The sequence below is a fragment of the Herpailurus yagouaroundi genome, unplaced genomic scaffold (assembly GCF_014898765.1).
Source record: "Herpailurus yagouaroundi ecotype Mexico unplaced genomic scaffold, PumYag 28, whole genome shotgun sequence".
Classification (NCBI taxonomy): domain Eukaryota; kingdom Metazoa; phylum Chordata; class Mammalia; order Carnivora; family Felidae; genus Herpailurus; species Herpailurus yagouaroundi.
The window spans coordinates 77,362,214-77,431,144 of NW_024412376.1; the positions used below are offsets into that span (position 1 = coordinate 77,362,214).

At 43.6% G+C, this 68,931-nt stretch overlaps 1 protein-coding gene across 1 annotated transcript; it reads right to left on the minus strand.

Annotated features, from left to right (window-relative positions):
- Window positions 1-7,399: 7,399 nt before the first annotated feature.
- On the minus strand, window positions 7,400-57,946 carry HADH (hydroxyacyl-CoA dehydrogenase). Its single transcript, XM_040476612.1, has 8 exons — window positions 57,815-57,946; window positions 32,791-32,919; window positions 26,811-26,968; window positions 22,933-23,059; window positions 19,404-19,493; window positions 15,297-15,369; window positions 9,230-9,346; window positions 7,400-8,256 (listed from the first exon to the last, which is right to left on the minus strand). The coding sequence occupies exons 1-8, from the start codon at window positions 57,944-57,946 to the stop codon at window positions 8,138-8,140; spliced, it is 945 nt and encodes a 314-aa protein (XP_040332546.1). The 3' UTR covers window positions 7,400-8,137.
- Between the last annotated feature and the right edge of the window lie 10,985 nt (window positions 57,947-68,931).

Here is a 68,931-nt window from a genome sequence, read left to right on the forward strand (position 1 = left end):
TCTAGGAATACATACATTACACCAAAATCTGAACTGCTTTTTAGTAGAAACTGAATAGTTTGACCTCAGTTAAGCATTTTAATACTAAAAGAAAGATGTGATTCCAAATGGTTTATGGACAAAACTAAGATCATTGGTGTTGGCCATCACCTAGCAGGTACCATTTTGCTTTTTTTTTTTTTTTTTTAAGTTTATTTATTTTCTTTGAGAGAGAATCCCAAGCAGGCTCCACACTGTCAGCGTAAAGCCGGACGTGGGGCTCGAACTCACAAGCCATTGAGATCATGACCTGAGCCGAAATCTAGAGCCCCCCAGGCACCCCAACAGATAACCATTTTGGAAGCTGCTGTTCTAACCCACAGCCCTCCACTGGGAAAACCTCCATGATCTCGCTCTGCAACTAGGAGTTGTTGAGACAGGGAAGGAAGGGTGCACCAAGAGAGAGAGACAGAGCATGAGCAGGAGAGGGGCAGAGACAGAGGGAGACACAGCATGCAAAGCAGGCTCCAGGCTCTGAGGTGTCAGCACAGAGCCCAATGCGGGGCTTGAACTCGGGAACGGTGAGATCGTGACCCAGGCCAAAGGGGGACACTTAACCAACTGAGCCACCCAGGCGCCCCGAGAGAGCTGCTACTTCAGATAAACATTGCTGGCATGAATCAACCCAAGGAAAACTTTGTACCTGTTAGGTAATCTAGAATTTACAACTTTTAGTAAAACTTGAAGATGTTAACTGAAAACTGGCTGTTGCCCTTGTTGAAGAAGTAATGCTGATGCTTGTTGCCAGCAGGCCTATGGGCGGCAGTAATCTGGTATTAAAGATACAAATTGGGGGCACCTGGGTGGCTCAGTCGGCTAAGTATCTGACTTTGGCTCAGGTCACGATCTCACGGTTCATGGGTTCCAGCCCCACGTCGGGCTCTGTGCAGAGCTTGCTTGGGATTCTCTCTGCCACTCCCCCACTTGTGCGTGTGTCCTCTCTCTCTCTCAAAATAAATAAACTTAAAAAAAAAAAAAAAAAGACGGTGGATGTGCTCACTGAATACATTCTTCCTGAACACCCGCCAGTGGACTATACCCTAGAAAAATGGTTTCATGCTCTGTAAGACTGTCCTGCATCTGGATGTGTTCTCCTGTACAAGCGTCCTCTCCCCGAATGGTAATTTGTAGTTTTTTTCCTTTCCTTTGTTCTCAGGTGTGGACGCCCACTGATAAATGTGATAACTTATCTCAACTTCCGGCTCCCTCAACTTTCTTCCCGGGTTAACAAAGGAAGGGAAATGGAGGGAGTGCGGACCGCAGCGGCTCCCTCAGGCCAAGTATGTAGGTGACCTCTCAGATGTTGCCCTGAGGGGTGTTTTAATCCGGAAAGGCCCTTTTGTAAACAGCCAGACCAAGTGTTCTTGCAGTTGTATTATGTGCGATGTGACGGGACCCACGGCAAGAAGACAGGTCTTACATTAGGAAGGAGGTGGCCCAGTGGGGAAAGCCCGGGTTTGGAGTCACACGGAGGGGAGCAACGTCCACCTCCACCACTGCCCGGCGCTGTGCACCCAGGCCCTCCAAGCACACTGGCTCCTGGGCTGCACGAAGAGGTGGCTGACCTCCCAGAAGTAGGGGGAACGGGAAACGAGACAGCCGCCTGGCCCAAACACAGGAAATGGCTAAGAAACGCATTTCCCCTTGAGTTGTCTTGTAATTTGTTACTAAACATGTTTTGTCCAGTGTAAAATACGTTGTCTTTTTATCACCTGTAGCCACAGAAGATACAAATCTATTTCTTCTGCCCATGGAAGCAGTTGGTAACCAGGACTAACCAGTCTGTTTTGGACCAAAGATCAAGAAAACACTTACACAAAAAGGGCAGGATCTGGATTGTCCTAGATCTACACCGATGTGTTCATTTGACATTTCTCTTTATCATAGCCTGAGAGGTTACCAGCTAAATTAAGTAAGTTTCTGCTCTCCATTAAATGAATGGAAGAAATCAGTAGGAAATGTGTTATTTGCCAGATGGAATGAGAACACTGCATCCAAGTAGCAGACTTAATCTCACACCTGTTTTTCTTTACGATCATAGTGGAATTCGTAGATGACTCCTTTTCTTTTCTCCGTCTTTAACTTGTCTCAGCATTTGAACTCAGCAGAATCACTGAATTATGTTCTGTGCTGCAATGATATTTTCTCCCATGGAAAGAAGGTGTGAGGCAACCAAAGTAAAACAGAGTCCCACAGATTGCCCTGTTTGTTGTCCCAGGTCTTTTTTTTTTTTTTTTTTTTTTTTTTTTAAGTAATCTCTACACCCACCGTGGGGCTCAAACTCACGACCCGGAGACCAAGAGTCTCGCGCTTCCGTGACTGTGCCAGCCCGGCACCCCTGTCATTACAGGCCTTTTCAGTTCAGATACACATGCTCCATCAGAGAAGGGTAACCGGTTTTACAATCTAACTTGCCCCCCCCCCAGGCTCAGCTCTGGAGATGCCCCGCAGTGCTCACAAAGCCGGGCTCACAAAGTGCTCACAAAGCGCTCACCCGGGGGGCTGCAAAAGCCCCAAAGTGCCTGGTGAACAGTCTCGTTTGTTTCCACATGCCAGCATCTGGCAGGTGCCGCGCCTGCTCCAATTCAAAGACTCCAGTAAGCCGGCGCTGTTCTCTCTTCGGTGGCTGGTCCGAGGGAACACAAAGTGTCCAGGCAGCCCTCGCAAAAAGGGGCCCCTTTCTCACGAGTTCTCAACCTGAATTATCATGGCCACTCCAACCTTAGTCTGAGACTTTAGGGTGACGGTCTCTATTCTCTCTTTCAGGCTTTCCACCCTACAACAGCATCTCTGTCAGCAGGCTGGGGAATTTCCAGGGGTCCGCATCAGGGACCCCCTGAGCGCAGAGGCCCAAGGGGCTCACTGGGGAGCAGGGAGGGGGCCTGCAAACGACGGGTCCCGGAAGTGAGGTGTGCTGTCCCTCACTGGCCTCTCAGCCTTCGGGAGCAGCCCATGTTAGTAAAAGGACACCATGAACCAGTTCTCTCTCCCAGCAGAAGGCAACCCTCAGCACACACAAGACTTAACAAGAAAGGGAGGACAACCGAGAAAATCAATACGCGAGCATTAATGACCCACCATAGGCCTAGGCCTGCCAGCTGCTGGCAGAATCCACCCTGAGACCGGGTTCTGACGGGGAGATGTCCCCTGGACCTGCCCACACACCCGTGGTTCTCAGAGTAGGACACGTGTGCAGGTAAGCTCAAGCTTCTGCAGGCCACACGGACTTCAAGGGGCAGGGGCAGGAGCAGCCCTCCACCGTTCCCCTGCCTCGGGCATCACGTATCAGCCTCACACCAGTGAAGCAAGAGCGTCTCCCGTGCGGGAGCAGCTGAGGGCAGACCGCCTGTTCCCCAGGGTTCCAACCAGAGGGCTGGGCAGCACCGGACAGTGGCTTCCCACTCTGCCCGCCTGGCCCACCACAAGCCCACGTGGAGGCGGGAGCCGTTGCTCTGCCCCCTCACCCTTCTCTAGAACCTTAGCACGGAGGCTAAAAAGCTCTGGAAATCTGAAGTATGTGCCCAAACCTCCATGCAGCTCCAGAGAGAGGCACTGAGGGCTCAGTCCTTTAAACTGCCCCAAGCAGAAAATTTACTTCAAACACTGTCTTCCTCCCCAGGTAGTAGTTTTTTTGGAGGCTTCTGTTTCCGGTGTTCGAAACCTGGTATGTGAGTCCAGTGGCTGTTTATGAGGAGGCACCAGGAGGCACTTCTCATTCCAGGGTTTTCCGCTCTCATACCCGCTAGCCCAAGAAAAGCCTACATTTTCTGCTGGAATATTCCAGTAAGTGTATCTACAGAAATGAGGCTGAGGTGTCACACTGATACAGCCAGAAGGCAAATGCCCACCCCACTCAGGTTACGTAAGTAAAGCACAGAGGAGCTGAGCATCAGAACCCAAGTCTGTGGAATCCCCAAGCCCTTGGTTTTAATCGTTTATACTAATTCCGCAACAGAGACAGTTGGTGAGACCCACATTCCGACACGCAGCCTCTCGCCTCGTTAAGGCCCGCATCGTTAACTTGCCGTGCTGCAAGGGGGCTCTGCCTCGACCAGCTCCATTATGGTCAGATGGAGTTCAGTTCTTCCCCTGTTCATGCACCACCACTTCCCGACCCCATGTGTTAGAAAACTTCCCTCCTGTGCACTTGCTTGTTTCCTGGGGCCTTAAGTCATTCACAGTCTACAGCTTATACAGGACAAGAGGACTTACCTGAGTGGCAGGCACCTCTTCCAATTCACCGAACGCTTCCCCTCGTGCTCCTCTCTCTGTTGGCCCTGACCAGTGCCTCTCCGAAGGCCTGGAAAGCCCTTCCGGAGCAGCTGAGGGTGGAGTATGGAGCGCTGGGTCTTTGTGCCCAGGTGGCAACAGCTTAACTTCCAAGGCTCTTTCATGAGTCTTGGGTGTGTTCTCAATCTCTCCCCACAGGTGTAAAATGTTTAGGACTCTGTAAGCCTAGAGGTTTCTAGGAGCCCGTCCTTCCAAAGCGGGCAGAGAGGAGGGAGGTGGGTCACAATTAGCCTAGTCTGCTGTGCAGAGTGCTCAGCACCTGCATCCATCATCCCATTCGTTCCTCAACAACCTTGCAAGACAAGTTCCATCATTTTGCCCATTACGATATACACTCACAAGACGAATACCGCATCCCCCGCCCCCACCAGGTTACACAGGTAAAGCAGAGAAGAGCCGAGCCACTAGAACCCAAGTGTGTTTAACTTGGTATTTAACTTGGTGTTTAACTTGGCCCATGGTATTTATTAATCACTTAATACTGATTATTAATTCTGCACCAGATAAAGCACTAAATAGCAATGGTATCAGTGATGGGATTTTTCTGTCTTCCAGTAGTTGAAATCTGTTCTGCCACAGACCGATTTTAAAAACAGAATTTACACAACCAAATGCGCTGAGCATACAGCAATGCTTCCATTGTTCAAAGCATTTTTTAGATTGCTATTTATGTAGCATCAGTGCCTATTTCCAAGAAAATTAGTCCCACAAAATTACAGCCGCAGCTTGTACTTCTGGTAGACTTAATTGGTTCCTTAGGTTGAATGTTAGGGGGATTAAAATCGAGGGGAGAGAAGACAAAAGCTGGTTTCAAATGTGTGAAAAGTGTAACTCACAAACCAAGAGAGAAAACATAATTAGCATGTGTCGTATAAACCGTGACTTACATGTTAGTCCTGCCGTCTCCAGTGATTAGTGGTTGAGCCTCCAATGTGCTTCTGAAAGCTGACATGTTAAAGAGTCAGAAAACTTATTGTGTAACAGCACCCAGTGGGGATCATCTGGTGTACCACCAGATTTCTATATAGAAGTTGCTCAGTTCCCAGATCGGGTCCCACCTTACCACCATCCCTCACCATTTAACCATCCTCACATTGGAAATCTACCTTAGGATTGATGTCAAAAGGCATTAGCCAACCGTTTTCCCCTGAGAAACTATTATTAACAGTGAATCTTATAGATACTAAAGGGTGACAGTTTTTATTTTACAAAGACCTCTTCAATAAGCACTAAAACCGTTCTTCAGAGAACTCCATCCTGCTAAGCACAACTGAAGCCCAGGGTGACGGCTAAGCTCACAGGCTCAGAGCCTTTTTTCGGCAAGCCATTTCATCAATTGTGTGATTTTCTCTTTAATCTCAGATGTTCATTTCTTTAAAACATTTATTTTAAGTAGGCTCCATGCCCAATGTGGGGCTCGAACTCATGACCCTGAGATCAAGAGTTGCACGCTCCACCAAGTGGGCCAGCTAGGCACCCCTCAGATGTTCATTTCTGTTCTAAGAATAAAAATAGCCTAGGAAGGAGTACAGGAGAGAAGGGGGAGAAAAAGTGTCCTCTGGACCCAAACCCTGGGTAGCTACTTTCCAGATCCCATCAGAGAGTAGCTACTTTCCAGATCCCATCAGAGATCCCTGCTTGCCGTCTGGAGGAAGGTCCAGATCCGGGGGGCGAGAAGGAACGGCAGCAGCGAGGCCGCCCTCTCTCCTGCACACGTGCTGCCAAGCAGCAGAGGTCACACACGATCCCCCGGGCTCTTGCTGGGGCTCACTTTGTAACCACGGGTGCGCCAAACAGGTGGCGGGCCCATGCTGGGAAGCCGAGGGCCGGAGGAGGCATTCCTTCTCTACGGGGTCTGGGTGGGAAGCGGCTAGGCCAGCCGGACACGCAGAGACGAGAAGACCCAGACCCAGACAGCTGCCCCCGCCTTCCATGTGCCAGAGGACGTTCAAAACTCCTTCCCGGTCCCAAACCTGACGTATGCGACAGGGTTTTGGAAAATGATAAAAGAATGTTCAGAGGCCAAGCTTTCTTTTTGGTAGGCTAAACATGCACTTAAAAACCTTGGCCAAAAAAAAAAAAGACCACCGCGACCCCCAGCCTCACATCCTGGCAGAGGGTGATGGTCATACCACCTAGTTCTCTCTTTCCTGGACTTCAATGGTTGAGAGAGAGCCCTGCCATCTCCAGGAGGAGGGCCCCTGTCCTCCAGGCAATGCAGTCAGAGCAAGAAGGAAATAAAGTCTCCTCCTCAGCCCAGGGCTCACATCGAAGGTCAAGAACCAGCCTGAGAGTGAGCAGGGGCCGTGAGACCACAAGGGTAACTTCAGTGATGGAAAGGGTGGTGGCGTCAACAGGTGTTTCCTTTTTCTCGTTAGGAAACGTTCTAGAAGAATAACCTAAAAGTTTCCTAAACCAGGTTCTATGTGTGGTAGAAATGCATGTAACGTATTTACTTATTTTCCCATTATGTGCTACAGTTAGCTTCAGTAAAAAAAAAAAAAAAAAAAATTAATAAGCTCTCTTTTTATCAACCATGAACTGGAGGGGGGAAAAGAATCTCTCAAACCATTAACATCGTGACCCAGGACACCAAACGAGGATGAGCATTCTGGGGACAGTCCTGTTTTGAAAGTCTGGATTTGAGATTTTCAATCTTGCTATTTTGTTCTAATCTGGACCTGCTACCTTGGGCACATCACATAAGTTCTCTCTTTTCTGAAGCCACTGGACTTCAGGGTTTCTGATGTCTTTCCAGCTTTAAAATTCTATCTTGGAAGACACTTTCTCAAGCCAATGATTAAAAGAAGCTTATGTTACACTGTTTCTCTTTGTTGGCAAAGAAGAAACAGATGTTTCTAAAAAACTGTTTTCTGTGGCCTTATTATTGCTTTACTGGTAAGAAATCTGGAGTGACAGCCGCGGGCAGGTCATACGTAAATGCCTTCTCTGGCCACTCCTTCCCCACCACTGCCACTTTAAAGAATAACAACAGGCCAAAGAAGATGGGGCATAGTTTTTGCCTAAATTACCAACCCTTACTTTTGTAGCCATTCAAGCATGTTACGACTTTAAAATTATACACACGTTTATTTCAATTCAAATTTTCACCGATTAAAAGATTGCGTTTTATTAGAATCAATTTACAGGCAGTTTGCAGCGACGATTTCTCATGGGGAAAAAAAAAGAGACAGACAAGAATCATTCAGACTTTGGATGTGAATGAAACCTCTTCCTGCAAACAAACACATGGAGATATTCCCACAATCCAACAGGATGAGCTGAATAAAGACGTGACATCTTATGCCCAAAATGTAGGGTAAGGCCTGAAGCTGCAGGTAGCACACGTCCTCATAAAGGCAGGATGCAGGTGCCGCTCAGCACAGCATTCACAGGCACAGCACACACGTGTCCAGTGGCTCGCTCCTCTCCCATGTGGCAGCGATGAACACAGCACGCACTGGGAGGAAGTGCTGTCCCTTTTCCAAAGTGAATGAATCCAGGCAATTCTTTATGAAAATGATAAGGTTCGAAAGAAATGTTTGCTCCAAGGCACCCAGGGTATAAAGCTTTTTAGAAAATACACAGAGATGAACAGACTAAGAAAGGGAATTAGTTCTCAATGAAGAAATCTGCTATTATTAGAACTAGTGTAAATCATTACTCCAGATAGAGGACAATCAAAATGCACACGGAACAGCCTGTGCTGTGTGAGGGAACATCTGACAAAGAACATTCCCACGGGCACTTGGGGGAGCCGCTGGTAGGTGCTTACGGGGGTTCTTCCCGGAGCCAGAGAAGCTGTGCCTCACTTGTATTTGTAATACCCTTCTCCGGTCTTCTTGCCAAGCTTGTTCTCAGCTACCAGCTTATTCAAGGACGGGCTGGGCTGAAACAAGGGGTTCTTTGCATCCATTTCATGCCACCCTATTGAGAGGAAGAGAAAGGGCTTAGGACGAAGCGCTGAGTTTATTTTTACATCGCAGCATTCCCAGGGCAAGTCTGGGGAAAAGGGTCCCTACTCTTACGTGGGCGAGCCCTGAGGCCACCACAGCAGAGGCAGGAGGCAGGCTGCCCTGAGGGGGCCATATGAGCCCTGAAGCGGACGGAGGAGAGAGTGCCCCAGCTAGCTCTACCCCAGCCCGCCCGCCCGCCTCCCCCGTCTCTTCCTGGAAATTGCTAATGCCAGCGGTCCAAAAACAAAACCAGAACCAGTTATTCTGCTGGTTGGACCCCTCAGTGGCACAGGGAAACAACTGGAACGCATGTTAAAAATCTGAATTTGCTGCCACTGGTATTTTGCATCCTCATAAAATACAAAGTTCATGCTCAGTTAGAAGCGTCCTCGCTCCCAGCAAATACTTAAGTATTCTTTGTGAAACTTGGGAGCATGAGCTCCGCTCAGCTTCAGTAGCCCAGTTTAGTAATTATCTTTACCGTGTCCTCAGAGCCCCTCCAGTAAACTAGATACATTATTATCTTTACATGGCTGTGTAACTCCGTTGCGGTGGAGGTTACCCAAATCAGCATTTATGACACAATGACACGGCGTACCAATGTGAGTTTCCTGGCTGTGATACTGTACTGTGGAACCATTAGAGGAAACTGGGGAAGGGGCACACAGGGCCTGTCTGTGCTAAATTTGAAACTTCCTGTGAATCTATAATTGTGTCAAAATGAAAAGTTAAAAAAAAAAAGTTACCCTGTGAGGAGGCACTAGGCAGTCACATTTTTCCTTTTCCTGTCATCTTTTAACTTGACTCTTTAAGCTGGTGGGGCAGAACTTTGGAAGGTCTAAGACCCCTTATAGTTTCTGTTTTAAATAGGCATTATAATTCATAGTTGCAAGAGACTACCTCAACTGAAGTAGAGACAGACGACAGAGAACTACAATTCCTACCGTCAATGATGAACTTTGTAGTATCCAGGCCCACATAATCGAGAAGCTCAAATGGGCCCATAGGGTACCCAGCCCCCAGCTTCATCGCGGTGTCGATGTCTTCCTTGGATGCATCACCTAAGAACAAGAGGGCAGCCCTTGTTGATCAGTAAATACGATCAGTAAATTTACATGATGTAAATTTACACATTCAAAGCACATCCAGAGTCAGGATTTGCGGCTACAGGAAGATTTCATCTCAGAGGTATATGCCAAATAGATGGCAAGATTTCCAAAGCTATTCCACCAAGCTATTCTGGGAGGTGAATTCTAGAGCACTGCTACGTGGTTCATGGAGACAGAAGGCCCTGGTGGGCTGGAAACATTACTTATTTCTAATGGATTGGGATTTTCCAACTCTGGAATAATTTACTACACCATTTAAAGCTAGAGCATAATTTTATTGATAAATGGACTTTTTTTTTAAGTTTACTCATTTTTGACAGAGAGAGAGAGAGAGAGAGAGAGAGAGAGAGAGAGACAGAGCATGAGTGGGGGAGGGGCAGAGAGAGGGAGACAGAATCCGAAGCAGGCTCCAGGCTCTGAGCTGCCAGCACAGAGCCCGATGTGGGGCTGGAACTCACAGACAGCGAGATCATGACCTGAGCCGAAGTCGGACGCTCAACTGACTAAGCCACCCATGCGCCCCAATAAGTGGACTTTTTTAAAACAGAAAAGAACTAAGCTTTATATTGTTATGTGTATTGTATGCATATTTTTCTTTTCCAGCTTTCTTGGTTTTACAAGTAACGAGTACTTCTGTACACTCACATCAACGCTTTAGTCAAATGAAGTTTAAAAAGAAGCCCAAATCGGATTTAGAATTGCCAAAGCAAGTTTAAAAGTGTGTTTAGTAGAATAAGACAAGAGCCAGGGCGCTTTTTCGCTGGAATTTTACCCTTAATGATGGTCTTTGGGCCACAAGAAGCCTTTGAGAGAACTTGTCCCTTTTATCCAAAATCAGGAATGGGACAGTCTGTAACATGTGACCATCTAGAATTCTGTTCCAAAGCATAAAGAAATGGCCAATTACAGCAAAGCTAAGTAAAAGGAGAAAAAAGTTAAAATACTCAAGGAGGATCTCCTACCTAAATATTTAAGATTTTGAGGTTTGAAGAATAGGAACTACTTAAACATCTATAAAGACTATTTTTTAAAAAGCATATGAAGTACTAATGCCACAGGAATTCGAGACAGTTCAAGGTGATTAAATTCCAACCGACTACTTCTTACGGGTGACATTATTAATGCTTCGGGTAATCAGTCAACCAGGGGATGCTAAGATGCTAAGAATCACAATCTGAGTTTCAGGCCATAAAAAGGCAAAAAGAACAGAAATCATTACATACACTAGTTTCAGGCAGCATCCTTCATTCATTCAACTTTTATTTGTATCAGTTATGCACCAGGCACCAGAGACTTGGAAGGGGACGGAGAGGAAACAAGACAGGCACTCAAGCACTCCTGATACAGTGGGAGGACCCAGATGTGTAAACCAAATGTCCCACCAGGCCAGTGCTGAAGGTTCACGAAGAGCCACACCTCTGTATGGGAAAAGGTGGAGAGATTTACTCGGAATGCCTACGTGTCACCAAAACGCACCAGAGGCCCAGGTCCTGAAGGATGAAGAGAATCCCAAGGGATGAGTAGGCAGGAAGGGCATGCCAGGCAGAAGGAACAGCATGTACAAAGGACAAATGAGCAGGGACATAGCAGCTGAGAAGTGGATTCTGCTCAGAGGATTTTATCAGACCCCGAGGCTTCTATGGCGTTACAGACAGTGCTAAACGAGGGCCCAGCACACTCTCTCCCTGGGCTTGGTACCCTCCCTCCTCTAACACCTGACATGTGCTTGGCTCAACCCCTTACTTCCAGCAGGCCTCCTCTGCTCAGGTGTCACCTCATCCGAACACCCTGTCCCCTCCCTGCATATAAACTAGCAACTGTAAGAACTCCAGGCTAGGACTCCCACCATTCTCTTCACTGGTCACAATGTAACATGTTATCAACTGGTACATTTACTGTGGCCTATCTACCCTCACTAGCATATAGGCTCCTGGGGACAGAAATTTCATAGCCTAATGGTTCCAACTTACCTAAAGCCATTTAATCATATCTACATTCAAGGACAGATAATGAACTCTAGAGACAATTCTGTAATTCCAGATTCAGAGACTCACTTGAAGACTTTTACTTCGAAAAATACTACGAAGATACAGCATATCAAAGAAAAAATCTAAACAGTGTTACCAAGTTGGCAACTCTAAAATTCTGAGTAATACAGAGCAAAAGAGGCAAAAAGAAAAGAGGGAGAAATAAAACACAGATTGGTGTGCCAAGTGGGAGTTAAATACAGTACTGTGTTTTAGGCCAATAATTCCTAAACTTGTTTGTAGAAACAAGCACTTTGCTGAGAATCTGACCCCTGCCCCAAATAAAACGCACATACACACAAAACTCTGCATCAGTGTCAGGAGGGGCCTCCCTACCTCTCCCCAGTTAAGAGCCCCTAACTCTAGACAAGACAACAAAGAAAAACTTCCTCAGTGAACTCCCAGACTTCTGCACGGGGCGGCGGGGACCAGGGACCTGCCCCGACATGTTTCTTCTGCTGGCTCATCAGCACCACCTACCGACCATTCTTGGCATTCACAACAAAGTGCGGCGGGGGGGGGGGGGGGGGGCGGGGGGGGCGGAGCAGCACCCAGGATCAGAAATCCCACACAGCCGCCATTCCTCTCTTCATCAACAGCCACCTAAGTGCCTGTCCTATACAAGCACTTTGGGGCCTATGAAGATGAGGAACATCCCAGATACTGCTGTACTGCAGCAAAAAAGAGTGTAGCAACAAAGGAAGACATGTGCCCCGCTACAGGGAAGAGAACAGCAACCACCCCGAGGGAGAGCCAAAGGGTAAGAAGAGTTAAAGAAACACAGGTTGTGTCCAGCTTGGAGCAGTGAGGATGGGACCTTCTTTTTTTTTTTTTTTTTTTTTTAATTTTTTTTTTTTCAACGTTTATTTATTTTTGGGACAGAGAGAGACAGAGCATGAACGGAGGAGGGGCAGAGAGAGAGGGAGACACAGAATCGGAAACAGGCTCCAGGCTGTGGGCCGTCAGCCCAGAGCCTGACGCGGGGCTCGAACTCACGGACCGCGAGATCGTGACCTGGTTGAAGTCGGACGCTTAACCGACTGCGCCACCCAGGCGCCCCAGAGGATGGGACCTTCTGATGGAACGTGGGAGTCACGTACATGGTGAGGACAGCAGGGGCAGAGGAGGAGGTGAGAGCAGGTTTCCTGGCAAGGGAACTATATATATTTAGTAGTCTACAACAGAAACACTGAGCAAGTCTTGAGCAGAGGAAAAGCAGTGAGCAGGATGTCACATGGTGACCGGCTAGGACTGGTGAAGGCTAGGGCTTCCCAGGGCCTGCCTGCCACCAGCACTGCCTTCCCAGAGGAGCTAACCATCTGGCCCCAGCACCCTGCCAGAGCTACCTGGGACCTGTAGGAGTGGGCATTTGACAGGTATGACTGTCTGCTCCTGGGTGCCAGACTGCTCAAAGATCTAGAGAGAAAGCCCTGGCCCACAGGGACAAGGTGACCGACTACACCAACCAGGCCTCAGCTACAGTGTGAGCAAATGGCAGCCACACAGAGGACAGAAGCCAAAGGACCGAGAAAGAAGGCCCAAAGAAGCAGCCAGGAGGCTGAGCACATCAGCAGTGGTGAGGGGACAGTGAAGTGCTCCTAGAGGTCACGGGGAGCTGGCGAGAAGTATGGGTGCAGGGCCCCCAGCATTCCAAGAGCTGCTCAGTTGCCCCGGAGGCCCGAGTGGTGACTCTGCTCTAATGCCAACACATCCTCCTGACGGGCCCCTACTGCTGTGGCGTAGCACACATACCCCAGGTCGGTGGTATTTATCATGGACCAAATGTGAGTGTCCCCCAGAATTCACATGTGGAAACCCAGCCCCTGACGTGATAGTAACAGAGGTGGGCCTCTGGGAGGTGATCAGGATTAGGTGAGGTCATGAGGGTGGAGCCCAAGGATGGCATGAGAGCCTGTGAAAGTCAGGAGAGCTGGTTTCCTCTTCCTGCTCCCCACCACGTGAAAATACAATGAGAAGTCAGCAGCATGTAGCCCAGGGAAGGGCCCTCACCAGAACCTCACCATCTGGAACCCTGGCCTTGGACTTCCAGCCTCCACAACTGTGAGAAATAAACGTCTGTTGTTTATATGCCACCCAGTCTGTGGTATTTGTGATACGGGAGCCCCAAATGACTAGGACGGTGTTGTACAGAGAAACTCTCCCCAGAGAGGTTTGGAAAAGGCCAGGCTAAACAAAGTCACGAGTGTCTTCACTGCACGACTCTGCTGCTGGACGCTGACACTCCCCCGGCTATGTGGGGGCAGGTCCTCACCCTCCTGGACAACATGACAAATGAGTATCATCGTGACAGACGAGAGAGGAAGAATCCAAGACAGCTTCAGGTTTCAAAGTAGAAGTGATGCAGTCCAGCCAGCTGCTCAGTGCACTGTGCGGGCACACGGAGACACGGTGGGGGGTGGCAGCTAAGCACCCTGCTCAGTGCACCAGAAGAGGGGGCAGCAGCGTGGGGCACGGGGACATGGTAAGGAGCCTGAGGTGTGTGACACATGGACCCCAGACATGACCCCAGACGTGACCCCAGCTGCTCTGGCTCACAGGCCCCAAGCAGCGCCGTGGGGAATGGGGCAAAGGGGCGAGCAGTGCTGGGCTGCTGTGGGCAGCACCACGGGCAGTCTAAGAACATATTCCCCTGGGGTCGGACCCCTTTCCGGCTTCACCTCACAGGTGGCATGTGATAGAGAGGGTCACAGGGCCCACTGCCAGTGCGAGGTGAGCAAAGACCAGAAAATGCCTCTCAACTTACAATCAGATACAAGGTATATCTGAAAATATATCAAAGTGACAGTATGTTTTGGTGGGGAAAAAAAAACAAAACCCATTAAGAGATAGATTACCCACATGCTACATTCTAAAACATTACATTAAAAAAAAAAAAAAAAAAACCTGCCTTTCAAAGTAGGGTAAAACACTTCACGCATTCTTTGAGGTGTAATTAGGCATATTTGTTGATAGATAAACACAGAAGTGTTGGTTTGATCTTGGAGCAAGTGTGGCAAATGCTTCCATAAAACAGAGAAAAGTTTTAATATTTAAAGCAGATTTTGAGGAAGCAAATGTGCTTTCATCTCTCTGGAAGAGCTGGTGTAAATATTTTGTTTCAAAAATGACATTCTCAAAGAGTGAGCATTTGTGAATGAAGTAACTGAAAACAATTACACTTGCTTTTTATCCAGTCCTATTAAGGCCTATTTGCCTCAGAAGCAGACATGATTGTTACCTCTCCAGAAATGTGGTGGAGAAGCTAGGCAGGAGGCTGAATGCCATTTTATAACCTTGGACTATGTCCTGAGTTTTATATTTCTACAACAGGGGAAATCATTCTTTGTCAATCAGCAAGTATTGAGAAAAGCATTTTAGACCATTCTTAAGGTTTTTTAAAAAAAAATGCATCGCGGCATCATTTACTAAGGATGGGAAGGTTCTTATAAACAGTCGTTGTCACTTACCTCCCACCACCTGTCACACTGTCACAAATTTTAGAACTTTAAGGAACTTTAAAGGTCCCCTAGCCCAGTGATTTTTACAGTATTATTATCATTATAAGCAGGAAACCGTTTCATCAAAAGCAGAGATTTAGGATATAAATCCAGGCTGGCCACACACTTGCTCTGGCTGAGACTGTAAGGGGTGGGGGTCGGTTCCAGGGCCACATCTCAGAGGCTCAGAGGCCTCACAGGGAACCCAGGAGGCCCAGGGAACACTATGACAAAGGTCCTAGGGTCCAGGGTGAGGCTGGTTCACAAAGCTAAAAAACAGAGGCTCCTCCCACACTGTGTGTGGCCCAGCCTTTCCTACAGGGCCTGCTTGAGCACTCCCAGTGAGCAGGTGCCCCCAGCCTGCGTTAGGACAGCTACCTCGTTCATGCAGCCTGATCGCTTCCATGAGGTATGGCACCAGGAGACGGTTCACAATGAACCCAGGAGTGTCCTGTTTTAGGAGAGAAAAATAAAAGACAAGGGAATTTTCACTGAACTTAATCTTTTGTGAAGTCACCAGACTGCCCCTTCTCCCTGTGCATTGTATCACCCACATTTATCAAGCTCTGCATTTTTTTTTTTAATTTTTTTTTTCCAACGTTTATTTATTTTTGGGACAGAGAGAGACAGAGCATGAACGGGGGAGGGGCAGAGAGAGAGGGAGACACAGAATCGGAAACAGGCTCCAGGCTCTGAGCCATCAGCCCAGAGCCTGACGCGGGGCTCGAACTCACAGACCGCGAGATCGTGACCTGGCTGAAGTCGGACACTTAACCGACTGTGACACCCAGGCGCCCCAAGCTCTGCATTTTCAAAATTTGTTTCAAAATACCAGCATAGCCCTATTGCTATCATACATAATAATATATCCAACAATTATAATACTTGAAAAAAATTTCAAACCTAGATGCCCCCACTGCAGGAATAAAGGCAGACAGAGGCAGATAGGTCACTGGAAAAAACACAGCTTTGAAGGCAGGCAGATCTGGGTTCAAGTTTTAGTAGTTCCTGACTTTGTGACATTCTGAAATCAGTTTCATCATTTGTGAAATGGGAGTAATAATTTCCACAAGTTGTGAAGATAAATCAGAAAACACTAGCATGCTGTACACATGGCTCTATACTCAAATGGGAGGGAGCCCTTTACTCCTCTCCTCTCCCACATCCCTTGCAGGAATTTAGAGAAGGTGTGCTCCCATCTTGAACAACCCTCACAGGAGCGCTGCTTCCCGGGATCCCTGGAGCCATTCTTGGGCTACTCAGGATTTTCTCGTGCACCAGTGCATGGAACATGGCAGCTGAGCCGGGGACAGGTGCTGGGACAGACAAGCAGATGCCCTGACACCCGCTGGCCTTTCATGGCCCCTGTATCCAGGATGACCCTCTTGCACTGCACACCTCTTTCATCCACTTGCTCCGCATTCACATTAATCATCTCTCCTGGAGGCCTACTGTGGGATTTGATTCCACCTACTGATCTCTTTGGGGAACTGTGGGGCAGGTTGGGGTGGTAATTTTTTCGGTGGTATTTATGTAAAGCTGATTTCCACTAAGTAAATGGTGTAATTTTTTTTTTTAATATATGAAATTTATTGTCAAATTGGTTTCCATACAGCACCCAGTGCTCATCCCAAAAGGTGCCCTCCTCAATACCCATCCCCCACCCTCCCCTCCCTCCCACCCCCCATCAACCCTCAGTTTGTTCTTAGTTTTTAGGAGTCTCTTATGCTTTGGCTCTCTCCCACTCTAACTTTTTTTTTTTTTTTCCTTCCCCTCCCAGTAAATGGTGTCATTTTAACAAAAGGCTGTGATGTTCCTGCAGACAGAAATCCTCACTCTAGCCCTGGGCCTTGGGTACCATTTCTAGCACACACTAGGTACTCCATAAAGGTCTGAATGAAAGATGGCCTGCCTCCTGCATTACTCTTACAGCTAACCTGACTGTGTGCTGTGTAAGCCAGGCAATAAAGCCACAGGATTTGTACCTCCTTTTACTCTCTACTACCCCAGTCCCCACTGGAACAAAGAAATGAACAAACAGCTTTATCAGTGTATCCACAGTTATATTAATGAAATGATGCTGACTTTATAACTAGGGCGAAAGTGCTTTTCAACTTCAAAAAGTTTATCGTGAAAACTGAAGCCATGGTATATGAAGCACACATATACAAAGTTAGAAGTCGGAAGTACTCTGGGGAAAACATCTACTCCAATTATAATACATGGAGCTTTATACAAAGTTAATATCCACATAATGGGTGCACAGAGCTCAATAACCAAAAAGTGCTAAAATTCACAAAATATTCACACTTAGTAGTAACCAAAGAAGTACTCATTAGAATACAATAGCATTTTGCAAATAAGATTATCGGCAAGGGTTTTTTTTTTCCCCATAATACTGATATTCAATGCTGGTGATGATTCAGACACATACACTCTCACAGTATTGTTAGGTCAACTAGAATGTAAAGAGACACAGTCCCTTAATAAAGTAATTTAATTTTATGTAATTGTATACCTTAGACTTCTCATGCTCATTTATAAATGTACTTTGTTTACTTGCTATGTGCCAGTACTTTAAAAATATTAATCTATTTATTCCTGATAATAACCCTGTGAGACAAGCACTGTTACTACCTTTACAGGGGGAGAGGACACTGAGGCAGAGCTAGGTTAAGGAACTTGCCGGAGGGTATACAGCTAACAAGTGCCAGAGCCAGGATCTGAACCTAGTCGTGCTGGCTCCAGAGTCCACGGCCTGAACCTTTTTACACCATACTCTCCTCACAAAGTTTCACTACAAAGAAAGACACACTTCCAGGTGCATCAATGTCATTCTGCTACTCTGGGTGTTGGTCTACTGCAGTCCCGCAGGCCACACCCAGCCCACAGCCTGCTTCCGTACAGTCTCACTGCAGCACTGGCCCTCACACCCACTTGTACTCTCTGCTTACGCCCCCCTTCCAACAACAGAGCCAGGTAGTTACAACAGAGACTGTATATTGACCATCTGGCCCTCTACAGAGAAGTCTGCTGACCCTTGTTCTTTGTGGCTGCCTTATATTGTCTGGATGCTTCACTGAGAGCCTGAAAAACTGACCAGAAAGCTTTCAGGTATCACCTGGGGAAAGAGCTCTGAAATGACATAAGAGGGGCAATTTTATTCCTACCTCCGCACCTGCTGTGGCCACTCCAATGGAAGAATGGATCATCACTCTCCACAAATTAATGATTATGCTGCTAAAGATAATCACTGGCTGTCCCTGAACTTCCACTTTCTTATCCAGCTTTTGACTTGCTACATATCAATGTTCTCACACCGTTACTACTTTCTGCCACTAACAAAGCATAAACCAGTAAGAAAGTGCAACTGTAACATCTGATGATTGCTGTGATTTTTTAAAAAATCCACACAATTTAAAACAAAACAAAACAAAGAATGAGTGTTTAAAAACAAGATTCTGTAATAACAGTCCTGGATTAGGGGGACTACACATGAGTCTGCTCTCTCAGGCAATGGGGTCCACATCGACAGATGGCTTATTCAGATGATTCATGAACGATAGGAGTTTTCATAGGTTACTACAATTCTGTGACTTCAAACTGGAGAATATTTTAGAAAGGAAAAGCATACTGTAAGAAGAACCACAATGATAGAAAACTTTCAGGTCAGAAAAGTAGACGCATGCTTGTAAAAATCTGTAATGGTATGACACAGCCGCCAATCTAGAAAAACTGTCAAGCCACACAGAAGAGTAGCCCTAAGTTCTGGGAGGACTGAAGAGGAAAGGCAGCAAATGGAGACTGAAGGAAATCAAAACAAAGTAGGTGACAGCAGCTGGGGTAATTTCACATATAATAACTGAATATCTCAAGAAGGGAAAAAAGCCCAGAGGCATGCTTCCCACTCAGCCATGCTTTTTAATGAAAAACAAGACACGAGACAAAACCACAACACCGCATCCCTACATCCCTGAGAAACAGCTTCGTTCACACTACCTAGGGGAGTGGGCTCTTCCTCTTTCATCACATTCCTAACCACCTGTCGTGGTCTTTCACCAAGTGAAGCGCTGGTTTTCAGTTCAGGATGCAGGATGCATGTGGCTACCTGGCTGTGCCTCAAACACAGGCTCCTGGGCTCCCCTGAGCCCGCAGGGGCTAAAGCCAATAGGGTAACAGAAACCATTTATGGAAACACAACAACTCGTCAACAAAGGCCAAGACCCAGAGAGAAGTTTTCTATTCAGCTGAAGCTCTGGCTCCATTCAGACCTCAAACTATCTACCTCTTGGCCTTGGGCAAGGCTTAGGAGTCTGGCTCCGCTGCTGGCAAACTAGAAAAGAGCCCCAGCTTGCTCTCTGCAGCCCACAGACAGACCTGTCGTTAAGAGTTCCCCAGCTTTCACATCTTTCTACAGAAGAATTCCACCCCAATAAGTCAGTTCTGAGGAAAACCATCCCCCTTCCCAAGGTACCTATACCCTACCTTACAAGAAACAGGATGCTTTCCCAGGGCTTTGCTGAAGTCTATCAGAGACTCAACTGTCTTCTGGCTGGTCATTGGTGTCTTTATGACCTAGAAATGCAAAGCAGAGAATTATGACCAGAAAGTTAGCAAACAACTGCAGTAGAACGACTCAGGGAGACATTGATGTTAAATGTCTACACACAAGGTGGCAAAGTAATTTGAGTTACAGAACAGAAGGATCTCAAGTCAGAAACAAAGAGTTTAGCAAAATGTTCACCTTAAGACAGTGAAGTGCCACACAGAATGTACAAAATCAAGGCTTAAAATATATATGTGTAGGGGCGCCCACGTGGCTCAATTAAGCATCCAACTTCAGCTCAGGTCATGATCTCGTAGTTCATGAGTTCGAACCCCACATTGGGCTCCCTGCTGACTGTGCAGAGCCTGCTTTGGATCCTCTGTCTCCCTCTCTCTCTGCCCACCCCCCTGTCAAAAATAAAAATAAAACATTAAAAAAAAATTTTTTTTTTAAACAAAAATATAAATGTGTATGTGTGTAGGAGAGTTTTACAGACTTTGTCCCTGTGAAAGACCTGGGTTCGAATCCCCATCACACCATACTGGCTCTGTGACCCTGGGCAAATTTCTTTTTTTTTCCAACGTTTATTTATTTTTGGGACAGAGAGAGACAGAGCATGAACGGGGGAGGGGCAGAGAGAGAGGGAGACACAGAATCGGAAACAGGCTCCAGGCTCTGAGCCATCAGCCTGGGCAAATTTCTTGAAAGGACACTGAATTCACTCTATGAGCTAAAGGAGTTGAGGTCAGGCGACAATGGAATTAGATTAGGAGGAAAAGCATTAAGTGCAGCTCCTAGGAGGTATAAAGTGCTCAGTAAATGCTGGCTTTTGTTACTCTTTTAATTGCTACTGTCGGTTACTCCAGGGAGGTAGGCAGAAGTCTCCGGAATATGAGAACTGCCCTTAAAGTACTCTGCCTGGAGTACCACTTTCTCTTAGTCTGGATGAGGAGGGTGTGCCCCTGCCCCAGGAGAGCACAGTCACAGGTCTCTCTGACTCTAAGATGAGCATCCCCCCCACCAGCAGTCCACCCTCTCCCACAGGCACCCCAAAGCCCACCGGCTTCTTTCGCATCAGAACAGGCTCATCCCACAGAGGGAAGTCTTCATTTCCAGCAAACAGGGGCCCAAAGCTGGGCCTGCCTCCTGATAGGCCCTGGGCCCATGAGGTGCCGTGCCAGGGGTACGACCACCACCCCACTCACAGTGGCCTGGCCCTCCAGGAGGTGGCACCAAGCACCATGCCGGGCAGTCAACCCCCAGGACACATTTAGAGAATTCACCTGTCAGGAACTAGATTTTGGCAAACAGAGAGAGACCCAGGTTAATTTATTTACATGCCAGTTAAGGAACTTCAACAAGAGTCAAAGCAAACAGGCTTGGCTTCTACATTAGACCCTTTATATGAGGTCAGACAACTCCGTCAGCCCCCGTGCCTCACCTCTCTACTATGCAACGGGGTAATGATACTTGACACATCATCCATCTTGTAAGAGGGCTGTGTGGCTTAATGAGCTAGTATCTGTGCAGGATGAAAGGTGTTCCACAAATGAAGAGAATCATCATCGTCCACGTTTAATGTGATCACAGCTTGGGGTGTGGTGGTATGTTAGGACACTAAGGGAAGTAAAGGAGTAGCACAGAAAAAAGCACTACGAAGATGGGGAGGAGGGATGGGATGAGATGGGCCAGAGGTCTGCTCTGCAAACACCATAAATCAAACAGCACCAAGAGTTATTCAAAAGGAAGTGTGAAAAGGTCTCCAACAGAACCCCACAGATTGAACTAGGACAAAGGTTGCTAATTATAGAGTTTCAAACATAATTTGTCGGTTTAAAAGGAGGATGCATATTTAACCACCCATTCAACAAACAGCAATGTGCTATAGATATTCTGCTTATAGTTCCAATATAGACTGGAAAAAATATATACACACATATATGAGTCCGGTCCCAAGTAACGAAGAGCTGCTCAACTCAGGATATGATTCATTTTCATGCTCACCATCAGCAACACATATGCAAACACCCAAGAATAAAAAAATGAATAAAGAGCACTTTTAGAAAACATTTTCTAGAAAATGGTAACATTTGCTAAGCATTGGCTGTTAACAACCAACGTGCTACATTTCCAAATACATAGATGGACATTATTAAATGCAGTTGAAAACAGCATTATTACTGTTTGAAGTAAATCTATAAAATGTGTCTTTATCTCCAAAACACATGTACTGATACAGTAACTAAAGACAGTAATTAGATCCTAAGCACTGAAATGTTGAAAATCCATTCTGTCTCTTTGCTCTTTTCTGCATAAGGATAAACGAAGTTTCTTTCATTCCCCCCTCCCCTCCAATCCTTAACTTCTTCAAAAACAGCCAAAGTGGGAGTACACTGGAAGAAGCTGAGAAGCAACGTTAGCGGAACGGATAAATTCCTATTGCAGATGGGTCAAGAGCTGTCTAACCACAAGGAAATCTATAGTCATCACTCAACTAGAGGCAAAAGCTTATGAGGGGTGGGGGTGGGGGCATGCAGGATGAAGGAGGGAAAGCACTGGGAGGAGAAAGCAGACCCTGAGACTCTCCCAGGGAGCCCCGGAAACCTCCCCCCACCCAGGTCTGCCTGGCTCCACATCCCCCACACTTCTCACGGACAATAACTCTTCAGCCTCAGAACAAATGCTTAATAGCGCTGCTCCTCAGACCCTGTAATTAGCCCCCTGTAAAAGGCAAGCTGCCACATTTCAGGTGCAAAGTGTCTATTGTGACTTGTCTCCAGGTACCCAAGTCTCCAGGCAAACAAGCAGAAGCAGCCCAAACAGGATCACTGAGGGCCCACTCCCCTCCATCTCAAGGGTCTGTGGTCAGGAGGTTCAGGCTACCGGGGAGCTGCTTTAATAGCTGTGACCAAAACACATGGGAGGTGTGCCTCATCTGAGGACAATACCAAGGCCCTGTTACCTGGGCCAGAATTCACCTCAGGAATGGTGGACAAGGTGGTACAGCAGCTCCTGTGTAAAACCAGGCTAATCAAATTCCATTTACAGCCTGGAGCAAACTGACCCCACTGAGACAGTATAAACGCATGTGGCTCTGCTCTCTGTGGTCTCATCAAGCCAGTGGTCTTTGGTGCTGTCTTCCCAGCCAGATGCCTCTCTCTGCACTACCCATCAAATACGGCGCAAGTAAGTACATGACACAAAGCTAGCAGCCCTTCTGGCCATCACTGGTCAGAACACCGGGCTGCAAAGGAACAAAGCACAACAGCCTTCCTAGATATTAGGTGCTCTTTCCTCTTCTGGCTCTGGAAGGACAGACTGCGGCCAGAGAAACTCAAGCACAAAGACCATCTTCCGCCCCTCCGTTCATATCCACCCAGAGCAATCCCCGGTAGCAGCCAGGGTATGGGGCAGAGAGCAGGGCTGGGAGAGCCGGCAGAGCCAGCAGACATGCGTGAGCCCACTGACCTCCACAAGCTTCATCATGGGCACTGGGTTGAAGAAATGGAGCCCGGCGAATTGGTCCTGTCTTGTGGTGGCATTGGCTATGTCTGTGATGTGCAGAGAGGAAGTGTTGCTGGCAAAGATTGTGTGTCTGTGGAGAGAAAGATGGCGGAGTGTCGGAATGAGTCCCATCTCTGGAAACAAAGAGGACTGCCCTGGGTGCGACTGCACAAGGCGACTGCCTGCTGCCCCGATCTATCGTCCTGATCCCTGGAGGAAGTCAGGGAGAAGAGATCTTTATCCAGGAAGCTGAAATCAAGTGACCAGTTTCATTCAAGTTCTGAAATTTTAAATTAGGTAATTTAAAAGCTACCTGTTCCAAAGGTATATCTAGTCTTTACCAATCTTTCATTAATTTTAGGGAGAAACATTTCTCTACTTTCACTAGTTAATTTTCATGATACGTAGGAAAAAAGGAGGCTACTACTTAACCTCAGTCACAAAATGAAACCTAAATGAGCACAGACTAATGAAAGAAAGGATGCATCACAGACTCTCAAAATAAACAAAAAAATTGTAAAGAAACACCTGAATCCTCAATGAGAAACATCAGATGAAACAGATGAGAAACATTAACTAAGATCTTTTCCCCTCAAGTTAAAAGTTTTAATTTTCCACTTAAAGGGAATTAAAATGCAAACAGAAGAAAACCAACATGGTCCAAAAAATGTTTTAAAGTTACATGGGTAGGTCTGGAGAAGGAAGGAGACATGTACATTGTAAACATAGTTCTAAGTATTGTGCTTATAAAATCTCCTCAAACAGCAGTACCATCTTTTTTGTGTGTTGTATAATATTAATTTTTAATAATCCATATTTATTTAAACCAAATTCAGTTTTTAAAGACCACAGTAAAGTGGGGTGCCAAAGGTATTACAGGCAAATCTTCAAAGACTTCTAGGCTTTCCTACAGCACCACCTTGTGGGTAAACATACATAGAACCGCCTAATACTATTTAGAACCATAATGGCCTGGTCAGTGCATGAAGGAGAGGGGTCCCTTACTGACCAGACTGGGGTGGGGGTGGGGGGGGGGGTGGGCAGTGTAGCCTACCCAAAAGGCAAAACTAAATCTGCTTGAAATCAGAGGTGAATGGGAGAGGAGGGGACAGGAGAAGAAACATGAGTGTGGCTGCACTGCAGCACTGTTAGGCTGCACACCAGGAACCACAGCAGCAGGGCCACCGCAATCCAAGGCTGTGCTAACAGGGACTGTTATCCTCATAATGCGGAACCTGTTTATAGCACGACTTGAAGGGCAACTTGTCTGCAAAAGGGAAATGAAGGCATACTGGAGGGCACATTTCATTAAAGGAGCCCAGTCCCGAGTGTCTCCCATCCAAGGCTCTCCCAGCATGTATTTGACCAGAAGGGGAAGACACCTCTTCCTCACACACCTCTCCCAGTAGGGCTGGGCCAGCTCTGCTCCTATCAGCTCTCACACTGCCCTCCTTCCACACAAATACTGTGTGTGGACAGATTAAACATACAGGGTTGCCTTATCTTCCACAAAAAAGTACACCCTCACCATTTTCCCTGAAACACTTGACTCTTGGACAGTCTTTGGTTTTTCCCTAACACTCAGGTACCCAAAAAACTACTTTTCTCTTAAATGTACTTAACAGAAAATCAGTAGCAAACATGATGATCATTAGCAACGCCTCCAAGCCTTAGTACAGAGAATGCAAGAGGGGGTGGGGGGCGCTGAGGTGGACTGGAGAGTTCATACTTTGTTGGAAGTGGAAAGACAGGACTCAGCTGGGACCGACCGTGGGCTCTGGCCAAACTTTTCATCGGTACTTTTTGTACTGCAGTTAGGGAAGTGATGTTCTTTTCCAGGGTGCATCAGGGCTTCCACCTGGAACTCTGATGCTAGAACATATTCTAAACTCCTGCTACAGGATTAACTAAAACTTAACAGGAAAGTATATCTCAATCAAGCTGCCTAAAAAAACAAAAACAAAACTTAGGAGGTATTCAATAAAGGTGGTCTAAAATGAAAACAAGAGTGTAGAGAAGGACAGCTGGTGTCCAGAAGTAGAGTCACATCCATGGCGTGCCTACTCTGGTGTGCCCTGTCGCATGCCACATCTGTTTTACATCAACCTAAGTGAGAGAGCCTAGTACAGTGCCTGACACACAGCGGGCACTCAGGAAATGTGAGTCCAATTGATTAGTATCCTCAACAACCCTGTGCAATAGGTACCATGACCCCTATTTTGCAGATTACTAGGGAAACTAGTCTTAAGAGGGTTAGAACTGGGAAGGTCTTGGAAACTATTTACCCCTAACCCCCCATTCCAATTACAGATGATAAAAACTGAGGGCCAGAAAGACTTCATGACCGTCCAAGGTCAGAGAGGAAAGTGGGGGGGAGGGGGGGAGAGACACGGCCCCAGGCCACCTACCTTTCCCCTAACAGTCCTTCCATTACTCACACTGACATGAGAGGGCAGACAGACCCGTCACTGTCACGAAAGAATGACCATCATTTAAATAAAGGCCGAACTTCTAGACTACACCTTTCCTGGGGTGGGAGGTGGTTTATTACCTTAGAGGGCTCCCTGCTCACTTGGGAGCCAATACCTGGACCAAAGAATTTTCTGTTTTTGCAGACCCTAAATGTCAATGTGAAGAGAAAGAGCACACTGATCAGCAGAGTGATACAAAGGTGACAGAAAGACAGGTGTCTCCTCTTTGTCAAAAGCAGGGCTTCTCCGGATACCAGCTAAGAGGTATCACAGAGGGCTATGAGGGCTAAGAGGGCTCACGTTCCAGCAGGCTGGGATGCCAGCGTTTCTCTGTAACTGCTGCTCGCTGGCAGCCTAAGAATTGCTTTTGTCATATAATCTTATTCTGACTTTCAGTTCTAACCAGGAAAGGTGAAGTGTGGCTAAGCAAGCCCCAAGGAGAGTGTGAATAAATCAGCCAGGTGTCACAACTGCCAAAAGCCAAAAGTCAAATACAACTGAAGGTCCCAAATTCTGAGAACGAGAGCTGCACACGCGCAAAAGCTTGCTGACACTCGTTCAGACCGCCAGTTCTGAGCCCCAGGCGCCCGTATGCCTCACCTACGTGGGGCTGACTCGCCTCTCCCACCCTTTGCCAGGAAGTCTGGGAAGAACTCAATGCTCCCGTAATGCTCCCAAGTGTTTTGACTTAATCCAGATAAAGCTCAAAACAGGAGAGCCCAGGGAACTTTGTGTAGACAGAGAGGCATTCCCTTCAACTACACCATTCTGGGGCACCTCGGTGGCTCAGTTGGTTAAGCGTCCGACTTCGGCTCAGGTCATGATCTCGCAGTTTGTGGGTTTGAGCCCCACGTCGGGCTCTGTGCTGCCAGCTCAGAGCCTGGAGCCTGCTTCTGATTCTGTGTCTCCCTATCTCTCTGCTCCTCCCCTGTTCATGTTGTATCCCTCAAACATAAACATTAAAAAAAAAAAAAAAAACACTACACCATTCTGAAGGTTGTCCTCAAAAAAAGTAATTTTGTCATGAAACTACTGTGAGTTTCCTCAGCAGACATCTGAGGACATGCCCAAGCTCTTTGTCCTCTGGCCTGGGAGGGCCCAGGCAGAGGACTGTCTCTGAATGGACCCTCCACTTTCCTGTGGGAAATTCCACCCTCATTTTGGGACAAGGATCAGACGGAGGCAGCTCAAGCCTTGGGAAGCAGACAGGGAGGATGGAGAACAGGGGAAACAGGGTCAGGTCTTCTAGAAACAGCTATGTGATATTAAAAAGAGAAGTGGGCTTGGTGTCAAAAGACTCCCTCCTGGGAGAAAAGCCCAAGCCAGGGAAGGGAGCCCTTAAACCAACAAGAATGCCCAAGGGTCACATACTCAGAGGCAAACTTGTCCAGCCTCTTGAAGAGCTCGTTCTTCACCTTCAGGTTTTCCACGATGGCCTCCACCACCAGGTCTGTGCTGTGGACCACAGATGCTGCATCCGTGCTGGTTGATATGCTGTTCAGGGTCTTCTCCACAAATTCATCACCCGCCTGACACAGTGGAAGAAAGGAGAAGAGAGTATTCACCAGACTCACCAGAAAATGCTGTGATTTGCTGAGGCAGGAGAGAGGAGGGTGAGGACAGGCAAACAGGCCCCAGAGGCAACTGGAGTGTGTCCTAAATTCTAAGAAATAAAACTCCCTACTTTTCCGTTTAGGGACGATGGCATCTCAGTATGCTTCTAGACACCAGGGCAACAGTCAGCCTGGGAACGTCCCAACTGCTGGTCAGCTATCACTGTCATGTACAGGTCATAATCCTTCACTCTTTGTCAGCTCTGCTCCAGTTACTAAATGGTCCACCTGCAGCACCTGCATCGGCCTGCTCTCTACCTGTTCAGTGAGTGAGCAGACTGCCATGCACTGTTCCAGGAACAGGCTTCCAGGGAGCCTGGAAAGGAGTAACAGCTTAGCTCAGCAACATTCATTAGTCTGAGAGGTGATGCTGACTATTCTTTTTTTTTTTTTTCCCCCACCATGAAGAGAGAAAGGCACAGGTGAAAGAGGGGCAGAGAGACAGAATATCCCAGGAGGGGCAGAGAGAGAGAGACAAAGACAGAGACAGAGACAGAGACGGGGAGAGAGAGAGAGAAAGAGAGACAGAGAGAAGTCGGGCTCGTGATCACCCAATGCAGGGGTCAACTCACGAACCGTGAGATCATGACTTGAGCCGAAGTCAGATGCTTAACCGACTGAGCCACCCAGGTGCCCCTGACTATTCATCTCTAAGAGAAGGCAAACAGGGCGCCTGGGTGGCTCTGTCGATTAAGTATCTGACTTTGGCTCAGGTCATGATCTCACGGTTTGTGAGTTCAAGCTCCCCCCATCAGGCTCTGTGCTGACAGCTCGGAGCCTGGAGCCTGCTTCAGATTCTGTGTCTCCCTCTCTGTCCCTCTCCTGCTGGCACTCTGTGTGCATCTCTCTCAAAATTAAACATTAAAAAAAATTTTTTTTTAAAAGAAGGCAGAGAAGAGCTGAGTGAGGGCAAGAGAGGGTAAGAAAGCCAAACTTAGCAATCCTTCTTCAAGTAATAATTGCCCATCACAAACCAGCAACTGGTGTTGCAAAAACATGCCAGACACAGCCTCCGCTTGCGGAAAGCTTGCAGTCCCACCTTTGTCTCATCTGTGACTCCAGATTTCCACAGACATACGTCAGGGAAGACAGCACCTCTAAATATATTCAGTAATTAGTATCAGCCTCTCTCCACTCCCCAAGAGCAGAACAAAACATAGACTCCTAGGCCCATCTCCAGAGATTCAGATTCAATAGGTCTGAGGTGGTACCTGGAAAACTGTTTTTTAGAAAAAGATGCCCCAGGGATTGTGATATAGCTAGTAGACTAGCCAGCACTTGAGACCTCTGGCCCACATAAAGCTTGGATTGTGATAGATGATGTGATTTCAATCAAATTGCTAGGTCTGTGAGAGGACAAAAAAATGAGAAAATGAATAAAACATAGTACCTGCTTTCTAGAGGCTCATAATCTAGACAGAAGTCATGTGTAGGCACAGGAGTTAAAGAATCTACGAAAGTATTGTGGGTAAAGTTGGGTGTGGGCATATCCTTTATAGGATGGATGGATTTCTACTGGTGGAGATGGGGGACAAAGAAAAGACCATATGAATGAGTGAGCTCTGGGAGCTTTTTATTTGGAAACTATCAAATGTAAAAATGTTGAAAGACTAGTGTAATAGTAGCAACTGTAATGTAGATCAACCTAGATTTAATAATTGTTAAAATTTTGCCACATTTGCTCATTTGTTTTATCTTTCTTTACACACCCTTGTTTTCTTGCTAAATCTTTAGAAAGTAAATTGCTAACATCATGTCACTTCACCAGAATAAGTACACATGCATCTTCCAAAAATAAGAACATTTGTTTACATAGCATAGTCTCATTGAAATAGCCGGAAAATAGTGCATTCTCGAACTTCCCCAGTTGTCTCTCAAGATGTAGTCAAAGTTTACACATTTAATTTGGCTGTTCTATCTCTTAGTTTTAAATGGTCTGCTTATATTGTTTTTCTCTCCCCCATGACATTTTTAAGTGAGAAATTTCCTGAGCTAAATGCAGACTCATGCATACCTGAGAAATAATACAGAGAAATCCTTTGTAAAAAAAAAAAAAAAAAAAAAAAAAAAAAAGGAAGAAGACAACACCTCTAACAAGTGCCATTTTATTTCAGGATGTAATTTGTCCATGGGGCATTGTCAGCCTGGGAACATATTCAGCAACGTGGTCATAATCAGCAAAGCCATCCAAAACCATCATGGAACAAAACAACTATCAGAGCTCTTCCACAGAAATATAATGTGAGATAAAAAGTGATTTTAAATTTTCTATTGGCTGCATTTTAAAAACTGAACAGGTAAAATTAGTTTTATCTAACCCAATCCATCTAAGATACTATCATTTGAACATGTAATCAATATAAAAAGCAATGAGATGTTTGGGGCGCCTGGGTGGCTCAGTTGGTTAAGTGTCTGACTCTTGATTTAGGCTCAGGTCATGATCTCATGGTTCATGAGTTTGAGCCCCGCATCAAGCCATCACCTGATGGCTCCACATCGGGCTCTATGCTGCTGGTGCAGAGCTTGCTTGAGATTCTCTCTGTCTGCCTCTCTCTCTGCCCCTCCCCTGCTCTCTCTCAAAATACATAAACTTAAAAAACAAAAAAAAAAAAGCAGTGTGACATTTTACATTCGTCCTTCCTATTAAGTCTTTGAAATCTGTTGTCTGTCTTCACATGCAGCATGTGACTCGACTTGGACCAGCCCCATGTTGAGCTCTCCACAGCCGCCTGTAGCAAGTGGCTGATGTGCTGGTCTGTGCAGAACAAAGTGCATGCAGTGTGTCAAGGAGGCAAGCTGAAGCTGACTCGTCCCTCCTCCAAGCACATCCCAGGCACAGATGAGAAACACCGACACCAGACTCCCAAGGAGTCACTCATCTGGAGCTGTGCATCTGGAGCACACCACCCACTTTTTTTTTTTTTTTTTTTAATCCTTCAAGCAGGGCCCAGAGCCTCTGCTCAAAGGAGACAAGCAGCAGATGTGTACAGAATAAACAAATGAAAAATGCAGATGACCTGGGTTCAGACTCACTCTGTCCTTGACTCCAACTTCCAGGGCTCTTAGCAACACCCCCCTGCCCCTGGCCCCATCTGGACCCTCATCACCCTCATCACAATATGCCCTATCCCAGGTCCCCCTATCATTAAGAATATGGGGGACAGGGGTGCCTGGGTGGCTCAGTCAGTTAAGCATCTGACTCGGTTTCAGCTCCAGTCATGATCTCACGGTTAGTGAGTTCCAGCCCCTCACTGGGCTCCACACTGACAGCGCAGAGTCTGCTTTGGATTCTCTCTCTCCCTCTCTCTCTGCCCCTCCCCTGCTCACTCTCTCTCTCTCTCAAAATAGATAAATAAACTTAAAAAAAAAAAAGAATTTGGGGGACAGATGCCAGTTGTTAATCTGCCTGTGATACTTATTGCTTGGATTTCTTCAGGGAGAAAGTAAAAATTATCTCCACTCCTGCCCCTCTGATTTTTAAAAGGTGACTACATATTAAGAAAATGCAAAGCGGGGCATCTGGGTATCTGAGTCAGTTAAGCATCTGACTCTGATCTCGGCTCAGGTCATAGTCTTGCGGTTCATGAATTCAAGCCCTGCATTGGGCTCTGTACTGACAGTATGGAGCTTACTTGGGATTCTCTCTTTCTCTCCCTCTGTTCCTCTACTGCTCATGCTCTCTCTCTCTCTCTTTCTCTCAAATACATAAACTTAAAAAAGAAAAAGAAAAAGAAAATGCAAACCAAAACCACAGTGAGATACCACTTCACACCTCCCATGATGGCTATTACGAAAAAAATAAAAAGCAAGTGTTGGCCAGGATGTGGAGAAACTGGAACCTTCATACACTGCTTGTAGGAATGTAAAATGGTTTAGCCACCGTGGAAAACAGTTTGGTGGTTCCTTAAAAAGCCAAACACAGGACTGTCATATGACCCAGATATTCTACTTCTGGTACATATGTGAATGAATTAAAGAAGGACCTGAACAGATAGTATATCAATGTTCACTGCAGCATTATTCATCACAATGGTCCAAAGGTGAGAACAACCCAAGGGTCACTGACAGGAATGGATAAACAATATGTGGTATATAGACATACAATGGAGTATTATTCAAGCATGATAAAGAGTGGAGGTCAGACACATGCTACAACCTGGATGAATCTTGAAGAAAGATGAAATAAATCAAGTCAAAAAAGGACAAAAAGCATATGATTCCACTTACCGGAGGTCCCTAGAACAGGCAAATTCAGAGAGACAGAAAGCAAATTAGTGATCACTGGGAGATGGGAGAGGGAGGGAATGAGGAGTTATTGCTTAATGGGTATAGAGTTTCTCTTTGGAAAGATGAAAGTTTTGTAAAGAGTTGTGATGGCTGCACAATAGTGTGAATGTAATTAAAGTCACCAAATTCTACCCTTAAAAATAGCTAAAATGGCATATTTTTCTATTATAATAATAAAATACAATAAAAAATATAATAATAAAATAATAAAATCTAATAAAAAATAGCTAAAATGGCATATATATTCTTTTATAATAAAGAATTTCAAAAGGTGGGGTGCTGAAGTGGCTCACTTAGTTGAACATCTGACTCTTGATTTCTCCTCAGGTCATGATCTCACAGTTCATGAGTCTGATGTTAGGCTCTGTGCTGGCAGCGTGGACCCTGATCGGGATTTTTCTCTCTCCCTCTCTCTCTGCCCCTTCCCTGCTCATGCTCACTCTCTCTCTCTCAAAATAAATAAACTTTAAAAAAATTTTTTGAGGGGTGCCTGGGTGGCTCAGTTGGTTAAGCGTCTGACTTCGGCTCAGGTCATGATCTCACAGTTTGTGAGTTCGAGCCCCTCGTCGGGCTCTGTGCTGACAGCTCAGAGCCTGGAGCCTGCTTCAGATTCTGTGTCTCCCCTGATCTCTGCCCCTCCCCTGCTCAGGCTCTGTCTCTATCTCTCAGTAATGAATAAACGTTTAAAAAAAAATTTTTTTTTAATAAACAATTTTTTTGAAAAGGCAACCAGACATACACTATGGACACCTGAGGTGACAAACAGAACAAAATCCCTACCTGCACTCTTCTCTGCCTGTGTATGAAAGTGAAATTCCATCCAAGCCCCAAGGGAACCAATCTTAAGCAACTTTAACAAGGTGACAAGCATAAACAAAAATTCACTTGGTGACTTCCACAGTATTTCTAATTAAATGTGAAGGTCCAAAGAAAACGAGTCAGTGAACCAGTTTCCAGCCTTCTAGGGTTCCTCAGGTTCTTGCACCCCCTCTGCTGCTGGGAAGTGAGAACATTCTGTATTTTCCTCTCTGGTAAGACATTATAAAAGGGCATAAGACATTGTTTAAGCAATCAAAATTTTCTATCTGAATACAATGTTTATTATATCATTTTCTTTTAAACTTACAAGTACAAAAATTACCTTCCTGTTTCACTCTCTTCCATCAGTATAACAAAACAGGTGTTCCTTATGCACAAATTCTCAATGGACAGAATGAGTTCACTACCTGCAGAAACCTTCTCCCCCACCTCAAAACCCAACAATATGGTTATCTACTTCTCCTGTTTTGTAATCAGTTCTTACAGTTAGTATGTACAGTGATGATGTTACTTACACTGGTCTAAAGTTATGGGAAAATGAGCTTTACACAACAAATCGAAAAAGAAGCAAAGGCCACCAAATGTGATATGGTCAGAGGAATGGTCTTGAAATCATATAAAACAAAAATTACCTTGGGGTTTTCTGCAAACTTCTTCTTGGCCACTTTCCTAAGGCTTTCCTCAATCCCCTTTCTAGATTTTGCTAGTATGTCCTCTGTCTGGTCCACCAACATTACCGTGTGGCCAGTTGCTGCAGCAACCTAGAGCAAAAAAAAAAGAAAGAAAACATAAAAGAATAAAAATAGTAGAGTTTCATATTCCATACGAACTCTGCCACCATTCCATTCAAAATACCAAGTGAACGTAATAATAAGCCAGTATCAACTAAACACATACCTCTTGCCAGGCACTGCTCTAAAGCCTTTATGTGGATGGACAAATTCTCAAAACCGCCTTATAAGAAGTATGTGCACTGTCACACAACAGGTAGGCAGCAGAGCTGGGATCTGAATCAAGGCTCTGAAGGCCACACTCTAATCACTTCCCTGAACAGTACTGTCCAACAGGGAGCCACTAGCCACATATGGTATTTAACTGAAATGGACTAAAGTTCAAAATTCAGTTCCTTAGTTGCACTAGCCGTATTCCATGTGCTCAAGAGCCCACTCACAGAGCGCTTACTCCCCATCCACCATCTTTTTTCCTTAAAATTGGAGCATATCCTGTGTAGCTTGACCACTTAGCTCATCTCTTCTGCGTCCTTAGCTCAGTAACAGGAAGACTTGAATAACTGTAGCAAAAAGTTTCCAAGGGCTATTTAGTGACATGGTTCCCATGAAAGTAGGTCTTTGGTGGTCAGCCAACTTAGGAGGGCAATTTCCCTCCCTGCCCCCTCCCACCGTGGCTAAGTCCCGAGGGGCACACTTAGTGAAGCTGCTCAAAGTTCACCTGGAGCCAGGTTCGTTCAGCTATATTCAGTGACGAGTCAATCCCAATTCCATCATAATTTGCCAACAGCTTTGGCAAGGACTGTGGAGTAGGTAGTGTGGCTAAAAATAGGTCATTGGGTCACATTACAGGTAGGCATTGTACTCAGTTCAAGCCATAAGTAAGAGGACCATGGCCTATAAGACAAATATAAATGATACAGGACACCAGCACAACTGACATGCCCCTCAGGGTCTGAGAAGACCCCTGCAGGGCCACTACTTTAGAACTTCTGTAAGCCAACAGTGAGTAGGGGAGGGACAGGTTAGCTGAAATGAACCTGCCCAGCAATGACAGGAAGAAACAGTTCTAAACTACCATCATGATGTGAGATTTTTTTAAACTAGGCAACTAAAAATTCAAAGCTGAAAACCAGAGACGAAAAGTAACAGAAAAGCAAAACTCAAAGGCAAAGAGGTTCAAATCCCTGAGCCAAGATTTCCTAAGAACACTTATAAAAATTATAAGACAGGTTTTAAATGGAAGTTAATTACAATAGCACCTACGTTCTCTTCCTGGGAAAGCTTCATAAAGGGGCTGCAAGTCTGAGCCTGTGGGACCTGTAGGCAGGCAGCATCAGTACTGCCCTGCCCCAGAGCATGCCTGGGAACCAAGAAAAGAAAATGCTGCCAGGACAGGAAGGTCTAACAACCATAGCTGGGTAGTGGTGGTAACGAGAATTACCTTGATAAAAGGACAGAGGCAAGCGGTGAACTTGCCCTATTGGCAGAAACACAAGCTGCAGGCAGGCAGCATGGCCAAAGCAAAACAACGTCCGGAAAGCAAAACCCCCATCAATCCAGAGGAGGGTTTCTCTCTAAATAACAGCAGACCCAGGCTCATCTTGCCAACACCTCAAATCACGTGACACAAATTTGAACATCTAATAAATTCAGAGCAAAAAAAGCAAGAGCAAATTTAGACACAGTGCAGAAAAGGCAACACAGCAGGCCTGGGACTGTTATCTTTAGAAATGCCCTTGGCTGGCACCTGGAAACTTAGATTTGGAGGGTTCCCATCCTTCCCGGAGAAGAATAGGTTCTCTGTGCCTAAACTGCTTATGCATTGTGGTTTTTGCTGCACACCTGCTTTCTTTCTGGGGGTCAGGAACTTTGGTATGTGCCAGGCAGAGGGTGCCTATGTGAACAGCCCCAATAAAGACCAAGGGCCTTGGGTCTCCAATGAGCATCCCTGGTCAACATTCCATATGTGCCGTCACAACTTATTCCTGGAGGAACTGTGTGTGTCCTGTGCGACTCCACTGGGAGAGGACTCTGGAAGCTTGCCCCTGTTTTCCGCCAGACTTTGCCCCACACATCTTTTCCCTCTGCTGTTTCTGTTTTGTATCCTTTTGCTGTAACAAATGGTAGCCATGAGTATAACTATACGCTGGGTCCTGTGCCTAAATCACCAAAGCTGGAGAAGTGGGGAGATTTGGTGGAGAATCATGACACAGAAACTAAGAAAATAAATCTCAAATTCCAGATGCAGCTGGTGATGAAATTAAACTAGCTGGAGACAGACAACCCTGCGAAGCAACAGCTGAAGGGAGGTGTGACGACCAGCGACGGGACACCTCACCTGCAAGGTGGAGGCAAGCAGAGGTGCTGGCTTAGGGACCTCCCATTTTTGTTCCAGCTCCTCTGAGAGTCCCTCTGGAATGACACAAGTGATCTTCACTTTGTCCCTCTTAACCTCTGACCTAGATCATCCTTTGACTAGGACAGAAAGGATTCCTCAGATTTCTACATGACTCGGTCCCAGTCCACTTCCCCTCCTTTTTCTCCAGCAGGCATCACTCAAGTTTTTTTGCTCCTCAAGGAGTTGGAGAAGAAAATTCAAGTACATCTGGCACAAGATAGTACCAAAGCTGAAGGAAAGAGACATAAAGAGAATGAGGGCAGTGTCCTTCTGCTCAGGGACTTTATAATCACACTGAGAATACATGGGGGAAAAAACTAAAAATATAAGGCTCCATATATGGGAAGTCAAATAAAATAAAAACTGCCATAGTGAAGAATCCTTTCAGGCATCTGAACTCAGAAGGCTGGATAAGAGGAGGACATCCAGAATGGGCCAACTTCCAAGGAATAAAGGATTAACCATGAAGAGGTGTGGGGGAAGGGGACAGGGAAGGAACAAATAAGAGGTGATTTCACACCTTTTCTCTAGAAACCCATTTTCAAAGTTATTATACTCATGTTTGATTTGACAGTCATGGGGAATTTTTTGTTATAGAGCAGATAAGCCACAATGCTTTCCTTATACACTTAACCCCTGAACAACTTGGGGTTAGGTGTGCTGACCCCCTACACCACTGCAAATCCACATACAACTTATGGCTCCCCAAAAATTAACTATTAAGCCTACTGTTGACCAGAGGCCTTACTAATAACAATCAATTAAAAAATATTTTTGCCTGGGTGCCTGGGTGGCTCAGTCGGTTAAACGTCTGACTTCGGCTCAGGTCATGATCTCACGATCCGTGGGTTCGAGCCCCGCGTCGGGCTCTGTGCTGACAGCTCAGAGCCTGGAGCCTGTTTCAGATTCTGTGTCTCCCTCTCTCTCTGACCCTCCCCTGTTCATGCTCTCTCTGTCTCAAAAATAAATAAATGTTAAAAAAAATTAAAAAAAATATTTTTGCATGTTTTATGTATTATATACCATATTCTTACAGTAAAGCAAGCTAAAGAAAATGTTAAGAAAATCTTAAAGAAGAGGAAATACATTTACAACATTGTAAAAAATCCATGTATAAGTGGATCTACATAGTTTAGACCCATGTTGTTCAAGGATCAATTATAATTACTTTGTTTAAACTGCAAGCAGAACCAAACCTGGAGAGGAAAGTGCCCTCAAATATTCAAGTAAACCAAAGCCACATGCATTATAAAAACACTAAAATTCAACCAGGAAAAACCATGGCCAGAAAAGCATTTTCAGCCTATATGCTGACCCTCCTCTTATCCTAAGTCCTCTGATTAACTCCTTCAGCCACTCCCTCTTCTGTTCTCCCACAACCCCACCCCCGCAAAAAGACACTGAGCAGGTGGGTCCCTGCCTTGCCTCATCCTGAATGAGCACACTAGAGACAACATGTGTGTGTAGACACTGGCCAAAAACAGCTATTAAATCAAGACTCTCCAGGCAACGTTCCGGGAGAGCAAAGTGCACATGTCAAATGATCACGTCAAAGTGAGCGTGTTAAAAACATTTGTTTATTTTCCCTCTCAACCAGAGATGCAGGAGGTGCAAGGAAGGGACAAACCTAACAGAGAGGAAGAAGACAGATCTTTCCCAGTGTGTTACTGATCACATTTTTGCTCTGCAAAATTTCCCTTAGCTCCACAGTGCCTCATTGGTCTGAAAAAGGCTCAATTTTTTCTCTCTTACTCAAATGACTGGAACATTTTCTAGGATTTTGGACTCTCCAAAGTGCCTATACCAGTATTTCTGGTCTAGTGAGAAGGCAACAATTGTATACTCTAAATAGTTATTCCTGACAGTTTTGTTTGTTTTTGTTTTTGTAAACATTTTCTACTTCAGCTTTTCTTTTCTTGATTAATTCATAAAACTTCAGGAAAATATGAAGGAAATCTTATGGTGTAGACACAGGTAGAAAGGACATTCCTATTTAAAATTTTTTTTAATGTTTATTTACTTTTGAGAGAGAGAGAGAGAGACAGAGAGAGAGAAGGAGGGAGGGTGGGTGAGCGAGCACAAAAGGGGTAGGGGCAGAGAGAGAGGGAGACACAGAATCTGAAGCAGGCTCCAGGCTCTAAGCTGTCAGCACAGAGCTTCACGTGGGGCTCAAACCCATGAACTGCAAGATATGACTTGAGCCGAAGTCGGATGCTCAACCGACTGAACTACCCAGGCTCCCCAGGACATTCCTATTTAAAACCAAAGTGGATATGGTTAGGTTTGAATGGAGACAATACAGGCAAAAAAGAGAAAACTAAATTCTCTGTGAAGTATTTTCCATTTTATGAAGAAGCTCTTTGGTGCAGGTCACAATTTATTACGGATAGAACGGATGAACTTTATAGCATCACTTCAAGTGATTTCAGGTTACAGCAATATTTTCATTCTTTCTACCCACAGACAGCAACCCAACCTGATGCTCAAGTTTCCTGCAGTCATTTCTTGCAGACATATTCTAGGGACATCAGGTCAGCAACATCTTGAGGACAACTTCATGTCCTATTTGTCTTTGCAAACCTAAGCACATGGCCCATAGTTAGCACTCAATGCTTACTTAGTAAATAAATAAACAAACAAACAAAACACAACTAGCTCATTGCCTGGCACATATCAGATGCTTTCCACAGGATGAGTCCAATGTTCTTTTACTATATTAATCTACTCCAAATGGGATTGGTATTCCTTTCCTACTGCTATGTGTCTGAACTGTCCAGCACTGAGATGGACTCAGGATCAAGCAGTCTGTCCCTTGCCCCCATGCATTCCATGTCAGACCTGAGAGCTGCATGACTCTTACCCCAGACTGGCTCTATAAGCTGAGACCGTCGTAAGCATGGCTACACAGACACAGGCCACTTAATAAAGGCCAGCTTATTTCTTTCTAAATTATTAATGCACTTGTCTTATTTCTCCTATGAGATCCCTGAGAGCTAGGAGTGCTTACAGAAGTAACAGTCTCTATCCACAATTATCAGAAAGAACACAAACCCTTAAAAAAAGAAAGAAAAAACAGCAAATGCAGCAAAATTAAGAGCCGCAATGTACTGAGCACTTACTATGTACTAGGCACATACTCTGCATTTTCCAAGACTATTTCTGATCAATCCAACAACTTTGTTAAAGCAGACATCAACCCTGTTTTGCAAATGAAGAAAAGGAATTAGAGAGGGCAATATAACTCAGCTGTTAAGCTGTGAAGCCAGAGGTCGAATTCCAAGGCTGCCTGGCCCCAGAACTTTTCTTGTAATCTAGTTAGAGGAGTCCAAGGAATGCTGCCTTATTTGCTGAGACAACCAGCTTTCAAGATACAAAAATAAAAAATATCATTTTACAAAAATTTCATGCTATTGACTTTTTTGTATTCTCTTTCCCTCATGCCTTCCTTAGTAACTATTATGGACTTGGTGACATCCACAAAAATTCCTGTTAAATAATGTGTCAGTTCTTTTCCAAACTGGAGTCCTAATACACTTCAACAGTTCTTATGAAATTGGAAGGACCATTCCATTTCGTAGATAAGGTAAACTGGGGCTTAAAGAGGTTCGGCAACTTGTGTATTTCCCATGGTTAGGGTTAGCAAGTGGTATAATAACAACAGAAGCAGCCTTCAGTTCAATCATATCACAGTCATAGTCACAGCAAAAAGGACTTGATAAACAAGAACATCTACCCAGTTAAATGACAGGTTCCATGTGAGCATTAAAGCCTCAACAGACACCTGAAACAGCCTGTGTTTCTAGAATAGGAGTTCTCAAAGTATGGGTCCTGGGCCAGCAGCATCAACATCAGCTGGGAACTTGTTAGAAATGCAAATTCTCAGTCCGCCTGAGTGGCTCAGTTGGTTAAACATCTGGCTCTTGGTTTCAGCTCAGGTCATGATCTCATGGTTCTTGAGTCTGAGCCCCAAGTTGGGCTCCACTGCTGACAGCGTGGAGCCTGCTTGGGATCCTCTCTCTCCCTCTTGCTCTGACCCTCCCCTGCTCGCTCTCTCAAAATAAATAAACCTAAAAAAAAAAAGAAAAAAAGAAACGAAACGAAAATTCTCAGACTCCACTCCCAACCCAATAAATCAGAAACTATGGATTGGGTCAGAATTTTAACAAAGCCTTCCTAGTGATTCTGATGTTCTACAGTCTGTGCTCAAATCTGGTTGCAGATTAGAATCAGGTGGGGGACATTTAAATCAACCAATGTCCAACTCTCACCTGCAGATTCTGTGATTTACTTAGTCTGAAGGCACTGGCATTTAAAAAAAACACCCCCAGATGATTCTAATGCACAGCCCAAGAACCAAAGCATCACTCTAAAATAAAGAACCTGTCAGCCCTGATCCCTATCCCCACCCCATCCCAGCCCTCCTGGGTTGCCAACTATCTCCTCAAACCACTGAGAGGCCAGCAAATCTCTGTCCCTAAATCAGTAGGGTTTCTAGGTCTTCCTATTGCCCTCTCCCTGAGAAAGTTCTAAATGTTATCTAGAACATACTATCTGAAAGACTGCTCTCCTCTAACTTCTCCCCAAATTCCTCAAGGAAAAGTCAGGCTCCACCAAGCTCCTACTTCTGCCCAGGACTCTTGAACATGAGGGTATTGCTACATTTCCCCTAAACAGAACTTGCTTCTTAATTCCTTTCTTGAAGGTCAAGCCCCACACACTTGTTTCCTGATTATGTTCCAGTACCTTCCTTGAAATGGCTCTCTTCTAGTATTGATCTCTGGCCACATATGCATCTACACTTATCTTTGATGACTGCTGGTTCCTGGCTAACCCCCAACAGTCTTAAGCTAGTTGCTCCCTTTCTTCTCCACAGGCAGCAGTGCCAGAGTAAACTCCTGAGTTCCCTAGAGAAGAAATCCCTTGAAAAACTCCACAGCAAACAGAAACCAGAGCCACAGAGGTTTGCTGTCCCTAGTAACAACTACAGTTTAGAGTACTTCGTATGTGCCAGACATCAGGCCTATCTTGTTTAATTTTATTTAACCAATTCTCAAGTATCAAATGCCCATTTTAATAAGGTGTCACCTTATGGTTCTGTAGTTTATTCTCTTGACAATTATGAGATTAAAACCTACAGTGCAAGAGCATATATGATTATTTTTGACATTTGGAACAGGAAAACACATTATGTGGTTACCACTATTCCTACAGCTAATTACTGACCCCAAGAGAGGATCCATGTAACACAAGTATCTACAATGTAAGTATTGTGCTAACCACTGAAAGACTCAGTTCTTCAGTATCCAGAGCTGTTGTATCTTTACCAAATGCCTGTAATTGTTCCATTCTCCCACTTCTTTCTTCAATTTATAGCAAAAGGTTCTTGGAGAAGGCACTGTGTCTTCCCTTGACAGGAATGATATTACAAACACAAGTGTACATACTGGCACTGATGTATCAGATCTTATCAGTGATACAATAAACATTCATATCATCCAGAAGATGTTTAAAATTTCAAGATCATCAATGACAGGAAAACACATAATTTTTAAATTTCTTATAGAACTTTCAGATCCTCAAAATAAGCTTTCATAAAGACCCTAGTTTGAAAAGCAATGACCTCATCTAACCTTTCTGGTAACCATAAAATGAAATATTAAGAAGGTGTATCCAAAAAAAAGTATCAGAAAAAAGAAGAAGAAGAAGAAGAAGAAGAAGTCGTCACACATTTAAACTGAAACACAGCGTTGACACTTAGTTCAACAACATTCCTCTTTCAGTCCCACATAACAAACCAGTGTAGGGCCAGATGTTTCCACAGCAAAAGCCTCCCAACAGAGTTTCCCCCTTTTAAGCTCATCTCTTGCAACCTTAACAGAGGTTTGTTTCATTTTCTTAAAGTGCAAAAGTCTCCACGGGTTCATGGTGGTTGGGGAGGAAGGAACATGTCTAAACAAGCCTAAAACTATAACACTCGTAACTCCTAAGGCCATCCCACACAGTTTCTTTAGCTGCTTCTTTTTGACCTTAAAATCTCTTTCCCATCTAACTTCTATCAGTCTTGTAAGATTCATTCCTAATTTCTGCTGAGGCCCACTTCTCTCCTATGATAGATATGGTGGTTCATGGTTATGGCTTTCTAGTTACTCCTCCCCAATGAAATCCTGAGTCCTTCAAGAAGTTAGGGTTTTCATTCATGGCTTTCATTTACACTCTGCTTTGAAGGCTAAGAACAGAACAAGACTGCTGTGTTGTTCTGGGAAGACAAATAATTGTACAGTAAAACCCTGGTTTGTGAGCATAATTCATTCCGAAAACATGCTTGTAATCCACAGCACTTGTATATCAAAGTGTTATTTCCCCTAAGAAATAATGGAAAGTTAGATGATTTGTTCTACAACCTAAAACTATTCATATAAAAATGATTACAATACTGTAATAGAATACAAAATAATAAAGAAGAAAATACAAAATATAAAGAAAAATAAATTAACCTGCACTTACCTTTGAAAACCTTTGTGGCTGGTGTGAGGGAGACAAGAGAGGAGGGTTATTGTGTAAGACGACTTTCACTCTCACTAAAGGAATCACTGCTATCTATTGGCTCAATGGAATCTTTTTCTTTTCGTGCAATTTTAACAAGGAACCTATCCAAGGACACTTGCTTTTGCCTCCTTTTGAGGATTTCGCAGAAATGTGACATTGCATTGTCGTTAAACAGATTCATCGCTCGCACTGCTACAGCCTTATTCCAGTGGTGCTTTTCTACAAAATTTTGCAGTTTCCCACATTTTAAACATCTCCCTAATCTCATTTGAAGTGAGGGATCCCCCTACCTTTATCTCCTTCTCCTCTGCAGATGAGATGCAGACGCAGACTTCCTATAAAATCTTCAATTTCAGCCACTCACACACTTCATTCATAATTCTTGATGATTTCCTTCTTAACTTCCACCATAATTATCTCCTTCTTACCACTTTTCAACCTTTTTCTGCATGAGGGCCATTGTATACACTCGCACAGATATTGACTACGGTACAGTATCAATAGACTCTTGTCATATGCTCTTAACTGGCAATAAGGCAGCAGAGAAGAGTCTGTATCTGCAGGCAGCCTGACCTAGAATGAGGCAAAGCATTCCTATGCTTACTCTTGTATGGAAAAGCAAAGGACTGTCCATAGGTGCTTTGAAGTGACAAAAAACACACTAGTGCCAGTTGTGGGCACCCTCCAACATTCTGAAAAATCACAGATTTCTGCCAAACACCATGGCCTGAGACCGAGCATCTGAGCATGGGAGACCACCACCCACAATCCCTCAGTGAGAGAAGAACTACTGGCTCAGTTGTGATCATGTGACATTCGGTGTCATGTACTACTCATATTACAAGACACTGCTTGTTTATAAAGTTAAATTTATTAGAAATGTTTGCTCCTTGGTGTTATACATAGGGAATGAATCACTGGAATCTACTCCCAAAATCATTATTGCACTATATGCTAGTTTGGATGTAAATTAAAAAATAAAAATTAATTAATTAATTAAAATTAAAATTAAAAAAAAGAAATGTCTGCTCATCTTGTGGAACACTCGCAGAACAAGTTACTCACAATCCAAGGTTTTAATGTACTGGGGTACACAAACAATATGGATAGCAGGGAAACCTTTGAACAGTCTGGGTGAAAAATACAGAGATTATTAGAAAATGCTTTCCACCAAATGATCAAAAGTCACACAAAACACTTGGTTTCTGAGGGTGAGCATTTTTGATCCCATCCCCAATACCTGAGCTCCCCTATGGAGAGGAGAACTACCATTTAGAGTACATGCTGGCTATGGCTACATCTCCACGTTCACTCCTTCAAATGACTACTGCCTACTACTGACTCAACATCTATGTCATCCATGCCTCTTTCAGGCTCTGGAATAAGGTAGTGAATAAAACAAGTCCCCTGCTCTCAGGGAGCTTTCACTCCTCATAAATTACCCAATTTCATCTTCATAATAGCCTTTGGGGTAAGTATTATAACTATAAGAAAACTGAAGGTCTGAAGGGAACTAGGATTTGAAGGTAAGCTGTCCACATCTGGAGCTCACGTGCTGGCTATTCTTGACCCAAAAGGCACTGCTGGGTCCAAGGGGAACAGTCAAGACCTTTCTGAGCTGAGCAAGGACCAGCCCATCTGGAGCTCAGCTACCAGATGTGAGATGGGAAACATTCCATGACCTCTGTGGGCCGTCTCCTTATCTAGAAAAAAAAAAAAAAAAAAAAAATGGGGCAATACGGTTGTTGAGAGGATTAAATGAGTTAATACATGCTAAACACTGAAAATGGTGCCTGGAACATCACAAGAGCTGATTATTTTTATTCTAGGCAGCTCCCTTCCTCCTTCTTCAAGGGTCTGAGGCCTAATACTGGATCCAGGTACAGCCTCCTACGGTAAATTATTTTATTTTGCTTTTGTTCTTATGCCTTTTTTTTTTTTAAGCTTATTTATTTGAGAGAGAAAGAGAGCACCAGCAGGATAGGGGCAGAGAGAGAGAGAGGTAGAGAGAGAAAACCTCCATGAGCTGTCAGCACAGAGCCCGAGGTGTGGCTAGAACTCACAAACTAAGAGATCATGACCTGAGCCGTAGTCAAGAGTTGGACGCTTACCAACTAAGCCACTCAGGCGTCCTGGTTCTTTTTTTTTTTTTTTTCTATGTTTTTATTTTTTTTATTTTTGGGACAGATGGCGTCCTGGTTCTTAAACCTTCTGATCCCAAGATTTGTTCCTTTCTATGTCCTTCCTTTTTTTACAAACAGACTGGGATCTCTCTTCATTTAAAAAGAAAGTAAGAGGGGTGCCTGGGTGGCTCAGTCAGTTAAGCGTCCGACTTTGGCTCAGGTCATGATCTCCCAGGTCCATGAGTTCAAGACCCATGTCAGGTTCTGTGCTGACAGCTTGGAGACTGGAGCTGCTTCAGATTCTGTGTCTTCCTCTCTCTCTGCCCCTCCCCACTTCACACTCTGTCCCTCTTTCTCAAAAATAAATAAACATTTAAAAAACTTGAAGAAAATTTAAAAAAAAACAAAAAAACAAGAAAGAAAAAGTTGGGGAGGGGGGACCTTCAAACTTCCTTAACCGCCTAAAGCTGGCCTTCACTTCACTACCAATTGCTGGGTGGCAGAATAGTATGTGGAACACAACTTCTAGAATCAGACTTTAAACCCTGGCTTAGCCACTGGACTGGAGGACTTTGAGCAAGTTATGCAGCCTCTCTATCTATGGTTTCCTGATCTGTTACAAGAGATAACCAGTACCCTTCTCATTGGATTGCTGTGAATGTTAAAGACGTGAATGCATCTGAAGTGTCCAGACCAAGGCCAGGCTCACAGAAGGTGCAATGATGCTTGCCAACTGCGACTCTGGTCACCACCCTCAGTGCTTCCACTTTCACCCCCACTATGCAATTCTTAAACACGAGCAACATGGTTTCCTCCACCGCAACTGCTGTATAACTTATCTGTGGTCTTCTAACTGCTAAAGCCAATGCCTCTTCTTCAGCTTTATCTTCTACTTTTCCAAAGCCCTGCACACTGCCAACTAGGGCTTAATTTTTAAACTGTCTCCAATTTCTTACCTCTATTTCTTATCTCTGTTCCTCTTAGCCATATTGACTTCTCTCAATCTTTCAGCCTCTAAACAAAGGTTTAAACCTTTGTTTAAACAAATCCTTCAAGATTCTGCTTTCAATATTCTTTTTGTCTCTGTATCTTTTCCTTCTGGACTCTCAATCATTCTCATAATTCCAACTATGCCTAAAACTAACACCTTCGATCCTTAGTCATCATCTTGATGTCCTACAGTCATCGTCCTGACCCTAAATCCAGTTCTCTTTGAACTTCATTAATGGTATCACTATTCTGAGAGTCACAATTTGCTGGACAACACCTTTTTCTTAATCTCAACCTTTAATTACAGTCTTAAAAGTAAACTGTGTCATTTGGATCTTTGTTTAGCAATTTCTGCCCCTAGACTTAAATTCTTTATGGCAGAAACTCTTTTGGGCTTTGTACCTTCTAGTACTTATCGTATGCCTTGTGCACAGTGCCTATCCCATAAGTAATTGCTAAATACGAAATGCTCTGGAGTACAGTAACCAGGGCCTGTACTCTACCCCAGGCACACCATACTTCCTCCTTCTCTGAACTATTTCATGGCTTCACGCCCCTGCCCAGGTGGTTCCCCCTACCAGGAAGCCCCTTCTCCCTCATTGCTGCTTGGGGACTCCAATAACCTTCAACACAGAGGCTATTTCTCCTTTAGTGAAACCTCCCCCAATCTCTAACAGAGGTGGTCACTTCTTGGTACCTCTACTGATTTACAGATACAAAAAAAATCTTCCATATAGGACTCCAAATACTGAAAGAAAAAGTACAGAGCTGGTGTGAACCACCAGCTGTCAATGGCTGCTCACTTATGTAAAGGTAGCTCAATCACCAGGGTATGAGCACAACAGACAAATCAAAAACAAATTGGTCACAGGCTATTTTATGTTGTAAAAATCTCGCGTATTTCAGAATAATAGTCATTAACCCATCAACAGACAGGAGAAATTCCAGATGTGAAAGAGATAAATTAGACATGGAAATGTTGAGAAACACCAACTTTTAATGATGAACTCAAGAAAATACCTAGAGACCTTTCCAAAAGAGCTGTTGCATCATCCACTTCAGAGTCTGAATTTGCTGTTCACACAAATACCAATACAGGGTGGTTCTGGCACACTCCCATCTGCAGTCCAACCAGAATTTCCAGTAAATATGAATTTCATATACATATATGTAGTGCAGGGGCACCTGGGGGGCTCAGTCGGTTAAGCATCCAACTTTGAATCTGAGCCCCATGTCAGGTTCTCCGCTGTCAGCATGAAGCCTGCTTCAGAACCTCGTTCCCTCTCTCTCTCTGCCCCTCCCCACTTGCACCCTCTCTCTCTCTCTCAAATAAATAAACCTAAAAATATATGTATGTAGTGCAATATATACATATGCCTTTTTTTACATATACTTTTTACATTTCCCTTTTTCCTTACTGTAGAAGATGTATCCTATAGGTCAGATCATATCTTAACATATTTAAAAGTCTTACTGAAGACATTTAAACCACCAAAACTTTCATATGTATCAGGTCACATCCCAGATGACAGATAGGCAATCTGTCTGCCTTTATTAGTTAGTTGTTCATGCTTATATTTCTTTCTCTGGACAATGAGCTACCCAAAAGCAGCAAGCACACATCACCTTTTACCCACCCCAATACCCAGCACATGCAAGACACTTAATATTTGTGAGGGGCGCCTGGGTGGCTCAGTCGGTTGAGCGTCTGACTTCAGCTCAGGTCATGATCTCACAGTCTGTGGGTTCGAGCCCCACGTCAGGCTCTGTGCTGACAGCTCGGAGCCTGGAGCCTGCTTCAGATTCTGTGTCTCCCTCTCTCTCTGCCCCTCCCCTGCTCATGCTCTGTCTCTTGTCTCAAAAATAAATAAAAACATTTTTAAAAATTATGAAAAGAACACATGAACGAATAATAAATGTATTTCTAAAAAGGCCCAGTTTGCAAATCATTTTAGGACTAAGTTCTCAAGAAGTCATGACTATACAGAATAGCTAAAATTAACAACACAGGAAACAACAGGTGTTGGCAAGGATGTGGAGAAAGGGGAACCCTCTTACACTCTTGGTAGGAATGCAACTTGGTGCAGCCACTCTGGAAAAGCGTATGGAAGTTCTTCAAAAAATTAAAAATAGAGCTACCCTACGATCCAGCACTTGCACTACAAGGCATTTACCCAAAGGATACGAAAATATTGATTCAAAAGGATAAATGCACCCTTATGTTTACAGCAGCACTATCAACAATAGCCAAATTATGGAATGAACCCATGTGTCCACCGACTGATGAATGGATAAAGAAGTTGTGGTGTGTGTGTGTGTATGTGTGTATCTCTCTCTCTCTATACACACACACACACACACACACACACACACACACACACACACACATACACATACATACAATGGAACATTACTCAGCCATTAAAAAAAAATGAATGAAATCTTACCACTTGCAATGATGTGGACAGAGCTAGAGAGTATTATGCTAAAGAAAATGAGTCCGTCAGAAAAAGACAAATGCTATGTGATTTCACTCATATATGGAATTTAAGAAACAAAACAGACGAACATGGGGGTTGAGAGAAAGAGAAGCAAACCAGGAAAAAGACTCTTAGCTATACAGAACAAACTGAGAGTTACTGAAGGGGAGATGGGGGCGGAGGGGGGAGGATGGGCTAGATGGGTGATGGGCATTGAGGAGGGCACTTGTGGTGAACACTGGGTGCTATATGTAAGTGATAAATCACTAAATTCTGCACCTGAAACTAATATTAAACTGTATGTTAACTAAGTAAAATTTAATAAAGACTTAAAAATTTTTTTAAAAAGAAGTCATGATTATAACTAGAAACTACAACAAATTTTACATAACCTTCAAGGTATTTTAGAATTACAAAAAAATCACATTACTTTGAAAGGGATAGTAACAACAACAACAAGAGCTAATAACCAGTCTTTTGGTCAGTTGCCAAGTGGAAAAAAATGCTACAAGTCTGTTATTTTGGCAAACAGACTGTTTTTTGGCAGTGGTGGTTAAGATGCCAGGCAAAAGGGGAACTGAAGGGCATGTGAATGTGTCCTGTACCTTTTATCCAAGGGGCTGTGGGCAAAGCTAGAGGCATGCAAACCCTGTATTTGTGACCATCTGTGAGGGGCACACGTGTGAGCCAAGTCAAGGATGGCCACAGACACACAAGCTCACTCCCTCCAACACAGGTTTCTTCTCTATCACACTGGGGAAACTGAGGCACCTTAGCTTCTCAACTACTGCAAGATCAGAGATCAGAAATCAGAAAAGCATTTATGGTTCAGGTTTATTAGCTACAGATAAACAAGACCACGGAGTTTTAGAACAGAAAGATACCCTAAATATCATTAGTGTGGTGGCTTTCAAACTTTTTTAGCCATAAAATCCTTCTTCATAGAAATGCATACAGAAGAGCAATAGATAAAACAGAGGTCAGGGAAGGGATCTATTCACATCCTGATGGCTATTACAAAAGTGAAAACAAAATAAGTTATTGGCAAAAATATGGAGAAACTGGCACCCTTGCACACTGCTGATGAGATGTAAAATGGTGCATTATGGAAATTCCTCAAAAAATTAAAAATAATTACATATTATCCAGCAATTCTATTTCTAGATATATACTCAAAAGAACTGAAAGCAAGGACTCTTAATAATTTAGCCCTTGTTAGTCCTACGTATACACATACTCACAGCAGCATTATTCACAGTGACCAAGAAGTGGAAGCAACTCAAGTGTCCCAAGGTGGATAAATGGATAGAGAAAATGTGGTGCATACATTATTCCACTGAAAATATCCCAATGGACTATTATTCCTTAAAAAGGAAGGAAACTCTGACACATGGTACAACATGGATGAACCTCAAGATATAACATTAAGTGAAATAAGCTAGTCACAAAAGGAATAATACAGATTCCACTTAGATGATGTGCCTAGAACAGTCAAATTCATAGATAGAAATTCAAATAAGCTAGTCACAAAAGGAATAATACAGATTCCACTTAGATGATGTGCCTAGAACAGTCAAATTCAAAGATAGAAAGTAGAATGGTGGCTTCTAGGGGATGGGGCAGTAGGGGGAGGTCATCTTTAATGGGTACAGAATTTCAATTTTGCAAGATGCAGAGTTCTAGAGACAGATGATGGCGATGGTTTCACAATAATGTATAAACACTTAAATGCCACTGAACCGCATACAGGTCTCCCCCACCATCTGGAAGACTTCTATGAAACCTTTCATAAGCCAAAATGGCATGAAGCAAAGAAGCAATTACCATTAATTTATATGGAAAATTTTTGAGCATTCCCATACCCCAAAAATAACTTCTCTTAGGCTTTTCTGATACCTTAAGACACATCTGCCAACAGATACACAAAATAAATCTAAATAAAGCACAAATGCTCACAGACAGAGTTCAAAGCCATGATGGCTTGATACTGAGTGTAGTCCCCAGGGAAGGAGCCGCTCGGGGTGTGCACTGCCTGTATAATGGCTCGCTGCCAAACAAATGCTGAACACTATTTTAGCTTTTCGCCTTTTTCCATAAAAGCAAAAATCCCCTTATGGATTTCTTTCAGTTACCAAAAACAGGTACTAATACAGATTTTTCATAAAAGCAAAGTAGCATAATGCAAACTCTTGGAAAGTGAGGGTTATCTACATTTAAAAGTGGCTAAAATGATAACTTTTATGTTATGTATATTTTGCCACAATTTAAAAAAAAAAAAAAACCTTTTATCTAATCCAACACAACACGCTAATTTTACTCAGAAAAGAAACAGAATTAAAACAGAAAAACTATTCACTTAAGATCATATACAGGCAGAAAGTATGGAAAGAGCCCAAATGTCCAACGATGGATGAACGGATAAAGAAGATGTGGTATATATATATATAATGGAGTATTCCTCGGCAATCAAAAAGAATGAAATCTTGCCATTTGCAACTATGTGGATGGAACTGGAGGGTATTAGTCAGAGAAAGACAAAAGTCATACGACTTCACTCATATGAGGACTTCTTTAAGAGACAAAACAGATGAACATAAGGGAAGGGAAATAAAAATAATATAAAAATGGGGAGGGGGGACAAAACAGAAGAGACTCATAAATATGGAGAACAAACTGAGGGTTACTGGAGGGGTTGGGGGAGGGGAGATGGGCTAAACCGGTAAGGGGCATTAAGGAATCTACTCCTGAAATCATGTTTCACTATATGCTAACTAATTTGGATGTAAATTTAAAAAAATAAAAAATAAAATTAAAAAAAAAAGATCATACACAGGCGGTAGTGTTCTATCTAAAATATAATTCTGTAAAAGGTACTTCTGTCTATAATAATTACTGCATCAAACTCTTTGATGGCTCCCAGGCACCAAGGAATAAAACTTAAGTTCCTACATATAGCATGCAAAGCCTTCCAGGAGGGAGACTCGCCTCCTCTCCAGACACAATGCTCACTGAGGACTGACACTTCAACACCACCACAAAGCCTACAGCCTCCACATCTACTACTGTCTCACCTCCTGGCCTTGGCTCTGTCCATACCTTCTTCCCAGCTTCACCTCACCAAGCCTGAGTATCACACACACTAAGTACTGAGAATCACAGATACTAACTAAGATCACTTCCAGACCATACACCCCAATCTTCTTGGCCCTGGGCTAGGTGTCCCTCCTGTGTTCCTGTAATACCCCTGCACACCCTTACCCCTGTGCTCCCCCCCCCAACTGTGTTATGATCATTTGTTTCAGTGCTGTCTTCCCTACTTCCCTACTGCAGGCTTCTGACAAAATGTCATCTGTCTCTGTCCACTAAGCACCAGATCCTACCTGGCTGTGGGGCCCCCAGGAAATACTGACCAAACATATATGGCTGGTAGGAAAGCCAAGATGAGATTAGATCTCCTGAAGGTCCAGGGTTCTTTTCATCCATGTAGCTGAGGGCCCCCCTGCCCCGACAATGTGAAAAGAATTACATTACTGAGGGCTCAAAACCACACTCATTCTTCTTGAATTATGCAACAATACCACCCAAATTATCCCCAACTCTATGAGGAGACAGTAGTGGACAAATGGAACACAAAAAGAAGGTCTTTTTTCCTTCCTCCCATAGACATCTGTTACTTTTACAGTAAGGAAAACTGTTCCTGGAACTTTAATTTCAGTGACCATAATTTAAATCAACCATTGAGAACTCTTATTCTATATTACAGTACCCACCCACTGTAAGACCTTGAGGACAATATGTAATGGGGGAAAAAAATTTGAAGGCTATGTCCTCAGCTCCATGACTTCCCTAGCCTTGGTGGAAGGCAGGCTTAGCCAGAGAGAAATATTTTTAGACAAGGGTGCTTCAGAGCTATAAAAATAGGCCAGGTGAATAGCACACTTGTCAAAGCCTCAGGAGTACTCCAGCCACAGGGCCAAGTATACATGCCAAGCAGGAGCACGCTGGATTTAAATACTTTTGCAGACATATCACCAGATTTGAAGCAGCTTCTCTGAAGCCTAACTTGAATGGTAAGTTTGTGAGAACTATGTCAACTGGTAGAGTGAGCTGCCCCATGAGCCCTACACTGCAGGAGGACTGTGTTTCATCAACATTACATTCTCTCACAAAACTATTCTGACTTTCTTCCAACTCCCAGAATAAGTGCACTGACTTAGTACTCATGATGCTGACTGTACCCCAGAAGCTGCTGTTCCTTTGCATTGGGGCCTGCCCTTGGGCTCATGATTTGATCCATGGAGGAAAAAAGTCATAAATCAGATCCATCTCGCAGAGTTGGCAATTCTGGTTTTATGATTATCTCCGACTGTGTAATACCTTGAACTCTGCCATCAACACAAATTGCCTTCACTAACTTCAACAATCAGAAAAAGGCATTCTGTTGAGGCTTTCAACCACCACTGCCACCATAACCAGCTGGTTTGTTCTTAAAACAGTCTAATTCATTGGCTGGCTTCTTTTTATTGACTTAGACTTTTTTACTTCAAAAAGTACTAAAAATCCAAAGAAATGTGTCTCCATTTTCAGATGAGAAATCTGTCAAATACAGACATTTTTTTTTGAAAATTCAATAAGCATCTGGATTTGCTAATGCAGAGAAAATAACTCCTCTCCCAGGACTCTCTCCTCCAATCTCCCACCAATTCTGGGAAGGAGAAGGGATGAACGGACATGTCAATAGCATCAACCAACTCTTGGTTATATTTAAGTTTCCCTCCAGGATGTTGCCATGATGAACACTTTCTGAGTACAGGAGACAGTTACAAATCCAAAGTGCTCTCTAGGAAGATTAGAATGGCAATGTTTTCTAGAATTAGTAGGTTTTTGCTGAAAAGGACCAATAAAGAGGCTCCCACAATTCAGGTATAAATGCCTGGTCTAGGAATTACAAACGGGAGAGCAGGGGAAAGAACACTCCTCAGAGAGGAAAGCCTCAAAGCCTTTTGCAGCATAGAGACTCTCACCATGACCCCATCTTCAGATGTATGTGGCTGGAAGAACAACAGTGGTAATGACGGAGGGAGGAAAGTTGCAGGGAAAAGCTGGAGGGGGGAAAGGGAGGGTACATGATGAATAATTAAGTCTTGGTAAGTGAGTTTGAGTCTATTCTCTGCAGAAAGGTTGCATCAGAGCACCCAGATAGAGATCATCAGTGAGTGATTCTCTGAGTCTAGAGCTAAGGAGAGATCAAGCTGACATCCATTGACTCCAGACACCCACAAAGGATCCCCTTGCCCATGCAGGCCACATTTCTCTCCACAAGACAGCAGAGTCCAGAGGTGCAGGCAGAACTGTGGTTATCTCGGCTTCAGGGATCAAACATCTTCAAAGACAGTTAAGAGAATCTAGATGTAAAGAAGTCATCACCAGATTGATCTGACAAATCTCCATGAAAACAACTAACATTTCCTGAGCAGTTACCATTGAACATGCTAGCAGGTCTCTTAAGCACTTTGCCCATTGAGCTCTCACAGTGCTATGAGGCAAGTATCCTTGTTCACAGATAAGGAAACAGGCAGAGAGGGGTTAAGTGAGTCGCCCAAAGTTTCTACAGCACGGACAGGTAGGGCTGGCCACCAAGCCCCAGGGGGCACTTCATACTCTGCTCACTTTCAAGTGTCAGACTACCACTCATCAGAAACTACTGCATTGTTAGTATAACCCAGGGAGACAGGATAGAGGGCAGCAGTATTATCTCCCTGTGGTCCCAGGAGAGCTAGGCAGTGAGGGGTGTGCCCAAGGCAGATATGGAAAAAAGACGTAAGTGGGAGGAAAGAAAATTAGAAACTCAAGCAAGGGGGCTTAATCAGTGAGGCTATCTAGGAACATGACAAAGAAAATCCAAAACCTGACTGAGGTGCCATTTCTGCTCTACAATGTCCAAACATATTCTTTGACATTCTTTTTTGACTGTATGACCCACCTCTTCTACAGTATCTCCAGCCCCACCCCAAGTTCAATGACTAATACGCTGACAGGGGATGGTTTTGCTGTTCCAGTACATCATAAAGATCAGAAAAGAGCCCAGTAAAGAAGTGAGCAACACAGGAAACGAGGGAAGAAATTCATGACAAATGCATCCCAAACCCTTAAGGAGGGAGCTAACACCTGGAATAAAAACTTTCCTCCCTCCATAAAGTCCACTCTAAAAGACAGCTTACAACCAGGTGACTGTGCCAGTCTCCTGTGATCCTGAAGTTTTTCCCAGACCACTGCACTGTTTTCAAGCAAAGTTCAACAGAGACATATCACTGTAACACACAAAAAAAAAATAAAGCTAAACAGTACAAAGCAATTATGACCACTCTTCTATTCAGCATCAGAAAATTCAGAATTGAGGGCAGAGAGAAGAGATGGATGAACAAATTTAGCGGCTAGGGAGGAAAAAGCTTTCAGGTCCACTTGAGTCCTCACCAAGCATCACAAGGTAACAGTGATGTTGGGGAAACGTTCATCTGTAGCTTAGAATGTTCTCCCCCACCCTACGCCAACTTTTTTATAACAGTCTAAGAAGCCCTCCCAGAAAAAATGTGTACTTTTTGCTTTATAAGAGGAACAAAAACAACAACAACAACAACAAAATAAGAAGAATCAGGCCCCAAACCCTTTCCAAACTTTATCATTTCCTCAAAGAAGTATAGTGCACTAAAAGGAAGGTTGTACCGGGAGCCCTAAGGAATCCAGCTTCTGAAATGGCCATTTCCAGGGAGCCCACTGGCTTCCCTCCAGTAACTTAATGAAAGTTAGGAGCTCACTGGGCTCCTCGGATAAAAAAAAAAAAAAAGGCAATGAACGAAGCAAGGATTCATTCTATCAACTGAAGAAATGCACAGCTAGTAGTTTTCTTTCTTTTCTCCCCTCCTTTATAGAACAAAAAACAACTTGTCCCTCATTCAAGGGTCATTTAATGTTATAAGCTTCTTTGCTGGCCTAAGTATCCGGCTAAAGATAAATTAGTAATCAGACCATTTCAGAAGTCTGTAATGGACAAACACACAAAACAAGTTAACCTTACTAAATATTAACCTGCAGTCTAAGGGATTTTTTTTTTTTTAATTTAGAACAAACAAAACATGACAGGTAAAGTAGATACTCTTGGAGAATACAAATGTACAAATGGCCTGTGCTGTGATCAACTGTAATGAAGCACAAACCTCACCTGTCTGAAACTGCTAAGTTGCTTGAGAAAAGTGTCAGGCTCCCACAAAATCTATTTAATTTTTTTTTTTATCCTACCCAGCATGAAGTAGAAGATGTGGCAAAATGACAAATTTTACAAAAAATTAAAACTGTAAATAGAACTACACCTTGAATAAAATTGTACTTCAGAAAGAGTTCAGGAGACTGAACACAAATGCATGGCTCAGATGCTAGTCTGGGTTGGTGTCTTCAAGGCTCCACTGAGGATTTACAGTGGGTGGGGAGAGGATAAAAAGTGCCTTCTCTCTTTTCAGACATCCACGAACCAACCAACCCCAGTATCAACTGGCATTTGTCTTCAAGATTAAGCAAGTCGGAACAGAATCATGACCAATATTCTCCATCTAAGTATTACAGGCCTACCTCAGCAGCAACGATCAGAGTTGTGAGTGGGTATGTGGGGAGAAGGACAAATGGACAAGGATTACTGCAATGAAGATAAAATCGTAAAGGCAGCTAACATTTTGTGAGCCCTTATTAGGTGCCAGACACTGCTGACTGCTTGACATGTACTAATTCATTCAATCCTCTCCATACTCCTCCCAGGCTAGTACTAGTCCTAGTCCTACTTTAGAGATAAGTAAACTCAGGCTGGAAGTTAAGTAACTTTTCCACATTATCACAGCCAGCATATAAGTCATCCAATTCCTCATACTGAACTGGAGCCAATCTATATTCAAACACATCAAATTTTTCAGTGGCACTCAATAAGCAAAACATACTTACCCTATGCCAAAAAACATAGGTCAAAGAGCATAAAAAATGAGGTGATACTGCCTAGAACTACATGCTACAGGGTAGAATGCAAAACCAGATGGGTGAAACCAACCAACTGGCTGACTGTGGACACAAAGATGTTCTGCGGGAAAGCATGGTTCCTTCCACAGGATTAGAGTTGTCACCTGAAGTGGCTGAGGCTCTTTTAAACCTTGTTAGGTAAGAATGGAACTACATTCCCTATCAATGTCCACTATACTTAGACTTCTGGTCTTTATCAACTTTTGGAATGACAATTTTGTTATGTTTCCAAACAGTGGGGCAAATAACTTTTTTCCCCCTTAACTTTGAAAAGGCACTCCTTGCACCAACCACTCAAGGCTTTGACCTGACCACATCAGTCATTTCTCTCCTCTCCTTTCTCAAGTGAATGCTCCATTACCATACCCATAATTCCAGGCGCCACCTCTGTGCCTTTTAATGCACATAACATGGTATCCAATAATGGAAGGAGCATTCAAAAACTGAGCAATTCAATTTTGTACAAAGGTTGAAGAGATGCTTTGTACATAGTTGCTAATCCTCTTCCACTTGCTGTCTTCGAGGTACTATCCAGAAGAGTTTCTGGACCCATGTCCAATATTGTTATTGGAGGCTTCAGGCCCTAATATCTTCTCACCAAGATGTTGTTTAAGTGTTTTTAAACCAAAACATTATTTTACACCTGCCCACAACAAATCTCACTCTCACAGCCTTGAGAGATTTAGGTGGAGCAGAGAGAATGTAAGTGTGCTCAAGCTAAACTCTGAGTATCATGCAGTATATAGCATGTGGAACTTTTAGGTTAAAGGGGCTTACTCCTCCTTACATGTAACACAGACTACACGAACACCATAACCTAGCAGCCAGGGCATCCACACAACAAAAAGGACAATGTATGTCCACAAAACATGATCTCAGAAGAAAGAGTGAGACTGTAAGAAGCCCGATGAATAAAAACATTAATAAAATACTAATTTTAGGAGGAAATGCAATCAATATGCTGCAAAAAATTTGCAGGGGAGAATTAAGATAGATAGTAATAATAAAATACTAAAAAAAAAAAAAAAAAAAATCAAGCATGGGGTGCCTGCGTGGCTCAGTGGGTTAATCGTCTGACTTCGGCTCAACTCATGATCTCACAGTTCAGTTCGTGGGTTTGAACCCTGCATCGGGGTCTGTGCTGACAGCTTCTAGCCTGGGGCCTGCTTCGGATTCTCTGTGTCCCTCTCTCTCTCCCCTCCCCCGCTCATGTTCTGTCTCTCAAAAATAAACAAACATTAAAAAATAATTAATAAATACTTAAAAAAGCAAGCATGGAAGTGTGAACTAGGTTGCAAACAGACACTGAAAAAAATTAAACTTTCATGACTAGCCACCGCACTGGAATACTCCCTTAAGAAAAATTTGATAACTGCCTCCCCTTCAATAATACAAGTTGCAAAGGGCTGAAATGCTGAGAATAAATCAGCTAAGATAAGAAAATCACAGTTCTCCAATATGAGCTGGAATGTAACGGCTAAAAAATAAATAAAATGCAAGTATCACAATATCCAGGTAATCAATTGCACAACTGACCCCGTATCACAGCTCAGCTGGAGGGGCAGAGTCCTGAAGATGGACAATGAGATTAGACACTCCTCCTGGGCCCGCAGCCACTCTATCTCCCTCTCCCTCTCCCACTCCCACTCTCCCTAGAGCCTAAACTGCGCAGTTCTCTGCACAAAGTGTAATCGGTCAAAGTTGCCTCGCCAATGCGCCGCAGTTGGGAAAGTCCTAGGGCCTCACAAGCTCCAATTAGATAACTTTACAAAGTGTTACCAAAATGCTTACTATCATTATTCTTTGTAACCCACAAGCAAAGGTAACACATGGCAGGGACGAGAAGAGGAATCATTTAAAAGAACAGAAAACAGCTCCGACAAAGACTGCAGAATTATAGAAAACTGGTAAAATCAAAACTGATCGCAGTCCAGGTCTCTGGGAGCAAACTCAGTCTACACCGAACGGCGAGCACGCATGTTATTCCGCAAAATTGTGCACATATAAATAATACTATCTGCTCTGCATAGATCGCTTCCAAAGTGCTTGCAGAAACACTTTCCACAGAGTTTTCATCCGGCCCCGCGGCGGGGCGGTGCTGGAATTTAGAGACGAGTAAACTGAGACTCCGTCTGCGACTGGTTCTTTGGGGGAGTGGAGACTCAGGCCGAGACTCGAGATTTTCCAACTACACGCGTGAGGGGCGGGGTGGAATTTCCCCGGTCTCCCGAGGACGCTGGCCTTTGGCGGAACACCCCACGCCGGGTCTCCGCGGGCCGGCGCCCGCAGGGAGCGTGCGAGCGGGGTACGCTGCCCACCCGCCGGCTCACCTGGGCGATGCCGGCGCCCATTAGCCCACCTCCGATAACCGTCACGTGCTTGATGATGATTTTCTTCGCCGAGGCTGAGGCAGTGGATGAGGAGGACACAGAGCGCACGAACTGCCGGGTTACGAAAGCCATGCTGCAGAGACGAAGGCAAAGGCGGCAACAGAGACGACGCCCGCCGAAGTCTTCCGCCGCGCGAGGACTAGCAGCGAACTGACCTCTGAGGGGGGGAAACCGAGGCCCCCCTCCGCGCCGCGCGCCCTCGCGTTCACTGACGTCATTGACGGCGAGGCGGAGACTCGAAACGCGCCCCGCCCATTGGCCCGGGCCCGGGTTCCAGGATTGAAAGTCCGAGAGCGGCTTCCGGGCCCACGTGGGCCGCGCCTACTAGCGGGGAAGGGGGCGTGGTCGCAGCTGGGCGAGCGTGGGAGGGGGCGGCTGGGCTCACTGCGAGGGTGCGTGCGTGGACCCTGGGTCCTCCCGCCTTGCAGGCCTGTGCCTAGACAAGAGCAACTCTTGAGATGAAGCATGCCGTTGCCGTGCTAAATCCTCGTCTTTGATGCTTGTGCGTATTTCGGCGCTGAATACATACATGGTATTTGGCTGTGGTGATTATTTTAATGCGGTGGATATTGTTTCTGCTAAAATGGAAGGAAACAACCTGCTTACACCCAAAACAAATGTCACTAGACCCATGAGTTCCAGAGATCAGGCCCACGGGAAGGAAAGGGAGTTGACCTTTAGTTACCCATGTCAACATCAGCCATCTGTCAATGCAGTGCAGGTGGGCGGTTTAAGGTCAAAAGCAACCGTTGTGAAGTAACTTATCACAATAGAAAGCATGGGAAAAGAATGTCTTTCCAAATAATGGAAGATCTGATACCAATTAGGCCAATCTTCTCAGTCATGTGAATAATTTCTAGTAAATGTACTGCAATTTAATTTCTAGTTACTGTACTGTACTAGTGATATAGAATCTTTATTTTTAAATATGTAATAAGAACCCACAAACACACCAGACAAAAATCGTCCTTCCCTATCAGAAGTAACCCACATAATGAATGCTGTGTTCAGCATTCCTTTGCTTTGATCTCATTTTTATGTCTAATTCTATAAAAATATGGGAGAAGTGGGGAGCCTGGGGGGCTCAGTCCACTAAGATTCTGACTTGGGCTCAGGTGGTGATCTCCTGGCTGGTGAGGTCCAGCCTGCATCAGGCCCTCTGCTGTCAGCACAGAGCCTGCTTTAGATCCTCTGCCTCCCCCCCCCCGGCCCCCCCACTTTCCTTTTGTCCCTCTCCCAAGCTCTCAGGCTGTCTCTCTTTTAAATATAAATAAAAACATTTTTAAAATATTTTTTAAAATATGGAAGAAGTGCTATTGTTCAGGGCTCTGTTAGGCTTGGGACATTACTAGGATCACTACTGATTGAGACAGTGTTACATCCAAATAACCAAAGTCCATTGAGAGCTAGAATGTAGCAAATGCAAAAGCATATGAGACTAGAAATGGAAAAAGTTACACAGAGAAACCTAGTAACTTGAAGAACAAGTCAATCTATGAAGAAGAGAGAACTCTAGGCAGAGGAAGCAGCACATGCAAAGGCAGAAACAAAATATCTCCGGGGGAAAATAGAGAGGAATTAGGTGTGGTTAGCAGTGAAGCTAGGATGGTAGAATAGAAGGATGCATGGATGATTCTTCAGGTGGATTTTAACTTTCTGTTCTCATTTGTAAGTTGTGTTTAAGACAAAGTCAAACATTTTAATTAGTGTTGTCACAACAAACACTTCTTAATTAAAATGTGTGTAATGTAAAACAGTGCCTGAGAATGCTACATTTTCAGATCTGTGATTTGTTTTCCTCTGGGAAGAAAGAATAACCACTGCCATGTTTTTAGTGACTCTCAAATCTGAGGCTGTATTATTTAAGAGTGTGATGTAAAACAAAGGAGCACAGCAGTGAGAGTTAGTCCTGGCTCTGTCACTCGTGTATGGTATGACTGCAGCAATTGCTCTTACTGGGCTCCAGTGTCCTTGTCAATCAAAAGAAATGGTTGTATACCTTTCCAGCTGTCCCATATGAAGAGTCTTCCCCCAGTTTACAGTCTTCTGAAGCTGGAGGTCCACCCTACCCTGCCTACTCCAGCCCAGTCCTGATCAAATGACACTTACAATAGAATCATTCTTCTTTTATTAAGACTGCAAGTCTTTTCCCAAGGGTGGCCTTGGCCTTTCAGGCATCCAGTAATGGTTTCTGTGGCCTCTGACTGGCACCTTCATCCTGTTCCTGGGGTCGTGCTTCATTTCTCTCTGCAAAGAGAGGGGGGTACTGGGAAGCATGACCCTGGTCACTGAACCAATTCACAGACAGCAAAGGGGAAGGTTGGCACAGAGAGTGGAGTAAGTGATGACTGCTTTTATTTTTGTCTCATAAATGGATAATTGTAATACTTAAAAAAATACATTTCAAAGAAGCATTATTTGAAAGTATGCATGGTGGGGGGCCCTAAGAGTGGCAGAATCAGGGAGTACAGTAGGTCCTTTGCCTCCAACAAGGCAGCAATGGACAAAAAAATGTGAAAGGCTTCCTGGCTATCCTGCTTTACGAAACAGGCAGGCAGAGAGCTGAGCTGACACTTAAGTCTTCCCATTGTCATGTGATAGACACATTGCCCCAAGGACAGTGTGTTAATAATCAGGAGCATTAATGGAGACAAGTTTCATTGAGTAAATTAGACTTTTCCTTATAATTGTGTGAAATTAATGATTTCTGGCTTACTGGTGAAAGAGTGAAAAAGTAATGCTGCCTCTCCTGTTTTGAGCAGTTTTTAGGTCTCGTGTGGTAGAAAACCAGAACCTGTGCCTGCTTAGGGTGGCACAAGAGCAAAGCCGAGAAAGTTCAGCTAGAAGTTTGCTGACTGCAAAATTAATGAGGGTTGACAGTGTCACACTTGTCAGCATGGTTTTCAAGGAAATAATCATAAGATTTGCATAAGCAAGACATGGCTAGTTTGAGACGGGCACAGTTATTTGTATACCCTACTGAAAGATGCTCTCAGAATGATTTATAAAGCACACAAGGCAAATCTCTAATAACATTGAACAATTTTACAAATACTTTCATCATCTTGAGATTTTAGGGAGGAAAAAAAGTATCATGGCTGACTTTAATTTTTTTTTTCAACGTTTATTTATTTTTGGGACAGAGAGAGACAGAGCATGAACGGGGGAGGGGCAGAGAGAGAGGGAGACACAGAATCGGAAACAGGCTCCAGGCTCCAAGCCATCAGCCCAGAGCCTGACGCGGGGCTCGAACTCTCGGACCGCGAGATCGTGACCTGGCTGAAGTCGAACGCTTAACCAACTGCGCCACCCAATGCCCCTCATGGCTGACTTTAAATACGTGTCTTGGCTTTTACCATGCTGGCAGTCCAACATCCCAACACAGCTAATGGCTCTCTCCCTCTATTTCCCCTCTACTTGGAAAATTCATCAAATCCTCATGACACTTTTGGTAGGTACTAAGGGTACCCTGCTTTTATAGATAAAGAAACAGGTACAGAGAGGTTTAGTAACGTAGTCAAAGTCACACAGCTAATGACTGGCACAGGAAGAATTCAAACCCATGGCAGTGTGTTTTCAGGGCTCATGTTCTTGACCATTGTTTGGCCTCTCTTTGTAACAACCCTAAGACTACCACTGCTATCCTCCTCTAAGGGTGAAGAAACCAATGTTCTGAATGGTCAAATCGTTTATTAAATGTAATTTACCTAATAACTGGCCAGGCTCAGATTTGAATCCACTCTGACCTCAAGTCCCTTTTCATAACCCCATCCTTCTGTGTGTGTCTCTCTCTCTCTCTCTCTCTCTCTCTCTCTCTCTCTGTCTCTCTCTCTCTCTCTCTCTCTCTCTCTCTCTATATATATATATATATTATCTGAGCCATTTGTAGGTAAGTTACACACATCATTGTTCTTCATCTAGTATTTCAAAGTATATTTCCTAACAGTTGGGCAATTCTCTCACATAACCATAGTACAGTTATCAACATTAGTAAATTTAATAAATTTAATATTAGTAAATTTAAATGTTACAACATTTCTATCTAATTGATCACCTGTATTCCAGTTTAGTTAATTGATCCAATAATATCACTCATATATATATATTTTTTCCTTCTAGTACTGAATCCAATCTAGGGTCAGGTCTAGCATTTAGTTGCCATATCTCTGTCTATATCTCTATCTCTCTTTTTTTTATTTAAAATTTTTTAAATGTTTATTTTTTTTGAGAGAGAGAGAGACAGACAGAGCATGAGCAGAGGAGAATCAGAGAGAGAGGGAGACACAGAATCCAAAGCAAACTCCAGGCTCCCAGCTGTCAGCACAGAGCCCAATGCGGAGCTCGAAATCACAAACCATGAGATCATGACCTGAGCCAAAGTCGGACACCTAACCGACTGAGCCACCCAGGTGTCCCGATCTCTCTTTTTAAATAAGAGATTTATTGAGGTTTTAGTTAATTTAGTTTTTATTTCTATGTTTAGGCACTGGCTTTGCCATGAACATTGTGTTTGTGTACAAGGAAACTATATAAGGACTTAAATATCCTTTGAAAAGATCTTTCAAACACTATACTAATTGACAACTTACCTCAAGCCTTTGAGTATCAGGTGGGGAGAAGGTTGCTAAACAAATTGAGACTGGAAAAAATACGGAAAAATGCTACTAAACAGAACAGAACAGATGGGAGAAGAACAGAATTTAGAATTAGAAATGCCAAATTGGTATATTCCTTGTGGAAAACTTCCTTTTAGATAAAACACACACAGTAACTAAAGAAAAGTCTGAGTAGTAAGACTGAATAAGAAGAAACTATAAGAAATACAACATTCAATGTCATTCTTACAGTTGTTACACTTATAATTTAATCATAAAAATGAGAATTACAAATAGTGTAACCATGTCCTTCTACTCTTTGACATTCTGAAATTTCCTGGATTATTATATGAATATATTTGTACTGTTTGTCAATTTTTCTTTGAAGTAGAACTACAACTAGATTTGAGCCATCAAGGTAAAATTTGCGTTTGAATATGTTCACATGATATGTCTGAGATTTGCTTCCCAATAAGTCAGTGTAGAATGGGGATGGTGGAATGTGGATTGGGTATAGATGAAACAAGATTTGTGCTTAACTTCTGTATGTACGGTCCATAGTAAATGTCCATAATAAAAAATAAAAGGAAGAAAAGAGGAAAAACTACATATAGTATCGAAGCGTGTTCAACTTAGGTCACTGCTTTTATTTGCTTGCACTTTTGAGATCTGTTTTTAAAATTTTCATCTTGGTTCCTAGATAAAGCCATTTCAATTATCCTTTATCTCAAACACAATGTTTGGCCTAAATGTTAAAAATATTTTATCCTAGGGGCGCCTGGGTGGCTCAGTTGGTTAGGCAGCTGACTTCGGCTCAGGTCATGATTTCATGGTTCATGGGCTTGAGCCCCGCATCAGGCTCTGTGCTGACAGCTCCGAGCCTGGAGCCTGCTTCAGAATCTGTGACTCCCCCGCTCTCTCTCTCTGTCCCCTTCCCAGCTCATGCTCTGTCTCTGTCTCTCAAAAAATAAATAAACATTAAAAAAAAATTTTTTTTTAAATATTTTATCCTAGGGGCACTGGGTGGCTCAGTTGGTTGAGCATCCAACTTCGGCTCAGGTCATGATCTCACAGCTTGTGGGTTCAAGCCCCACATCAGGCTCTATGCTGTCAGCTCAAGGCCTGGAGCCTGCTTCAGACTCTGTGTCCTCCTCTCTCTCTGCCCCTCCCCTGATCATGCTCTGTCTCTCTCTCAAAAATAAATAAATATGAATTTAAAAAATATTTTATCCTAGAGATTATTTATTATTAAAAAAACATTGTTTACATCTTTGTTTTTAGACTTCTAGTCAATGAAATACCATTGACTCAATTTCTTAAGTTCTTATCATATTTCAGGTTATGCTAGTTGTTGGGAAAAAGACTTATTTTATATTATCACACATTTCAAGTGTGCAAATCAGTGATTTTTACCAACCATCACTATAAATCAGTTTTAAAACATTTCTATCCTCCCAGTAAGATCCCTCTACTGGTGAGATTCTGATTTAACTGGTTTGAGGTGGAGCCTTGGCATCATCATTTTTATCAAACTCCCCAGATGAGTCTCGAATGATGCTAGAGTTAAGCATCACAGATCTAGCTGAACTCTGTTCTGTGACAGCAGGAAAAATCAAGGCCCAGAGGGGTTAAGTGGTTAGCAAAAGTTACACAGAGAAGGTAATTATAGAACCAAGGCTTCAATCCAGGCACTGTTTTCCAGTTCAGTCCTCTTTCTACTGCCTGCTTTTATTCCTGGATATGCCCACGGTAGATGAACAGCAGAAAAGCAGGAAGGAGAAAGATGCCCAGAAACGTCACAACTCCCTCCTGGGGGGTGGGGAGGATATTAGGTTAATAGTTCCTGGGCGCAGCCAAGATTCTCAATGTGGGAGGCCGTAACGGTGGAATAACAAAGCTGTGCAGAGTCCTGAGAGATCCTCTCTCTCTCTCCAAATCTTTGACAAATGAGGAAACTGAGGCCCAGAGGGGTCATGTGGTCAGCTACTGCAGGGACACTTGGGTCTGAAGTGTGCCATGACCCTGGTCCTGTCCTCATTACCCCGCTGTGTTTGGCTTTCTACCCAGGTACACTCACCTGAGGCAACAACTCTCACCAGCTTGAGCCCTGGTCCTTTAGAAGTTTTTGTCTACAACTTACCCCTCCATCCATCATCAGAAGATTCCTGAAAGAAGCAGGGCCTTATTGTTTTCTATGCAATTACGTGTCTATTAACAGAGCAGAAAGAACTTACCACTCACATGACTAAATGGTATTAAGCTAATCTCAGGCCCCCAGAGAAATTATCTTTAATTTCCAATGTAACTCTTGCCTTTAAGATGTTTAATGGGAAGATCTTTATTTCCCCACAATGGGGCAGCAAAGAGCTTTTTCAATACACAGTTAATAGAGTGTTAAAAATCTGATAGTGGTAGTACTTTTTATTTTTAAAGAAAATTCCTTAAGCTCTTTCTTTTTTTTTTTTCTTAAGTGTACAAGCATAGCTTTTCACGTAGGCAAAGTTCTTCTTAAAGTTTTTCACAGAGGTTGGCATATACTAGCCATTGAACATATTTCTTAAATGAATAAGTAATTGGCTTCAAATAGATGAATATTTAAAACAATGCCATTTGACTTAGGGACTTGAAATAATAAGAAATAGGAACCCTGCCTTTGATGTTTTAGGTAGGTTCTTAAAGTTTGGCATCTTGCTATCAATTTTCCTTGACTGAATGGTGGGATCAGACCAGGTATCTGAATCCAAGAATGCATGGGCTGGTCATCTCATTACTGATCCTTACATCTCCTCATCTATTAGAAGACCAAATTAAATCATCTCTAAATTTCCTTTTAGCTTTAAAATTCTATAGTATAAAAATCCTAGCCTGTCATCATTTTAGACTAACAAAGTTTCCATTAAAAATGCTTAGTATGCTTTATCAAGAACTATAAAAGCTTTCATTTTACAATGAGTATTAAAGTATCTTGAACCAAACAGGCTCTATGCTCTAAGAAATCATAATCATACTCAATTGATTACAGGTGAGCAATTCATTTGGTGGATATTATTTATTCATTTAGTTTTAAAGGAAAAGATGTTCATTACAGAAAAGTTGAGAAACATAGACAAGAGCAAAACAAAAATTAACCATAGTTTTACTATCCACATTTCTGTCAGTCTATAATTTTAGAAGGACGTATCATAATGTGTTTAGATTTATGTCTTCCTTTCAAAATTCCTTAAAAAAATTTTTTTTAGTGTTTATTTATTTTTGAGAGAGAGAGAGAGAGAGAGAGAGAGAGAGAGAGAGAGAGAAAGAGCATGAGTGGGGAAGGGGCAGAGAGAGAGGGAGACACAGAATCCGAAGCAGGCTCCAGGCTCCAAGCTGTCAGCACAGAGCCCTATGTGGGGCTCGAACTCATGGACCATGAGATCATGACCTGAGCCAAAGTCGAACGCTTAACCAACTGAGCCAACCAGGAGCTGCTTAAAATTCCTTTTAAAATTATAATGCAATATTTTGAGCACTTTTGATGCCATTAAATGTTATTAACAGTTGTTAGATAATACTCTATTATTCCACCCTTGTCCCATTCTAATTATCCCCCCCCCCATTCTGATTATTCTTAACACAGTAGCCAGAGAGAATCCAATTGTAAGTCATGTCATGTCCCTTCTCTATTCAAAACCCTCCATGGCTCCCATCTCACTCAGATTGAGCCACTATCTATATCATCTGCCCTCGCCTGCAACTTTATCATCTCCTCTCCTACTACCATTTTCCTTGTTCACTCTGCTCCAGATGTTCTGTTCCTCGAACATTTCAGACACATGCCTGCAGTAAGGCCTGTAGACTTGCTGCTCCTTCTGCTTCCATGCTCCCCAGGGTTCACTCTTTGCTTCCCCTGGGTCTTCACTCAAATATCAGCTTCCCAGTGAGGTTTTCTCTGATCTCTTTACCTGAAAGTGCAATCTCTCCCTGGCATTTTGCATCCCTTCCCTGATTTTATTTTTATCTTTAACATTTATGACTAATATGCTACACATTTTATCTTATTTGCTGTCATTTTTTTCTCTTCTGGAAATTAAGCTCATTAATGTCAAAGACCTTTGTTTTGGTTGCTTCTATGCCCCAATATGTAGAACATTTCTCATAATTATCTTATGCATGCATGAATGTGGCTATTACATTGCCCATAGTGTTGAGCATTTGGAATGCTTTGCTTTTCTTTCCTTTTATCTTTGGTTATCAAATATATCACTGCAATGAATAACGAATAACTTATCCAAAACTATATTGATCTCTCATCATTAGCCATAGTTATATCTTAGGAGTAGAATTTATTGAGCCAAAGGGGATGAATATTTACTTAAAAAAACTTCTGGGAGGAATGAGTTTTGATTGACAGATTTGACAGAAGAGTTGCAAAGAGGGTGCAGACAGTTCGTGTATTCCCTTCCCCCAGTTTCCCCTAATTTTGACATTCTACATAACCACGGTACACTTGTCAAAAATGAAGACACTGAAGGCAATGCTATTAACTAAACTCCAGACTTCATTGGGTTTCGCAGGTTTGTCTGTTAATGTGGTACTCTTTTCCAAAATCCAATGTAGGATACCACTCTGCATTTAGGAACAAATACTTTAAAAACCTTCATGCATATTCTTAAATTTTCCTCCAGAAATGTAGCTCCAGTCTATATGGCCAACAGCAGTGTATGAATGCTTCTCCCTTATCAATATTTGGTATTTTTCTCTTTAAAAATATCTTTTAAATTTGATGGGCAAAAATTGGTATCTGTTTTAGTTGCATTTTTGATGAATTTTAACATTTATTCATGTATTGGCCATTTGTATTTTCAAAATTTTGTGTATCTTTTACCTATTTTTATTTTATTTACTTTGTCAGTAGGCTCCATATTCAACATGGGGTTGAACTCTCTCGAGGGTCACATGCTCTACCCACTGAGCCCCCACCTATCTTTAAAACTGGGCTTTCTACTCACTGAATCATAAGCACTCTATTAAGAATATTAAATTTTTTTCAAGGCTGATATAATTATTTTTCATGATTTGCCAACTGTCATTTTGGAACACAGAAGTTCTCTGTTTTTATGTCATCAAATCTACTGTGCTTTTATTTTTGTGATTGAATCTGTTACTCTTTTACACTTAGAAAATTAGCTCCCATTCCCATATCAAAAGTTTCATAGATACATACAGTAGTATTTCTATTTTTTAGACCTAACTCTTGGGATTTTGGTATATGAGAAGAGGGAAAATGTGTTATTTTGATTTTCTAAATAATTAACCATTGGCCTAGCACTTGTTTTATGACCTTATTTCCTGTTCCTTCATGGTGTAATGCCACTTTTATACTAGAGGATATGGGTTTGCTATCTCTATTTTGTTTCATTGATTTGTCTGAATATTCTGGTATCAGTACAAAACTGTTTAGTGATTATTTTAGAGCTTTTTTTTTTTTTTTTTTTTTTTTTTGGACTACAGTGTGCGTGCACACATGTGCAGGAGGGGTAAAGGGAGAGGGAGAGAGAGAATTTTAAGCAGGCTTCATGCCCAGCATGGAGCCTGCTGCAGGGCTGGGCCTCAGGACGATGAGCTCATGGCCTTAGCCAAAATCAAGATTGAATGCTTAACTAACTGAGCTACCCAGGCGCCCCTCATTCTTTTAAAATATAGTATTGACCCAGAAATATGTCCTCCTATATATGGTCAAATGATTTTTGACAAGGGTACCAAAACCATTCAACAGGGAAAAGACAGTCTTTTCAACAAATGGCACTGGGGAAACGGTAGCCACGTGCAAAAGAATGAGGTTAGATCTTACCTTACACCACGTACAAAAATCAGCTTAAAATGGATGAAAGACCTAAGCACAAAAGATGAAACCATAAAATTTTTAGAAGATGGGGAAAGGCTTCATGACATTGGATTTGGCAATGATTTCTTGATGGGACATCAAAGGCACAGGCAATGAAAGAAAAAATAGACCAATTGGACTTCATCCAAATTAAAAACTTGCACATCAGATTGTAGAAGGGGAAGGGGAACAGATTGTAGAAGCTGAGGGTTTAAATAAACAGAATAACCATAGATAGTAGGGAGGGCTGTGGAGGGAATGAACTGGGTGATGAGATTAGGGAGCAGCCATGTAGGCTGCTATAATAAAAATACCAGACTGGCTGTCCTATAAACAACAGAAATATATTTCTTACATTTCTAGAGGTTGGAAGATTCAGGATCTGTTGAGAGCCCACTTCCCAGCTCACAGATGGCTGTCTTCACATTGCATTCTCACGTGGTGGCAGGGCAAGGGAGCTCTCTGGACCCTGTTTCATAAAGACACTAATCCCATTCATGAGGGCTCCACCATTGGGACCTAGTCACCTCCTAAACGTCCCACTCCAAACACCACTGCATTGGTGATGATATATGAATTTAGGGGGCACACACACATTT

What these genes read in the sequence shown, in the direction of transcription:
- HADH (XM_040476612.1), bottom strand. Translation starts at nt 57,946, where the DNA reads ATGGCTTTCGTAACCCGGCAGTTCGTGCGCTCTGTGTCCTCCTCATCC. An exon ending in AGTTTGCAGAAAACCCCAAG is followed by an intron (nt 26,969 to 32,790) that starts GTAATTTTTGTT and finishes CCACTGTGTCAG; the next exon opens with GCGGGTGATGAATTTGTGGA. An exon ending in CCATGATGAAGCTTGTGGAG is followed by an intron (nt 19,494 to 22,932) that starts GTCAGTGGGCTC and finishes TTGCATTTCTAG; the next exon opens with GTCATAAAGACACCAATGAC.